Source organism: Rosa chinensis, chromosome 3 (assembly GCF_002994745.2).
Source record: "Rosa chinensis cultivar Old Blush chromosome 3, RchiOBHm-V2, whole genome shotgun sequence".
In the NCBI taxonomy this organism is placed as follows: domain Eukaryota; kingdom Viridiplantae; phylum Streptophyta; class Magnoliopsida; order Rosales; family Rosaceae; genus Rosa; species Rosa chinensis.
The window spans coordinates 1,859,287-1,915,941 of NC_037090.1; the positions used below are offsets into that span (position 1 = coordinate 1,859,287).

General features: G+C 37.4%; 3 protein-coding genes and 2 pseudogenes across 3 annotated transcripts; 2 read left to right on the forward strand and 3 right to left on the reverse strand.

Annotated features, from left to right (window-relative positions):
• The first annotated feature begins 541 nt into the window (after positions 1-541).
• On the forward strand, positions 542-3,525 carry LOC112192487 (annotated as a pseudogene).
• A 2,421-nt stretch (positions 3,526-5,946) lies between these two features.
• LOC112192782 (F-box protein At2g02240) lies at positions 5,947-7,183 on the forward strand. Its single transcript, XM_024332654.2, has 3 exons — positions 5,947-6,210; positions 6,550-6,668; positions 6,808-7,183. Exons 1-3 carry the CDS (start codon positions 5,947-5,949, stop codon positions 7,181-7,183), a joined length of 759 nt encoding a protein of 252 aa, XP_024188422.1.
• A 6,865-nt stretch (positions 7,184-14,048) lies between these two features.
• On the reverse strand, positions 14,049-16,078 carry LOC112192488 (aluminum-activated malate transporter 10). Its single transcript, XM_024332243.1, has 5 exons — positions 15,739-16,078; positions 15,401-15,541; positions 15,051-15,317; positions 14,829-14,947; positions 14,049-14,552 (listed from the first exon to the last, which is right to left on the reverse strand). Exons 1-5 carry the CDS (start codon positions 16,076-16,078, stop codon positions 14,049-14,051), a joined length of 1,371 nt encoding a protein of 456 aa, XP_024188011.1.
• Positions 16,079-16,563: 485 nt separating this feature from the next.
• On the reverse strand, positions 16,564-32,847 carry LOC112192489 (annotated as a pseudogene).
• A 3,714-nt stretch (positions 32,848-36,561) lies between these two features.
• Positions 36,562-40,640, reverse strand: LOC112191309 (GRF1-interacting factor 1). The gene is made up of 4 exons (XM_024330628.2): positions 40,560-40,640; positions 38,339-38,415; positions 37,888-37,972; positions 36,562-37,189 (listed from the first exon to the last, which is right to left on the reverse strand). The coding sequence occupies exons 1-4, from the start codon at positions 40,638-40,640 to the stop codon at positions 36,788-36,790; spliced, it is 645 nt and encodes a 214-aa protein (XP_024186396.1). The 3' UTR covers positions 36,562-36,787.
• Between the last annotated feature and the right edge of the window lie 16,015 nt (positions 40,641-56,655).

Below are 56,655 nucleotides of genomic sequence, written 5' to 3' on the forward strand. Positions count from 1 at the left end.
CTTCTGTTATGCTAGGTCTTAATAACGATGAACCCATCAACTAGTTTCAATGCTTCACTATGAACCAGTTAACTGAATTTCTTAGTGCTTATATAATAGGAAGCTAGGGAAGCCTATTGGTTAGAAGTTTTTATTTGAGAGAAATGAATTATCATTTCTAGTTTGCAGTACATGGTTGACTGAAAATCTAAACTTCATTCATTAGGCTAGAGGAGAAGCTTACCAATTTAGAATCAGAAAATCAAGTATTGCGCCAACAAGTGTCCATGCCACCAATCCATGCCACCAAATAAGTTCTTTGCTGGACGGTCCAGATCAATTATTCGGAAACTTTCATATGTTAACAATGAAATACTGTAGTTTTCAGATGGTTAAGATTTCCTTCTTATTTGATGATTGACAGAGGGCAGCTGAAAGTGGTATTCCGACTGATGCAAAGGCAGCTATGGTATGTTTCTCTTCTACTTCAAGTATAGAAAAGGGGCAATATGATGTTATGCACACTATTTCTTAACATTTCTGTCGTGCTAAATCGGATTAAATGGATCAGGATCTGCATAGTGCTTCGATTAACCACAGGGAGCCTGAATTGGAGGATAAGCCACAGAAATCACTAAATGAAAAACAGCAGGAGAATCAAGAGCTGCTCATTCGATGCATTGCACAACACCCAGGCTTTGCAGGGAACAGGCCTATTGCTGCCTGTATCATATATAAATGCCTTTTGCAGTGGAGATCATTTGAAGTTGAGCGGACTAGCATTTTTGATAGGATTATTCAGACCATAGGCAATGCCATTGAGGTTTGGAATTCGCATCCTTAATTTTTCTGTTTATTCTTTTTAAAGAAAGAAACCTTTTAACTAATCACTTGGATTTCAGACCCAGGATAACAATGATATCTTGGCCTATTGGTTATCCAATGCCTCAACACTTCTATTACTACTCCAGCGTACACTGAAACCAAGTGGTGCTGCAGGAATAGCACCGCAACGACGTCGATCATCATCAGCTACTTTATTTGGAAGGATGACACAAGTAATTCCTAGTCCCATCAAAATTCAATACTTCAATTCATAAATTTTCATTTCCTCATTTGTTTCACACTTTTCCTTTTTTTTTTTTTTTTTTTGCTCTAGAGTTTCCGTGGAACCCCACAAGGTGTCAATCTTTCCTTAATCAACGGTGGAGCGAGTACTGGAGTGGACACTTTACGGCAAGTTGAAGCAAAGTACCCAGCTTTGCTATTCAAACAGCAACTCACGGCATATGTAGAAAAGATTTATGGGATGATTCGAGATAATTTGAAGAAAGAAATTTCGCCATTGCTTGGATTGTGCATCCAGGTGCCATTAAAATGTTCATTTCTGGACTAGAATATAATGAATTGAAAAAGTACAATGCTGCTTCCACTTCTTCAGTCAAGAATATTGCTGAAGTTGTGACTTTAACAGGCACCAAGAACATCAAGGGCGAGCTTGGTTAAAGGATCATCCCGATCAGTTGCAAATACCGAGGCCCAGAAAAGCTTTAATTGCTCACTGGCAAGGGATTGTTAAGAGTCTTGGAAACTTCTTAAATACTTTAAAAGCAAATCATGTCAGTACTCTTCTTTTCCCCCTCTGCTACATAACATAAATTGTGATTAGTTTTATCTTTGCTGACGGTTCCCTTTGTGGGTTGAATTAACATCTACAAGGAGATTATTGGTATTATTTTTCAAGACTCATACTCACTCGATTTTTCTAAAATTTATTAAAGGTGCATAGCTTGTGAAATGTTTAACCAGTGGACCTTCTCTTACACAGTCTCACACACAATTTTTGTTCCTTTTTCCAGGTACCTCCATTTTTAGTCCGCAAGGTGTTCACACAGATATTCTCCTTCATCAATGTTCAGTTATTCAACAGGTATCAAGTCTATGCTCATACTTGAGGTTGCCCTTGATTGGTATACTGTTTACTACAAATACAATTATTTGTTATTATCCTTCGTATATTTATATTTCTTTGTAGCCTTCTATTACGACGAGAGTGCTGTTCGTTTAGTAATGGGGAATATGTAAAAGCTGGCTTGGCTGAGTTGGAGCATTGGTGCTATAAAGCAACAGACGAGGTACCTTGAAATTATTTTTACCTTGCCTTATTGTATAATAAACTCTTACTGAGTAAACGAAAATGCAGTATGCAGGTTCAGCTTGGGATGAACTCAAGCATATTAGGCAAGCCATTGGATTCCTGGTATGTTTTAAATCTCATGTTTGATACCATTTGTTTCTACTTCCAGTAACACAAATGGTGAAAAGCAATAAATGGTAAAGTACTAGTCCTGAAATTTTACATTTTCTTTTCAGTTCATACATCAAAAACCCAAAAAGACACTTGATGAAATAAGCCATGACCTGTGCCCAGTAAGTAATGTGTAAGCAAGGAAGAAGTAAATGCATTCAAATCCATTAACCTCCTCTTCAATTCTCAAACAACGCATCATTTATTAACAGGTCCTCAGTATACAGCAGCTATATCGTATGAGTACAATGTACTGGGATGACAAATATGGCACGCATAGCGTGTCCTCGGATGTAAGTTTCTATGGATGCCATTACTCAGCTAGGTTCGAGTCATCTTCGTCACATGGCAGTAATATAAATTACAATCTAATGATAAACCCTTACACACACAGACTTAATAATCTTTCCTTTTTCACTGTATTTGGCTGCAGGTTATATCCAATATGAGAGTGTTGATGACAGAAGATTCTAAAAATGCTGTCAGTAATTCTTTCCTCTTGGATGACGATTCCAGGTTATGACAAAAACTTAAATATGCTACATACTGTGACTTACCCTTTCACCTAACCTATTTCAGTTAGTTTTCTTTGTTGTTACCAATGTTCTAAAAATCGGCCTAGGCGGCAAGGAACCGCTCCGATTTTGGCCTAGGCGTTTTCCTTAGGCGCTGGGCTTCTAGGCGGGCTAGGCGGTGGTGCTAGGCGGTGCTAGGCGGGGACTAGACGGGGACTAGGCAGACTAGGCGGTTCTAGGCAGACTAGGCAGACTAAAAAACTCTAATTTATTCTATATTTTGACTATTTTTATATTTATAATTAATTTTTAGACTTTAAATATTGTCATTTATATTATTATATGTCATTAAAATAATTTAAAAATTATAAATAAAAAAAACCGCCTAGTCCCCGCCTAGGCCCCTAGGCGCTAGTCCCTGGGTCACCGCCCGACTAGCGCCTAGCGTTTTTTAGAACCTTGGTTGTTACTTAAGCAACTGACACCAACCTTTGATAATCATTTTATACCGCAGCATTCCATTTTCAGTTGATGACTTATCAAAGTCGATGGAACAAATAGACATTTCCGACATTGAACCCCCACCACTTATTCGTGAAAACTCAGGCTTTAGTTTCTTGTTGCCGCGTGCAGATTGATAGTTTTGTTATCTATATCTCCCTATGTTTGCTGTCAAGTAATAGATTCAGCTGCTTCTTTCATGGATATTATGGGGTTGTATATTGTTCATCATGCTTTACCCCAAAATTTCTTCTTTGACTAAAATGGAGATACATAGTAGGGATGTCGTTTCTCCCGAGCAGTGTAGGTTGAATATTCTTCTGTCTTATGTTGTACAAGTAGCTAATTTTAGTGATCGATCAGGGAAAGAAATTAAAAACATAGCTCTTTTTTTTTTTTCCCCAAGAATTATGCACTCCATACGGCTCTCTCACTTGATTGTAGTTCTCAGTTTGGGAGACAATTAAGGTGGCGTTCGGTAACGTTTTCAAGTCATCTTTTTCATTTTATAAAATGAAAATGGCTTGAAAATGCGTTCGTTGGTCTGTTTTCAAAAATGCAGAAAATAATTTTTGAACATAATTTTTTATTTTACTCGTAAAACAGGAAAACGACAAATAGACGTTTTCACCTTTTCATTCTCATATTTTAGAAAACACGGAAATATATTTTCCAAAACAAAGAAAAAAAAGAATGTGCTCTCTTCTTCCATATTCTCACGTCGCTATCTTCTTCTCAGGTCTCTCTCTCATGTCTAGTCGCAATCTTCTCTCGTTTTTGAAAATTGTTTTCGGAATAAGCTACCGGACACATTTTCGGATCTCAAAAATCCAATCTTGTTTTCTCGCTTTTATTTTCAAAATCGGTTTTTGAAAAAGCATTTTTAAAAACGTTACCGGACAATACCACAGAAATGTTTGCAACAAGCTAGACTTTCACCACGGTAGTCTAGTAACATTATTTTACGAGTTAAGGAGCTACAATATAATTACTGATAGAGATTTCAAGGTGCGTACAAGTCAAATGTTTTCATACACACACATCTAAGCTTTTTTTATTTAGGTTAATTAAAACAGGATATTGGAAAGAGCATAGCCTCCCCAATGACCCAGTTTATTACATACATATTAAGCAAGCTTAGATTTAATTAATATAGCTTGGACCATATACAGATAATTCGGCCCAAGGCTTAACTAAAGGGCTATTTATATTGGAAATGATATGAACTAGGGACAATTCCACCCTAAGAATGGACAATCCATCACGTTAATTGCATCTTTATCGTAACAAATAACCACTTCCCTCAGGAAGTGGTTATTTGTTCCATTGCACCGCAGTCGTGGAAACCCTCCATTCGCATCCCGTATCTCGAACATATATGTAGTAGAAAAAAGGAATAGTTAACCAAAAACAAGATGAAGGCCGCAACTGAATTTTGGCTCTACATTGGGCCAAAATTGACGGAGATCATTTTTGAGGTCGTTGCTAAGCTAATAACCAAAAAAGGAATAGTTAACTAAAAACAAGATGAAGGCCGCAACCACACCACCATTTCACCACTCTTCCATAACTCTCCCAATTCTCTCACTCCCCCAAATTAATTTAGGAAATTTCCATTGGGCTCTTCTCAAATTTCATCAAGGAAGATCATCAAGACCTTAATTCCATATAGGTTAGTTAGGAGGATTCAAGCTAGCTTAGTTTTCTTTGCTTTCTAGCATTGTTGAAATTAAGCAAAGCTTTGGCGTTCGGTAACGTTTTCAAGTCATCTTTTTCATTTTATAAAATGAAAATGGCTTGAAAATGCGTTCGTTGGTCTGTTTTCAAAAATGCAGAAAATAATTTTTGAACATAATTTTTTATTTTACTCGTAAAACAGGAAAACGACAAATAGACGTTTTCACCTTTTCATTCTCATATTTTAGAAAACACGGAGATATATTTTCCAAAACAAAGAAAAAAAGAATGTGCTCTCTTCTTCCATATTCTCACATCGCTATCTTCTTCTCAGGTCTCTCTCTCATCTCTAGTCGCAATCTTCTCTCGTTTTTGAAAATTGTTTTCGGAATAAGCTACCGGACATATTTTCAGATCTCAAAAATCCAATCTTGTTTTCTCGTTTTTATTTTCAAAATCGGTTTTTGAAAAAGCATTTTTAAAAAACGTTACCAGACAAGCCTGCCTCTCTCATCTCATCTATTTTCAATAATCATACACGGTTTTGATGTTAAATCTTGTTTTAATTACGAGTGAGTAGTTCAAATTAGGAGTTACGGTACGGTTGTAAAGCCCAATTCATCTTGTGTAAATGTTGATGTTTTAACTTTTAATGAGAACTCTTTGCGTTGTCAAGATGAGTCGAAATAAGAAGATGAATTTTTATTTTTTTTTATTTTTTTACGATACCATTCTAACTGAATTTGTTATCCATCTCTGATAGGACATGAGATTTCCAGCCCAATCATATCTGGGCCTCCAAACATGACATGTTGTCATATTTGATTTTTAAATGAAGGAAAACAAACACGGCGTATAAATTGGTCCGAAGACTAGACCAGAGTAAACTACACACGGTTTCATCACCAAACAACTGAAAAGACACGCAGTGAAGGAGAGAAGGAGAAAGAGGCCTACGGCACAGTGATGGATTTGCTGCAGTTGCCGGAGGGTTGCATAGCCAACATCGTATCGTTGACAACTCCTGAAGATGCCTGCCGCCTGTCGTTGGTCTGTAAGATTTTCAAGTCAGCAGCGGAATCCGACTCCGTTTGGGACAGGTTCCTTCCGCCTGAGACACCCAAGATCCTGTCCGAGTCCGGCGAATCTGGATTATTGGCCGCCAAATCCAAGAAGGAGCTTTACCTCGCTCTCTGCGACAAACCTGTCCTCATCAACGACGGTAAATTGGTGAGTCAGTCCATCACAACCTGTGTACGTACGTTCGAGTAGTCATGATCTTCAGCACATTTTTTAACCTCAATTATTAGTAAGGCCAAGGGATTATTATGAAACTTTGATACTTTAGGAACATGAACATTTTTGGATTCAAATTTGTGATGTTTCTGTTTGATTAGCAAGGTTAAGAGGATTGGCGATGGTCAAGGATCAGATGCGCGCTTAATGAAAATTGTTAAGAGTATTGACCAAATCATAATGATCCTGTTATTTCAGGCAGTTAGGCTTTGGAATTTTAAGACCACATATGCTTAATTTAACTGAATATTTTTGTTAATTGACATCATGCAGAGCTTTTCACTGGAGAAATGGAGTGGGAAAAAATGTTACATGATATCTGCAAGAGAGCTTGGTATTATCTGGAGCCATATTCCCCGGTTTTGGACATGGACTTCTCATCCTGAATCCAGGTCTGTAAATTTTGTTTTGATTGTTTGTTATATATTATGATATATATAGTTGGTTGTTGGTTATAGACGTACGTAATAGTCTTATGGGTTAGATAATGTGTATGTGTAAGTGTGTGTGTGTGTGTGTGTATGCGAACAGGTTTCCGGAGGTGGCTGAGCTTCTTGAGGTTTGCTGGCTTGAAATCATTGGGAAACTTGAAACACGCTTGCTGTCCCCATCGACTCTGTACAAAGCTTACCTTTTGTTCAAGTTTACTCGAAGGGCCAATGGATTTGATCACCTACCTGCGGATGTCACTGTAGGTCTGGAGGGAGGAGAACAGAGTAAACAGACTCAGTTTCTTCACAACGAAGGGGAGAGATCTGGGTGGTTGGAGATTGAGCTGGGTGAGTTTTTTTGTGAAGGGGAAGAAGATGGGCTGTTGAAAATGCGTTGTGTGGCGAAGGAGGGTCTTAATTGGAAGAGCGGTCTTATTGTTCAAGGCATTGAGGTCAGGCCTAAGAGGAAGTACTAGTAGAATTCATCTCGTCTATGAAAAGGGCTTTGATTCTCGTTTTGTTTCATATTAATTTTGTCTGTAATTTAAGAAATGAAACACCCTCATACATTTTAATTTTCTCTGTAATTCACATTAATGGATCATGTGAATTGCTTTTATTGTGTGAAGTATAATTACTCGGTATTTAAAGAAATAATGGTACTAGTATAATTTTAGTCATTAGCCAATTTGGTAGATTCGTGTCATTTTTTTTTTTCTGTTAAAATTGAACTTGTGATGCGTCACTCATCAAAGGCAGAACTAGAATCTAGATTCCAAAAGGAAAACATATATGGGTGCGCTTGAAACACCTAACGCACGTAGTCCACATGTTGGGATCGACAACAACGTGTCTATCCAACTCTTTTGGCTAATTCCTTTCAAGTTCCATTGGCGGAGCGTTTAGGGGTCAAGTGGAGAAAGATTGTTGCAGATTTCTAGTGAAGAAGGAAATTAACATAATGCAAATTTAGTTTTGAATGATGCTCAACCTGGCATACAAATTGAGAGCTTAAATGTGATTAATGTTGGGTGATGGGCTATCTAAGCGAAACACCCGTGTGACAACACTTGAATATGCTACATGCTGTGACATGAGAAGCTATTGTTGATGTCATAATTTGGTTCGACAAATACTTTTGACTTTTTAATCCATTCCACGTGGTACGCGTTGAAATGTCAAAGAGTCCACGTAGGACCCTGACCTTTCAACGCACTTAAACCCTTCATCGAGAAAGAAAAGATAATCCTAAGATGAAAATAATCATGACTAGTAAGATGCCTAACCATGGTATGCCGAGTCTTTAACCTTGGGCCTCCACCTCTTAGGTCTTGGACAGTCACCATGTTATTGACTTGTCACCTTGAACGGTGAGGTCAAAGCATATCGTGACCTGGCTATTAGAATAGCATAGTCCGAAGGAATCAGGAGCCTCAACCCCCAAGGCCAAGAATTCGACTCCCAAGGCTTAGAAGCCTCAACCTCTAAGGATCATGACCACGACTTCCAAGCCTAAAGCCTCGACCTTCAAGCTCACACTTGGACGCAGTCAAGGAGACACGGTAGTACATAGCAAGGACCAACTCTCACCAACTTTTCCACGTGTCAAGCTCCGACACCCAGTATGGCTCCCTTGTCATGTCAACAGTGATTCGAGGACAAAGGGTGGTTTACGTGACGACACCTGTCACCAACTCTGTCAAATCCATCCTGGAGCTCCAGTAAGCAGAGAGTGGGTGCTGACACCCCGATTTTATGGGATTGAGCCCATGCATTTCCCTTTCCACCTCAACCCTCTTCTCCTATAAATACCCAGCCTTCACAAGGCTGAGGGGGACTTCAACTTTCTCTTATCTTTGAAAGCTCTGCCAAAATGCATAGCCCTTTCCATAGAGCTCCGCCAACTCGAGGTGGTGGAAGCCCAACACGAGGTGGAGTAAGCCCGACGTGAGGCCATCAGTTCCACCCAAGAAGAGAGCTTGGAAGCCCAACACGAGGTGGAGGAAGTCCAACATCAGGTGAAGGAAGTCCGAGACGAGACTATTAGCTTCACCCAACAAGGAGCTTGGAAGCCCAACACGAGGTGGAGGAAGCCCGACTTGAGCCCATCAGTTCCACCCAAGAAAAGAGCTTGGAAGCCCAACACGAGGTGGAGGAAGCCCAACATCAGGTGAAGGAAGTCCGAGACGAGAATATTAGCTTCACCCAACAAGGAGCTTGGAAGCCCAACACGAGGTGGAGGAAGCCCGACTTGAGCCCATCAGTTCCACCCAAGAAAGGAGCTTGGAAGCCCAACACGAGGTGGAGGAAGCCCAACATCAGGTGAAGGAAGTCCGAGACGAGACTATCAGCTTCACCCAACAAGGAGCTTGGAAGCCCAACATGAGGTGGAGGAAGCCCGACTTGAGCCCATCAGTTCCACCCAAGAAAGGAGCTTGGAAGCCCAACACGAGGTGGAGGAAGCCCAACATCAGGTGAAGGAAGTCCGAGACGAGAGTATCAGCTTCACCCAACAAGGAGCTTGGAAGCCCAACACGAGGTGGAGGAAGCCCGACGTGAGGCCATCAGTTCCACCCAAGAAAGGAGCTTGGAAGCCCAACACGAGGTGAAAGAAGTCCGAGACGAGACTATCAGCTTCACCCAGCAAGGAGCTTGGAAGCCTAACACGAGGCGGAGGAAGCCCGACGTGAGGCCATCAGTTCCACCCAAGAAAGGAGCTTGGAAGCCCAACATTAGGTGGAGGAAGCCCAACACCAGGTGAAGGAAGTCCGAGACGAGACTATCAGTCTCACCAAACAAGGTAGCTTGGAGGCCCAGGATCAGGTGAAGGAAGCCCGAGGCCATACCTTCAGTCACAAGAGGTGAACGACCAAGGCTAGGCACAGGACTACCAGGGCATACCTTCAGTCACAAGTGGATGACCAGGGCTACTCACGTAGCCAAACTAATCGAAGGAAAAGATAGGCCCACTTGAAGAAAACAACCCCACCACTTTACACTTGGATTTCAACGGAACCTTCGTTGACTCGTTGATGTCGAAATTGGCACCAACAGCTATTTCAGTTAGTTTTCTTTGTTGTTACTTGTTACTCAAGTAACTGACACCAACCTTTGATAATCATTTTATAATGCAGCATTCCATTTTTAGTTGATGACTTATCAAAGTCGATGGAACAAAGAGACATTTCCAACATTGAACCACCGCCACTTATTCGTGAAAACTCAGGCTTTAGTTTCTTGTTGCCGCGTGCAGATTTTTTTTAATTTTTTGTTTTATTGATAGCTTTATAACAAAATGCCTGTCTCCCTATGTTTGCTGTCAATTAAGTAATAGCTTCAACTGCTTCTTTCGTGGATACTAGATAGTTCTCCCGCCCGATGCTGCGGGTTCAAAAAATTTTCCCCTCAAGTCATGACGGACGTAATATAATTACAATTATAAGCTAAGAAAAATTAATTAAAAATGTTATAATTTAACAAACTACAAAAGCTGGTATTTTAACCAAACTGGTATCCAGTTTCTACAATGGAGATTAGCACTGATCTAAATATTGGCAGACTCAAATGCATCTTCAACTGAAGACATACTCATATGTACGGGTAAAGTTATGGTATGTTAACATTTCTCATACATCAACTATTTTTACCCCTTTAAGGACTCATGTTACCACTTTGAGGACTAATATTACTATTTTGAGGACTCATATAGTAAACTAAGAAAATTTGCCACTTTAAAGACTCATGTTACCACTTTGAGAACTAATATTACTATTTTGAGGACTCATGTGGTAACTAAGAAAATTTACCACTTTAAGGACTCATGTTACTACTTTAAGGACTAATATTACTATTTTGAGGACTCATTTTACCACTTTTAAGGCAATTGTATGCATGTCATACCTTAACACATTGTAGAATTTTCCATGGACTGTACATACATAATTAACATGATCATGCAGAATTAAGATGCAATAAATGTAAAATAAAAAAGAGAAGAATATACAAACAATCTAGAAACAGTTCAATACAGTTTGTTTATCGATCTTCTTAAGTATGAGCAAACCAAATCTCAAAACCTACCAAAAAAAGAAAAATGGATAAAGCTTTACATACCTATATACTCACTAAAACTACAGACCTTATATTGCAACAGACAGGTTTGGATCTCTTTACTATCGAATAAAAGATCCATGGATTCGTTGATTGTAACATGCTCATAGGTTTGGAGATTAGAATCAAAAGTAACTTTCTTTATACTTTTCTAGTAATGAAGCTCAGTTGTTCCGCTGGCTTATCCCTGCATACCAAAACTCATCAACTTCAATATCAAAAACCTGCATTTGCATAGGAAATTATATAGATCTGAGGACTATAAATCTAAATTGCTCTTAGAGTGAAATGAGCAGTCTAAAATATATACTCACCGTTCTAATTAGCTATTCTCATTATTAACGATATGGAAGTTTCGTCATTATACTCACCTTTAAAGAAGAAAAAGTTGCCTCTTTTTGACCTCTGAACCACCATGTAAAAGGAATGGGTGATATCAAATGGTTGAAACTTCTTATTGAGGTTTAAGACGTAATTCCCCTTTATCTTTGATATACAGAAATTCCTTAACCTGTATCAGAAGACAATAAACTGTATATTGGATGGATTAAAAAATAAATAAAATGAATAAGTGCACAAAACAGTTGCCGCTACAAACTCAAGAACAACAAATATCAGAAGAATATTTACAAATGAGTTGTAGACCTATTCTGATAGTACAATAAGCCAAAATGAAGTAAAAATAAAAATAATTTTCAAACCAAGACCATGAAGCTGTTTGAGCCCAAAAGTATTTTTGGCAAGATCCTTTAGGGGGTTCCAGCCAGTGGGCCGATACCTGCGGCCCAAAAATAAAACCACTCGGGTTTGGGTTAGCTTCGCCCATGCCGTGATTCATAAGGAGACGAAATCTTATTGAAATCGAGTAGTAGAGATTAAACAGGAAACTTCAATTAAGAATCCTTCTAAGGCAAGGAGCAGTCGAAACCCTAGGGTATAAGTACAGGGTTAAGCGGCGGAAAGGAACTCTCTCGAATCAACTAATCTCAGCGATTACAAAGCCTCCCCGGAGCAAACCTTCAACCTCGTTGAAACCCGGTGACCGCCCGTCAGTCCTAGTCTCCTCGCGAGCCGACTGTCAGCCTCACCAAATCAACCCAGCGACCGTAGTTCCAGTCCCAGTCTCCTCGCGAGCCGACTGCCAGTACTACAGCCACCGACACAACCAGCGAAGCAAGGGTAACGTCCTCGCATCCAGCGAAGCTAAAGATACGCTTTAGCAAACCCCGTGCTTTCTCAGAACTTCTTAGTGATTGCTCTGCTCAACCTACAACGTTGAGTATCGATTTTGGTGACCGAAGAGATCACAACCAAAGTCCTTACCCGTAAGGCGAAAGTCCTTTCCCAAAAGGCAAGAAAAGAACCCTGTGACGAGGTTGGTGCTCTCCTCGTCCACAGCGCTTGAAGAAGAAGTCAGGTCAAGGGACTACCCCAACGAATGCACCCCGCGGTGCTGGCACGCCTGCGCAATCACACGCTCAAAAGAGACTGTTTGCACACCAGCTGGTTTTGGAGCCAAACAGAAGCACTCCATAAACCAATTTTCCAAGAGGAACAACCAACCTCTTAACAATACCATGAAATTAACCTCCACAGGCAAGCAAATGAACTCACATATCAACAATGCAATGCAAACACCGACTCATAATCGTTATGGGAAGTTGGGTAATGTTTGTAATATATTAGGTTCAACTGTTCAAGCTTCTGAACTGGGTAACCTCACTGTCAAAACTGGAAAGGAAAACGGAAGAACCGTTTTAGGGCAATGTATCACAGTTTAGAAACTCTACATGACTGATTTAAATTAACATATCTACAGAAATTACGTACTGAACGTACAACGTGAAGTTGATAAGCGTACATGTCATTAACATTGAGTAGAAATCACCGTGGGAAAGCAATTTGATCATGCAGAAATAATTGAGATAATTAAGTACATTCAAACAACAGGAAAGAATAAGAAACTAACAATAGTAAGTGCACCCTCATTAAGCAATTCTGATATGCTTACTCCAACTACAACTAACCATTTAAACCGATGTAACCATTACACAATACTATATCATACAGATCACGTATGAATTATATTGGCATATACAACACATATCGTATAAATCACCTAAGTCAATTACTGCTAAGTAGGCGTGAGCTTGAGAATGCAAGGAGCTAGCTGTACACGAACAAATGAAGACAGGTTTTAGTAAAAAGAAGAGAACGGGGAAAAACTAAAAACAAATCAAAATTTGAGAAACTCATCTGGAATGAATTCAACCCTCCCATCTTTTGGGTACACATCATCTTCTCTCATGGCTTTAAGACTGTGTCAAGCCCTAAATCTCTTCTGGCTTTTGGGATTATAAAGCTGCAAACTTGAAAATCAACTCCAACCCTGAAACTGAGTCAAACAGAGAAATCTTTTCGCATCAGTAATAAATTTCTTCAACAGGAAAATGCATTAAGCAAAAAACCAACAAATGTTCTTTCCCAAATCAAATCACATACCAGAAATCCAGAACAACAATTCTGAGAGGGAAAGTTATTGTTGCGCTTTCTCCTCACCACATTTTTCAATAAATATGTCTGCCCCTTAGGAACCACTCGTTTGCAAACTCCCACCAGTTTGGATCAACCTTCCTCGATCCCTACACATTGATTCAATGATTTTGGAGACTGAAATTAAATCTCTACAAAGACTCTCCTCTCAATTAGAAAACTTCATAGGGATGCATGACAGAACTCAAAACATATACCCAACCACAATTGATTGGAAATCCTATTCTACTGAAAATTGTTTTTACTTTAACAACAACACTTGGTTTATCTTGTCTCTGCTTCAGTGAGAAAAGGCAGCTCTATCACTGTTACTCGTCTTCTGGGCACAACCTTTATTCGAATACCATGAACATGACTCGATGCCATAGAAATCGTACAGGTGGACTTTTGCAATTCCATAAAACATAGAAGGGAAAAAATGTCAGCACACTATTCATAAGGAAAACACTCCTTTAGTATATACTACTAGAAAAATGGAACTGATTGAAGCACATTTCATTCAAATTATAAAGGGACCAACAACATATAAGGCATTAATGCTTAACAGCTATTTCACTAGTGAGAGTGACATTGCCAAAACTAGACGGATTCAAACTGTGATCCAAGTTGTTAGATTTGGTAATTTACAGCACATCTTTAGTAATATGACAATCTACCAATCAGCATTATGCATAGCCCTCACACCTTTTCCTTATGCTCATCTGCAGGTACATTAGTTTTACTAACAGGCTGGTTTTGATTCTTCGCATCTGCAATAGACTTGTACTCACCCATCTCAGCTAGTTCTTCAACTGCATTAACCATGCCTTCAATCCTTGTAGCAATCTCAGTCAGTAAAGAAACTAAAGTAACAAGTGGCATGATATCCATGAGAGCAACTACTCCTGGGTTCCTTTTTTCAGGACAGTCAGCTCCTTGTAGTGGCTGCGGATTAATAAATAAATTAGGAAGAGATTTTAAGTCCTCTTGGAGCTCCAAGACTGCATTGTTCATTTCTCCAACTAAATAATCTATAGTAGATGATTTCTTCATTGTCTTCATAGTCCTTGCAAGCTCTTTTATGACTCTTGAAGACTCAGAGCTTACTTTCAAAGCAATGTTGCTCATATGCTTCTTTATCAACTCAGGAACCTGTTGACGAGATGGAGTAGCTAGTTGAAGATAAGCATTGGTGATATCTTTCTATTTTCAAGAACTAATATAAGATGACATATCTTTAGTTACCTCATTTTCAGAATTTCACATATCTTTAGTCAATGCAATAAGCACAAGCACGCATTGATGCGCCAATTTTGAGGTATTGTTTCCATAGATGTCTGGAGTTGAAGCGGCCAAGTGCAGGCTCCCATCTTGCAAAATTAGCCTATAATATATATATACAATGCCAATGTCAGAAAGTGATTGCTTATTACTTAAAGTAACTTGATGAAACTATGCAATTATGTAGTTGTTAAATACCATGGTTTCTTCTGTAGCTTTTGATGTTAAAACACATTTGTAGCCAAGCAATTTCTTATCAGATTCCTTGTCACCATCAGAAGAGCTTCTGCTATCATTGAAATACTCTCCAACACAACCTGAAATATAATGCAACGCTTATAAAGTCAGTGATATTGTCCTAAACATGATTGACCATAAATTTGGTTTTTATGTGATTAGAGTATGTAAGTACCATCTTACGAATATGCAAGTTTGTCCATGTTCGAGTGATGAGCATATAGAGTCCCTCCCCAGCCCAAATGGGGCAAATAATCATGGTTATCATAATGCACAATGAAGTCCCAATGATGATGGTGTATACTCTATCGTTGGTCATTTCCAATAATTTATCCACCCGGCCGTAACCCGACACTGTAACTAAACTGAATGTGAGGACGAAGATCATTGCACCATAATCAAATCGCTTTTTCACCGATGGGATAAATCTTGAGAAGGTAACTGCAGAAGCTGAAATAATAAAGAAATGCATTAGTAGTCTTATTTTGGCCAGTTTTTTTTGGGGCAAAAGTAACATTAGTAGGACTAAATACCTAACAAAAATACTGAAATCCCATTGATGAAAGGCTCGAATTCTTTTCCTGATTGACTCACTATCCAATGGATGCCAATGGCAAGAGAGCCAGCCATAAAAGTTCCGCAAATTCTGTTTAAACTTTCACATATTGTTGCACCTGCATTTAGAGAGAGTGAAATGTCTAGCTTCAGGCAATGAAATAGTTACATTTTCAGCCATACTAAACATCAGATAGTCCCATACAAATAAGGAAAACTCAAATACCTCATTTTACCTTACCTCCTAATAAAAGGTACATATTTATCCTGCAGAAAATTATGTAATCTAGGACAAGCTAGGAGCCTAGGAACTCACCCACTGTGTTTTCAAAGACAACCACAACAGTAATAACTGCCCACATAGCATTTCCTCCCATACCTTCGTACAAAGGTCTCATGTAGTAAAACAGTGAAACAACAGTGAGTGCCATCCCTACTTTCAAACAATGAATCACTTTTTTAGGCTCATTTCGTCCCAAATCCCAAGCTTTCCTGAAGAAATTGCACACTTTCAAAACCAACCCCATAATCAGACCCTTCAGAGCAAGCCAAGCTCGGCAGGCAAGCCCTGCTTCTGGAGCCAAAGCTTCAGATGAACCATCTGCCATTCTTATTCTCCACTCAGTCACCCTGCTCATTTCCTTCTCTTGAGCCATTTTTGGCAATAAGAAAACAAGCTAAGTGATTGCCAACTTCTAAGTTGAAATGGAACTCAAAGCAATGGTTAAGCTTTGGTGAGGAAAGCTGAGTGACTATTGAAATATATATAGTGGATTTCTGATGTCTCATAGCGGTTTGTTTACCTCCAATGGAAAGGCAATGTCATAGGCTAGAGGCCAATGCCCTCCTTTGCTGGACACGTGTAATCTAGAAGTTTGATTGAAATCTCGGGTCATTGACCCAAAGCACCAAAATGAGCAAAAATTATCTCACTTACCCCAGCAACAGATTTTTATTCCCACTAACCCAATTTATAGAGAAATGTCTATTATGTCCTCAACTTAATTAATGAATTACACACTGCCACTCACTCATCTCTCATTCTCTCTCTCTCTCTCTCTCTCTCTCTCTCTCTCTCTCTCTCTCTCTCTCTCTCTCTCTCTCTCTCTCTCTCTCTCTCTCTCTCTCTCTCCACTCTTAGTCAACGGCTTTCTTCACCGGCGACGGTGACGAGAGCCTCCAAATCTAGATCGAGGCTCCGCTTTGGCAAAGTCAACCTTCTTCTGCAACCGGACGAAGGATCCGGCGACATCAACCTCTGGACGACAGGAGCCGGCGACATCAACCTCTCCCTCCCCGGAGAAAGTTCACCATCGAGCCCACCTGAGGCAATTTTCCAGTGAGATCAAGCACGTCTTCACACTTCACACTCTCTAAGGTCGAGCGCACCGCAGCGCAGAGGCCTCGAAGTCTACGATTTTGTCGAAGAGGACCAGTTTTCGGACCCGATCGTGAAGTTTTCTGGCAAATTCAGAAACCCAACCGCGAGGACCATATGAATTTGAAGGATGAGTTTCTCCAAACTGGTGAGTGTTCTCCTCACTGTCGAATGCTACTGATTTTGGCTGCATGTAATGATAGGGAGAGTAGTCCCTGGAAGATGGATCAAAGCTCAGTAATTTGTCTCAATTTTGATGTTAATTCTTCAAATTATGGGGTTGATTTCAGATGTGGATTTTCATATGAAGCTTGTAAATTGTAATGCTCTTTAGGTGTTATAGTCACTATGTAGTGAGCCAAGATGGGAATGTGGGCACTGGGCATCATTCAAATTTCAAGTTCTGTGTCTATAACTAATTGCTCATGTAGAACTATTTGATTTATCTAAACTTTTTCTGTTGATTTCTTCTCTCAGTCGTTGTGTTCTTTAACACTTCTGTTCTAAAAAGTTGGGAAATGTTCACATCAATGCTATGAAATTTTGATAATTTGGCAATTGATTTTTGAAATAGCTGCATTTTTATTTAGTCAAGTGAGATTCATATATTTAGAAAAGGGTAAAGCAGGCAACTATAATTGATTAAGTCCACGGCTTTCTTCAAGGCTTCACACTCTTGAAAAGACGACGTCTTTTTTTTTTTTTTGGGTAAATTGGGGGCAGAAAGTCAAGAGATTAGTTCTCATTCTAGCAACTGAAAGTCTTATTGGCTTATTGGGGGATAGTAGACGTCTATTGGAGGGCAATACATGGCTGATAGACGTCTATTGGGGGGCAATAGACGTCTATTGGGGGCAATACATGGCTGATAGTCGTCTATTGGGAGGGCAATACATGGTTAATAGACGTCTATTGGGAGACAATACATGGTTGATAGTCGTCTATTGCCCCTTTATTGAGGGGCAATAGACGTCTATTGGGGGGCAATACATGGCTGATAGTCGTCTATTGGGGGCAATAGACGTCTATTGCCCCCTAATAGACGTCTACTAGGGGGCAATAGACGTCTATTGGGGGCAAAAAAACTTTCCGGTGGGTGGTAGCCGGTGATCGGAATCCGGCGGCCGGTGACCGGATTCCGGCGACCGCTCACCGGATTCCGGCGAAGTTGGCCGGAATCCGGCTGCCGGTGATCGGACTCCGGCGAAGTCCCCTATGGTTTCTCTCTCTCTAAGTAACAAAGGTGAGGGTAAAATGGTATTAAAAAAATAATAAAAACAAAAAAAAAATCTTAATGGGGTATTAGGGAAGACCTCCTTAGAGTGTTTTGGGTAAGAGGGAATTAAAAAAACTTAGTGGGGTAAGTGGGAAAAAAATCTCTAAAAATGGTGTAAATGGACAAAATCCCTAAAATCTCCTCTGCTCATCAAAACTTGCATGTTGAAAGTTTAACCCTCAAAACTGGTAAATATATGCATTTCATCTCACAGTTCTTTACAAACTAAACCATCATTATCAATCAGTCCCTTTCACTTCAGAAACCAAAGAGCCAAACTTGCAGTCTTAAATAATATAATTATGGGTTTGTATATTGTTCATCATGCTTTACCCCAAAATTTCTTCTTTCACACTAAAATGGAGATACATAGTAGGGATGTCGTTTCTCCCCAGCAGTGTAGGTTGAATATTCTTCTGTCTTGTGTTGTACAAGTAGCTAATTTTAGTGATCGATCAGGCTAGGGACAGAAATTAAAAACATAGCTCTCTCTTTTTTCTTCTTTTTTTTTTCAAGAATTATGCACTCTATACTGCTCTCTCACTCGATTGTAGTTCTCAGTTTGGGAGAAAATTGTATTTCGCAATACCACAGAAATGATTGCAACAAGCTAGACCTTCACCACAGTAGTCTATATAGTAACATTATTGAACATGTTAATGGGCTACAATATAATTTAGTCCGAGATTTCAAGGCACGTACAATTCAATGTTTTTATACAAACACCATTCAATATATTTTGTCTTTAGCAACTTTTTTTTTTATTAGAAATTGAACTTTATTAAACTCAACAAAAATCTCAAACAAGATTAATCTCCTGCATCAATAATCTCATGGAGCCAAGGAGGCCCTACTTCTTCACAGTATATATCTTGCACCATAGACAAAGCTTGCCTTGCCAGTTTGTGAGCTATCCGATTATGCCGTTTACGAACATGCTTCCAAGACACTGTTAAGGTGAAGAATATAATCTGAATATGTGCTTCTTTTATTAGAGAGATAATGTACACGTGTCAATGTAGAGTTTGTTAGAGATAGGAGTTAGTATAAGAGTTGTAATCCAACTCTGTAAGTGCGTTGAGAAACCAAATGTAAAAATTACCAAGAGATTAATACTAGTTGTTTCTCATTTTCTCTCTCTGTTCTTCGTCTCTTTCCTCTAGTTAGGGTTTCGTTTTCACCATTGTTGCTTCAGTTTTCAAGCTTTTCTATCATGACTATGAGTTTTAGCAGACACCATAGCAAATTCACCAATCATAGTTCGGACACCTTCAAGCACTCCACCAATATTACTGAGATCCAACCCTTTTCAGTCTAATGCTTTAATAATAGTCAGAGCATCACCTGCTAGCTTTAATCTTTCAATTCCCAGCTGTTTACAAAAACACAGACCCTTCCATAACGCCAAGACCTCAGTTGACGCTGGACTAAGTGGGCAGTCAATAGGAATAGCTAGACCTCAGTTGTCTCTAGTAACTTCTTTTTTTTATCTTTTTTTTTATCAGGTAGTTAGCTGTTAGTAACTCACACTCATGCAGTTGTCTCTAGTAACTTAAGTTTATCTTTTTATAAGAAATTCATTCCAAAGAGAAAATAACGAGTGTGGATTTCATTTCCTATTATAAATTATCCACCATTCATAAATACAAGGTCAAGTGAGCAGATAGTTTTGATTAATGCATATCATGAAGAAAAATGATTGTTGGCCTCAATGAGGCCTAAGATTTGTGGCCTCAATCTAGGATGTAATATTTGATAAAAAAAAGACTATCTTATCCTTCCAAAATGTAATTGATCTAAATTATTTTGACTCTTTTTTTTCAAAAAAAAAAATATATTGCCTTTTTTTTTTCTTTTCAACACACTCATGCTTCGATTTAAACAATAATTTGTTTCTTCAATCAAAAATAGAAAATATTTCATGTAATTCGATCAATAGATTTGCATAGACATATATATGAATTCAAAATTTGTTGGGTTCCTACAAATTATGAAAATATAATGTGAAAAATACATATCAATATGAATATGAATATATTTATATATATATATTTTTTTCCTTATATTTAGACTGCTACTACTATAGAATATTTTCTTACCTCTTAAGTCTTACACGTATTTTCCAAATTCAATTTATTAATACTTTTTTTTTTACGAAATTATTTAATATTTGGAAAGAAATGTTGATGCCTATTTTTTGTCACCTAATTCGATATATTAATATTATTTGGAAAGAAAATTCATTGGAAATAATTTAATTAAATGAAGAAATATTGGTAAAATAATTTGTAGACATATCTCTTAAATTATTACATAATTAATGGCTGCTATTAACACACAATATTTTTTTATCACCTAACTAAATTTATTAATGTCATTGATTCACCCCTTAAAATCTAAAAGGAAATATGAAAGGGTAAAAATGGGATTGCAAGATTATGATTTGGCAAGATATATTATGTGAAATTAAAAATAAAATTTTGTATTTACTTACATGACATGACACATAGAATTGAGACCACAAATCTTAGGCCTCCTATCATTGCCGTATCATGAATTAGCCATAGAAAAGTGAAGTGTGCTCATGACCATTTGATCTACTGGTATAAATTTTTTCTTTCATACATACGGGGTCAAGTGAGTGTATAGTTCTAATTAATGCATATCATGAATATTTATAATAATATAATCACCAAAAAATCAAGTGACGTCTATGATAACGGTCTACTCACTCTACTAGTATTAGCTTTTCTTTCATAAATGAAATGTCACAAAATTAAGCAGTTGTCCACAAACCATTTGGTCAATGGGCGTCATTAAAATTTCTCTTCATAAGTTGGACTGGCAAAATAAGTATCTCCCAAGCCTGTTGACGAAGATCTGTTGACGAAGACCTCTACAACATACCCCCGAGCTCTACCAAGCGGGTTTGTACGAATATAATATGAAATTGCGAATCATGATGCACCAAACAACTGTCTACAGTTTCACGTACGTGACGCACGAGTTTGGAAAATATGGCCTCCAGTGGCTCCCAAGTTCAAAGTTTTCGGCTCTGAATCGACTTAATTGTCATGTGTTTTCTGAACATTGGTACGTAGCTGGGTAATAAATGTACTCAGTTATTTTGGTTTGTAGTTTTGTGTTTTGTACAGAAGAAAATGCTGGGATTTTTCTCTTGCTTGGTGCCTCCTTGAGTGCTTGTGCTTCACGAGTTTGGAATCCAAAGGCAGGGGTTTCATTTTCTCATAGGAAAGGAAAGCTAGGGTGCTCCTATGGGATCGATCACTAGGGAAATATGCATGTCAACAGTGCTGCTCTCTTTTATTTTAATGGGGATGTACGAGTTCAATCAGCAATTAATGAGATAAATCTTTGACGTGAATGCCAATTTTGTTGAGTATCTCTCTTTTATTCTTTTTAGTTTTTAATTTTGTGACTTGATGTCAAAAATGTTAAGATGAAGAATGAAACCCCATCCATAAGTCAAGATAAAGGTCAACCAGATCAACGTACAAATTTACAATCTGATCAAGAGACTACACTTGCCACACACTCAAGACATGACTCAAATGATAAAAGTCAGCCAAGCATATAAGCTGCATCAAGTCATCAACAAGCCAGTGAACAAGTGTCATTAATCCAACCGTTCTATTAGAATTAGTTAGTGGAAATTAGGTAACCTGTTTTGCATAAATAGTATATAGCCTCAATTAGCAGCTGTAATTAACTCAGCTAAGCATTTTGTAACAAACACACGGAGAAATAACCAAGTCTGTTTAGCTTTCTCTCTCTTTTCTTCGTCTTCTTCCTCACCTTAACTGGTTTTAGGGTTTTGAGTCGCATCACCATCACCACACCATGATTTCCAACAAAAAATAACCCAGAAAGGGTATATCCTACATTGCTTGTTAAAAATATTTTATAGGCGAAAGGTTACACCACTAGTGTGGTACATACATCCACATAACTTGTAATGATGATATTTCCTTGCTAGCTCTCACCCTCAAAATTATCTCCTAAGGTTACACCATTAGTGTGGTACTGTGGTACATACATTCAAACAACTCTCATCAGAAACACCATGCCAATTCAAAAACAAGCAGATCTCAACCTTCTGACTACATAGAGCTTTTACTCATGCAAGATGCAAATTGGAGAAGATCGATAATGCAGGAGCTCAAATGAAATTGAGATAAAGTCCAACGTCACTCTTGGTTATCCTCATATACGTACGTACAGTTGATGAAAGAGACTACAGAAACATGTCCACCCTATCACTTTTATCAGATTCTGCTTGGATATGAATGAAAGAATTTGAAGAAGTATTTCAAATTTCAGAATATATTTTATTTTTCCTTCTATAGGGCCTTCGTTCAAACTACATCATGGAGGCTAAGGGATTTTGCTCTTAGCAATTAGTCGCTGAATTAATTCTGTCTGGGATGTCTTTTCATAAAAATAAATCTAGTCTTAGAATACTTCAATGCCGATATCTGTCGATATTGAATCGAACAAACTAGAGAACAAATATGTTATGTTCCTTTATTTTTGATGTAAATTTCTCTTTTATTAATATCTATAAAATTTAATGTTGGGTGTATAAAAAAAAATGATGTGTATCTAATATTTAGAGGTGTGTGAATAAAATTTCTCTATTTATAATAATACAATCACCAAAAAAAGTAAGTCTTGTCCATGATCATTTGGTTTACTAGCATTAGCTTTTCTTTTATAAAAGGAATGTCACAAAATTAAGTGGCTGCCAACCATTTGATCTATGGATAAAAAATTTCTCTTTGTACGTAGGTGTGGACGGGCAAAAAATCTACCTCTCATCACTCATCACTGCCATTATTTGTACTACTAGGGTCAAGAAATTTAAGATCAGTGCGGTGAGTCAAGCCAAATGTTCAACGTACATACATATTAGTAGGAGATACGGTAGCCCTTGTCCCCAGATAAAGATACACACAACTAGAAGCCTAACTGTACGTACTCATCTGCATGCATATATGGCTGCATGCAATCTGCTCATATTTGCCAAACGAAATTAAAATATCTATATCCACCCTAACGTTAAGAAAAAATATAGGGTAGTGAAATTAGCACACCTTAAATTACAAACCACACTCCCTTTATTATATTTTAATATTTTCTCAATCAAATTTTATAGAATTTCCAAATTTACCCCTTTTGACCATAGTCCAAATTGTCTGTCAGATAAGTTTTTTTTTTCAATTCACATTTGCAGTCTTACTGAAGCTTCGTCAGAATGGCCAGTACCTCATTATCATCTATGGAAATCCTCTTTCCAGTAACTATTAAGGACTTCTACTCATTAACCCTAGATCTCTTCACCATTAATGAAACTTAAAAAATGAAAATTCATTAAAAGCTATAAGCAAGGGAGATGGGAGCTGTTGATTTGATCCTGGGAAGCATTTCTTTTCTTCTTTTGAATAGTGGGAAGCATTTCTTTTTATCTGTGTTTTGTGTTTCTGGGCTTGGAAAGAGAGAAGACAGAGAACATGGTGAGGATGAAGCCAGATTAGGGAGTAGGCAACAAAAATAACATTTCTTGGAAAATCCCAAATGGAACCGAGATCTTATAAGGACATTAATTAGCTTGATCATCGTTGAACGAATCAATTTTCCTGGAAAATTTAGTTGCAGAACCAAAGCTTTAATGGAGCTTTATAATCTTGGTGAAATGATGGGTATATGATTCGCTAAAAGCAAAGGTTGCATAAGTGGAGGATAGGTCATATATAATTGTGGTGAGGAGGTTGGGGAGGAGATTATAGAGGAGAGGGTTCTCCACCCAGTGCGGCGAGTCGGAGATGTCGGCTACAGAGGTCTGGAGGGAAGCAAGCTTGGTGCGGAGAGGCTGCCACTGGCAGGCGAATAATGGAACGGTGAGGGAGAGGGTCTCGTTGATGAGGTCGAGGAGGGTTTAGAGTGCGGCGGTGGAGGCGGTGCGCTGCATTAGGATGGTCGGGTATTGTTTTTTTTTTTTTTTTTGTTCTTTCTATTGTGTGCTGGAAAATTTGGAGGGTAGAATTGAGAACTTAAAAACAGAAACCTTGAGATATATTATAAAATTAGAGAAGGGGTGTGGTTTGTAATTTTAAGTGTGCAAATATCACCCCCCAAAATATATTGTAGTCGAACTTGTAGTCATTTTCAGCATACCAAAGCTAATTGATCTAGTCCCTTGGATAAAATCAAACATGACGTCCTCAGACAACTATTGTGCACAAAGGCTTAGAGCCTTAAACTGTATGTTACTCTGCAGCTGAGCTCCCCGTATGGTTAATAATCTAATCGTATTTGGAGACGCAAACAGGTATTGACAAACAGTACATGTGATTATGGATAAATTGGAACTCAAAACTCATTTCAAATAAGACTTTGATATCATGTATTCATGTTAAACAAATATTAGCTCTCCTTGCCAAAAAAAAAAAATTAGCTCCCAAAAAAATGATCGAGCTGTAATATCGATCAATAATTATCTGTGGTCGTATTCAAGGCAGATGATTTACTAGATAATCTGATATGAGGTAACTTGATCTATCGGCTAACCATGCCATTTGAATTTCTTTCCTCGATGTTTCACCACTTGCTTCAACTTCCAAACTCTGGAAGCATCCTCTGGGGTGACCAGACTCATAAATTTGTAATGAAGAAATTAGGCATTGTAGATCATTCTGGTGTGGCCTTTAGCGGCTGCAAGGATTGGATTCCGGTCGATCTGATCGCCTTCTGTTGCTGCTGGTTGCATGTGGAGAGGGTTCGCGTTTGTGTTTCTGTCCGTCGAGGCTTGCTGTCACTACCCGGCGTGGCTTCTTGCGGGTGGCGGGGAGTCGGGCCGACGGGGGCGCGGATGTTCAAAGGGCGGCGAAGGAGACTGTCGGCGGTGGAGTCGTTGTTGGACTGCGGACTGCACTGGTGGGTGTGTGCCTGCGCTGGTCGTTGGACTGTGGACTGCACGTGCTGGGCCTTCTTGCTTGGAGTAGGTTGGTTGCGTGACTTGGGTCTCTAGGTCATATTGGGCTGCTTAGTCTCGTTACTTGTATTACTTTCGTTCGTTTTTTTTTATTTTTTACTTCAATAATGTCCCGCCTATTTTTTGGTAAAGAGTAGTGGGCTTGGCCCCCGAATTTTTGGGCCTGCGAGATGGTGTGTTCCTTACAGAGTAAGGAGATCGCAACCTCATGTATTGTCACAAAATTAAGCGGCTCTCCATGACCATTTGGTCTAACTGTACGTACTCATTTTTTTTTCTCATGCATGCAATCTGCTCATATCTACACGATGATTATATTTGCCAAACGAATTTTTTATTTTTTCAAATAAATAGAAGATTAGGTAATATTAACTTCCCTGCTGCAGCCAATTTACTAAACGAAATTGAAATATCTATATCCACCATAAGTGAAGGCCACCATGGGAGCACCAATGGGTAAACAAAACGTGTAGCAGCCCGTATAAAATATCTATATCTAATTTTCCTTCAAGAAAGGTTGCAGACTTGCAGGTGAAAATGTTTTGCCGCCATTTAAAATACACAATATCCTCGCTATTCTGGAGGAAAGCGACCCAAAAGCCAATAATGCACATTTTTTATCTAATCAAATGAGTATTTTCGTCTTCAAAAGTTAATTAGGGCACTTACAATGATGTTTATGCATACAAATCAAGCTTAGATTTAATATTACTTTTATCATATATAGATGTGCCGACTTAAAGGAAGTCCACAGGCAAATCCAAACCCATACACTAATAACGTCGATCTATCGATCGAACACAGAGCCGTCCCTTGACCAAGGCACCTCAGTTTGGGGAAGAGGCCTCCATCTCAAAAAATATATATATATTGATTATATTTTTGCATCTCAACCGTTCAGTTTTTAGTTCTTAATGTGTAGATTACTTATGTAAATTTTCAGCCAAATTGATTATCATTAAGGCGTTCAAAATGACAATTTAATATTATAAGTATGAACGGTTCAAGTTTGACAGATTTTGTTCGTCCATTGATTTAATCTAGTTTGATACCTTAACGATCACCGATTCTGCTGAAATTTTGCATAAATGTTCTACATATTAGGGCCTAAAAACTGAACAGTTGAGATGTCGAAATGTGATCAAATAGTCTAATGCCCTATCCCTAGAAAAGACAAAAAAAAAAGGATCCCTTAGTAGAAGGGCTATATTTATATATGTTTTAAAAAAAAATATTAAAAGAAAAAACAAGCAGAACTGCAGTTTGTAGAAAACGACGTTGAGGCCAATAAAATCAAACCTATGACTCCATGAGGCTCAAAATTTCTTCTTTTTCTTTTGTATTTGTAAGTTAAACACCCAACCTTTCCTCTTTCTCTATCACTTTGGGATTAAAAAAGAAGATAACCAAAAGTTTTGCTCTCACTTTCACTATTTTGGGCAAAATGAAATATAATGTTTCTCTTCCTCTTACTCAATTCTGAATTTCACCCTCTGTTCTAATTTCGTAATCATAATTTTGATGGTTGATATAATTTTAACAAATCGTCAAGGCCTGAAATCTAAAATTTTATGGTTAGAAAATCAGGTTCTAATGTTCTTTATCGGCATTGTTTTTATTTTGTTTATATAATCTACTGTGTTTTAGTTTGAACTTTGCTTTGTTGACATTTTTTTTTTCAATGGATAAAATTATTAGAAATGTCTCTTTAAATTTTGCCTTAGGCCTCACTTTGTCACGGAACGGCCCTGATCGAACACACTTACTTCTCACTCTTGTAAACCGAAACTTATTGAAATTCTTAATCATTTAGCAGGTTAATACTTTAACAAAGCCTCTTTGATCTTCAAATCATGAAATTCTTTTCAGATGTCCTTGAACACGTATATGAAGTCATGAACCCTTAATTAGAGTGATAGATGAGACGATATTTATCCTCAAGGTTCTAAAAAAAGTTAGGCGCTAGTCGGGCGGTGATCCGAGGACTAGAGCCTCCCCCCTAGGCGGGGACTAGGCGGTTTTTAATTATTTTAATTTTTAAACTATTTTATAGTGATTTACCGAAGTTTTGAGATTTTGGAAATTAATTAAGGAAATAGAATGGGTGGAGCGATCCTAACCATCCACCGTCTCCACCTCTTGATCCTAGCCATCCATTATCAATTGGACACATCAATTGAACACATCTATATAACTGGGAGAATACACGAAATTTCGAGAGAGAGGGAGAAAGAGCTCGGTGCTCTCTGGCCCGAGACACAGCGTGACCCGGCAGGCGACCCGACCTCAAATTACACTTCCGGCCACCCCACGATGGCGCGCGGGCACCCAAGTATTCGTCTCTGCGTTGCCTACCTCCCTGCATCCTCAGATCGTCCATGCATCGACGGTGAACTGAGAAGCAAAGACTGGAAGCTCCGAGACTTCTCCGGTGAGCTCTGCAATCCCCGTCTGTTCCGATCACCTTTTAGACTACCTGTGGTATGGAATCTCCTCCCCTCGTCTTCCTCTACATGTTTGAGTAATTAGTTTTTAGTTTGGATTGGGTTTTGATGGTTTGCGGTTTTGGGTAGCTACGGCTCTGCCTTGTTCATCATTACCGGCAACCTTTCCGGCTTCGTTCTAGCTTGGTTACACGCTCTTGATAAAGAAGTCGATCATGTCGCCAAGATTACCAGCTTGGGGCGTTACATACGGCGGCGATTCAGATGAGGAAGAGGAGAAGCGGCGGGAGTGAGAGGTTGGTGGAGAGAGATGTGGTTATGATTTGCATAAGTCCGCCTTGTTGCCGACCGCCCAGAGCCAAGCCGGGGCCGCCCAGCCCATCTAGGCGGCCGATTTTCTCCCTCACGCCTAGCTCGATCGACTAGGCCATAATCGAAACTGCCTACAGCCGCCTAGGCCGATTTTTAGAACCCTGTTTATCCTAAAGCTGGAAAATCAAACATGTTTGTTCTTAGACAACTACTTTGCCCCGAAACTTAAAGCCTTAATCCGTATGTTACTTTGGAAATTATTCTATGCACCGACAGTGCAAGTGACCAAACTCTTATAAAATAATCTCAACTCTTGATATTTATTATCAACTTTATTTTTAATAAACAAAAAGTGTATTTAATACAATCTAACCATTTATTTATGTCGGTACAAGTGCACGTCAGTGTTCTAAATCCCCCCTCTACTTACTCTGCTTCGTCTTGTCTAATTAATCTAGATGCAAACAAATTAATATGGGAATCAAATATGTTTGTTCTTGGATAATTAAACTGTCCGTATGATTGATTGCTTATTCGTGAGAACTGACGCTTTAGTTTCTTGTTGCCACGTGCGGGTTGATTGCTTTATGATCATCGGATGCTTGCCTCCCTATGAGCCCATCTGTGTCGTCAAGTTATAGATTCAACTGCTTCGTTAATATGGATATTATGGGGTTGTATTTGTTCATCGATCATGCTTTACCCCATAAATTTTTCTTTGAAATCTACAACGATACATATGTAACAGGAATTCCATTTCTCCCCAGCAGTGTAGGTTGAATATTCTTCTGTTTTCTGTTTGTACAACTAGCTGATTTTAGTGATGACGGAAAGAAATTAAAAGCGTCCGTAGCTCCTTTTTTCCTTTTTCTTTTGAAGGATTACGCACTCTAAACGGCTCTCAACTGTATTTTCTTGGTTTCGGAGATTGTTTTACTCCCTATGCCATGCTTGTTTTACTCCATTGTCGCTGGCCTCTGGCCTCGCTGGTGCGTGCTGGTTGTTGTCGGACTAGCGGGTGATGTTTTCGTTGGGGTAGAGAAGGAGCAGTTGTGAGCGTTGGTTCATTGTCTTGAATGGCGTCAACAGCGTGTTTGCTAGCTACTCTGATACCGTCATGAGGGATGGAGCTCCCTGTGTGTGTTGGGAAGGTGGTGGCGTTTTCTTGCAAGGGTTCTTGATTGTGCTGGTTACGGAGGGGGAAATGGGCTTGTGCTGTAGGGTTTTTAGAGGGGTTTGACGGTGGGGACTGTTTTGTTGGTGGTGGAGCCTTGGGGTGGATATAGGATCCTGGCGAGCGAGATGGTAAAGGTGGCGGCTTAGGTTTTGGCGGGGATGTTGGTGGTTTTTTTCCAGCTTGTTTCGTCACGGGGAGCCCACTACAAACCAGAGCTTGTTTCGGCAGGGAAGGTTTCAATATCCTGGTGGAGGTTATTGGAGGTTCGGCGGCAGCTTCTTGGCAAAGAGTTAAACGCTGGATATCAGCGAAAACATAAATGTTAAAAAATTAATTTTGGTAGGGAGATAGTGTTCTGCAGAACTCCTAGAGGGAGATATGGAAGAGACTCTCAAAATACCTGGCAATAAAGTTATTCTGATAAAACTTCTACAAAATACTTACTCTTCTACACACCTTACTCAACTAGAGTAGCCTACTTATATAGGCCTATACTAGATAATGTCATAAGTGTAACAATTACAACGGACATAAGTTCTAGACTGGCCGTTACAATAACCTTAAATATTTCTAACTCCCCTATGAGGCCACTAACTCTCACCTTTGTTCTCATCATTATATTCATCATAACTCTCAATATAATTCTAGATTAATTTTATTTCCAACATGTTATGGGACACAACAATTTCTTGTTTCATTTTTCAGTTTTGTTTTTTGATTTAGTCTGTTGGCTAGATTTTATAAGTGCCTACTCAATTGAATGAGATAGAAATTGAATGAGAATAAGGAAGGGTGTAGAAAAATCAAAGTTAGAATTCCTCCTAGGGAAAGTCGAACTCAAAGTTATTATTTTTCGTTAGAAAATTTGATTCGATTGAAATTCCTAATGTGGAAGTGTCACCACACTACTAGAAATTTCCCCATTCCACACTGACTTCAATTAGTCCCTATTGGGACAAGGCACACTGATAACAGTTGCTATTGGAATTAGCTACTATGTAGCCACTATTGAGGAATCAGTCCCCTATATAGCAGGTGCCATTGGGGCAATAGACACTAATAAAACAACAGTGGAATAACGGAGTCCAAGGTAAATTCAGCATCTAATTTCACACTGATATTAGTGGCTTTGGAATGCCACTGATAACAGTGGCAAATTTATGAGGTTGTATTAAAAAAATAAGGTGCCATTTGGCACCTTTACATTCTCGTACTGTACTCAACTATAAATTTACAGATGCACCCATCAATATATAAACATCAAGACTTCATCCCACAGCTACAACGCTCCTTTTGATACAGACAGCCTGCACATTATATCAGGTTAGTTAGTTCTTATTCTAACAATTACATAGACCAACTTAACATATCAAAAACATTAGAGTGAAGCTAGAGGACTCTTTGGTTCTGAACATGTAGTATACAAGGATATAATATATCAGCTATTATAGAAATTTAGCATTCGAATAAACATAACTACAGAACAATAGGTATAAAAAACTGACGGACATGACAATGAAAAGGGATAGCAGTGCACTTCTGCATATACACTCAATTTCAAACCCTTTTGGTCATGAAAACAATTGGCAGAAAACATAGGAAAATACCTCAAAGTCACATGATATTTCTGACCCAACTTCTCAAGCTCTGCCATTACATAATCTGTGCAGGAGTGCCTGTATATTTAAAAGACAGATAAACAATTAGAGAAAAATAAACAAGAGAAATGGAACATTACCATACATTAACTATCAAAACTTTTGGTGACCATCATAAGTTAACCAATTTCTATGAATCATTCTTGTTATATATAAAACTGAACATTCAAAACCAATTCCTAAGAAACACTAAACATTAATACAAGCTAATTAGCATATTCCAATAAGTATATATACAGAAAAAAAAAGGTATAAAAAACTAACGGACAGGACAATGAAAAGGGATAACAATGCACATCTAATACTTAATTCGCACATTTACAGTGAGCTGTAATTATAATAAGTAAGAATTAGAAGATAGTTGAAGTACCTTCCAACACTGATAAATTCTCCTAAGGTGATAACTAAGAGAACAACTGAGCAGACAGTTCCAATGGGACTAAACAGTGACACCAAAACTGGCCCTCTCTTCTCCATTGCCCACCCATTGAAACTAATACAAGCTCCACTCAATGTACCTCCCTGTGAATTAGAAAGTTACAGAAGAAAAATCAAACCAATTAGCGATTCAATTCTGCAAAAATTCTGTTCATAAAGAGCGACATACTAATCCCCTAAACCTAACCCAAATAGCAACTGTTAGCTTTATATATGTTTTTCACCTATTAGTATCAAAGCCTTAGTCGCAAGAGGCTTTCGGTAATTTGGAACCTCAAATCCCTATATCCCTAATTAATCTCATAATCTTAGGACTAGAGCTAAAATAAGGACAGCAAGTCATACTTACCAGTAAAGAAAAGCCAATCAAGTCTCGAGCACTGACAAGGAGCCAACCAGTTTCGATTTTGTGATCTTGAATTAACTGTGCAGCTGCAGTTATAAACACCCTACAAAAGATGTTATGGAACATAAGGACATAGGTGCAAGAAAATCACCCAATGTTGTAGCCTGTAGTATTAAAATGAACACAAATACTACTGATTTATACTTCTGTAGTGAAGTAAGTGTATAAGCGAAGATGATTGTTCTATTTATTTACAAACATGTTATGGATGATCATCACCTGCAAGTCAACATTGCTGAACAAAACAAACACCGCAGCAAGGAGATACAAGCAACTGATAATATTTTGCTTATCAAAGATTACATCAGGAGAATGAGCTTGATATTGAATCTCTGTTGCTGGGCCTGAAGTGGTGCTTTGCATTATGCTCATTGTGAAAGCGCTTACCACACACAACAATGTGCCTAGAATCTTCACTTTACTGTATAGGCAACTAAGTTTTCTCTCCAATCTGCATAGCCATCATAACTAAGTTATGTTCTGTTAAATATTCTAATGATTCATAAACAAGTAGAGATGAAAATTAAACTATAGATCCCTAACAGTACAAGCGATAACACAAATACTTCCCGGAGTAAGATTAGGCATGGTTGTTGCCATTGCTGGTAAAGTGAGCACAATCCCCTTTAAAAATAATACCTGAAACAAAGTAGTGTTGTATTTAAAAAGCAGCGTCAAAGAAACATTTGGCCTAAAATACAAACACAATGTAAAATCCAACAAACAAAACTATCAAATTGAAACAAAATCTGGCTAAGAAATAGAATCTTACACATTTATGGGCAGCTTTTCTCTGCTGAGATCCTTCTTTTTTGAATTCAAAACCTCCTCTGTAACGTCTTAGTATTGCTCTCAATCTCTCCTTCACAGTGCCTCTAAGCCCTCTATTTAGAAATTTTCTATCAAAGGCTGTAAGTAAAAGCATTTGTTATTCTTGAAATGCTTTAGGGGCATTTCAAAAGCAATGTTAAATGAGCTTTGTTGTAAAGGACATGGATTTTGAGTTTGAATGACTACTTCTTGTCTAAGCCAAACATAGTCAACAATGCCTTCTGGAAACAAGTCATTCTTACATTAATTTTATTCAAGAAGTAACACATTCTTTTAAGATAACACATTGATCTCAGAGTGTATTTGGGTAGTTTACCATTTCCAAAGAGAATATATATATATATATATATATATATATATATATATCATGGGTTGGTTTGATTAGCTCACCTGTACATGGAAAATCAATAGTGATAGCGGGATTGAAATGCCCACTGGAGATGTAACCAACAGAGTAACTCAATGCATCCGGTTGATTATCATTATATCCCATTTCCTTGAGCAACATACCTTCCAACGCACAAGAAAAACCCAAATGAAATTTCATCAGACATAAACATTCAAGATCTGCAACATACAAGCCTAAAGATTGAAAATTTAAAAGCATAGAGAAGAGAATACAGAAAGTTACCGCGAGCACCCCTGCCTGCCTTATCGAAAGGCCTCGTAGATCTAAACCCTCATCGTCGGAGAACGCTACAACAGATCCGCCACTCCATCTAAGCCAACCTCGAATCACCAAAGCCTCGAGGTTGGCTTAGGCCGAAAAATAACATGGCTTTTGAAACTGTGATCAATGAAATCGAGCGATTCTGGAGTAACAATCAAAAATTTATGGAGCAGACGAACACTTAAACGAGAGAGAGAGAGAGAGAGAGAGAGAGAGAGAGAGAGAGGCAAATAGCAGGCTAGGGTTTTAGTCGAATCAAGTGAATTTATACGATAGAGACGTTCTTTGCTGTCTCGGCACCACACCATAAGAGTTGTTTAGAACTTAGCCCAAACATATGAAGGCTGGAGCCCAATCATATTCAGCAAATATTATTATAATGTATTTGGCACTGTTTCAGTACTAGCACAATGTTTATTCACCCATTAGACACTGATGTACAGTGAAAGAAAAAATTAAGTCACTGTTGTCAAATATCAGTGTGATACTGTTTGGAAAAGCCACTTATCATTTGTGGTGTCTATTCAACAGGTGCTATTGGGGAAATTTTTAGCAGTGCCATGTCCCAAGTCCAAATGTTACATTGTCGAGGGGAATTGCCAAATTAAGAAGAAGTGATATTCTCGTGGGATCCGTGAATCAAGAGAGTTGGATCGATGTGAGTCTGTCAATGAGCACTAGTGGCAGTAGTGGTACCGGCCGGTATAATGCCAAGTGTCGCGTTTCATCAGCAAATGTTGACGGACATCCCCATATAGTTGTGAACGGAGGGCGTCTGCGTTTATGTATGTTTGTATTAGTTGGGCTAGAGAAGGCACAGAGGGAGGCTGCTTGTGCTGATGCGATTATTAAGTTCTAAATTTTTTTGTTTTGAAGTTTCATCATCTCCCTTTAGATTGTTTGCTACATACTTGGGCCTCGTTTGATTGCCGGAAATGAAATTAGTTTCTTAGTCTTTGTCATGAGTATGGAAAAGTAAACTTCCCACTAGTTTCCCTACTAATGTTTGGAAACACCGGGAAAGTAAGCGCAAAAATATATTTTAATTTCATTTCCAATGTTTGGTTTGCGTATGGTTAGAAAAGTAGGTAACGTCAATTTTCCAATAATATCTTTATTATCAAAACATAAACAATTCAAAATTCAAATATTTCTTGGATAATTTGGTAATAACAACCACTATAATAATCTTTAGAGTAGGTAATCAATTTGCAATTAATACAGGGAAAGTATGAGGGAAAATGCATCTCATGGAGTGTGGGAGGATCTATTTTCCCCCCTATTTTCCCTTTATGCAGGAAAGTTGTTCCTTTCCTTGGGTGTGCCTAATACAGGAAAAGATCAACTTTCATTTCCCAACTTTTCCATTCCGCGAACCAAACGAGACATTGATCGACACTTTACTACAACAAATAACATCGAATAATGAATACCCTTGAACTTTGGGTTAATTTCTCTGGCCTACCCCAATTGTTTGTGCTTATTCTAATGCCACTTGGCCAATTTCTAATGCCATTTACCGTTTCACATTCAAAAAGAAAAAAAAAATTAAAACTTAATAATCGCAATTAAAATGAACGAGCTTGCAACAGCTGATTTGGACCGTTATGTAAATATCCAAGATAAAATGCTATCATATCTGCGTCTCCTTCTTTGCTCGGAAGCTCAGAAGTTAGAAGCTTCCATAGATACTTGCAGATCCATCATATAACATATAACAAGATAGAATTTTGTAAGCCTAGTCTTTTTTTTGTAAGCCTAGTCTTGGACACATGTTATTTGTTCATTTTTTTCTTTGTTAACGTTTAGCTACCATACCCTACCTTGGTTGTAGTCTATGAAAACACTTGCTTGCATCACCCATTCTGTCACCAATCATGACTCAACCAAGGAAAAATGCATATTCTATAAAAGTGGTCAACAAAGTATATATATATTTTTTTTCATATTCTTTTTCTTCTAGCAATGCTTGCACGTATGCACATCACATGCAACTATTATTTCAGATTTTGTATCGGAAAACTACTATTTCAGATTACTATTACGATGTCGGTCCTGAATACAACCAACAATTTCCATTTTATTGAGCTGTGAGATATGTATCAGCTAAGAAATGAGTCATAGATGTTAGCTTGATCTAAATTTTAGCTTGATTATTTCTTATGAGTTCAAATTTTTTACGAAATAATTGTCATTAAACATGTTATCAAAATCTTGTTTGAACGCGCGGGTGCTGCGGAGTTCAAATCATCATTTTCCCAATGTCTAATCATCTGCGAATTAGACTATACCCGGGAAACTTGAAGCGTTCCGGCAGACCACGCAGTTGTTCAAGAACACATCATGTTTGATTTTCTCTCTAGGACTAGAAGATCTTCGGTGTACTGACAATGACTGCAAGTTTGATTAAAATATATTTCCTTTCAGCAAAATGGAGGATATACATATCATTGCGTAAACATCTTACCCTACAAAATTAATTCGTATGAGCTATCAGATCACTCAGAATGGACAAAAAATGTATGACACTGACACAGAAAGAAACATAGCTAACTTGGTTTAAGCAATAATACAGTTAATACTCAGTTATTTCATTGTTTTGTTTTGGCTGATTCTTTTTTGTACATACATCTAGCAATCATTATCTCCATTGTTGTATTATCAGCCTATATATATAGCTAGCTGCCAAAAGAAAAGAAAATTTATAAAATTTTAGATGGGCAGACATTTGAGAATTTAATGGTATTCAACAGGCAGTATATAGTCCATCTGCATGGATACTCTCAGCAGCAACTTTTTTCTAGTCTTTGCCTTTATGTAATTTCCACATTGTTTCTTTGCCGTAGTTCCTTCCTGGTTGCTTCCATATATGCAGTGATTCAAGAACCTCCAGAAACTTAAAATTACTCACGTGTGTTAATCAACAATGTCTATATATAGCCTATATGCATAGAAGGACACACAGCACAGAATCAGGTATCTCGATCTTTTAGTAGCTCGAAGCAAATGGAGCAACTTAGAAACTGCGAAAATCGTCAGCAGAGAGCTGAGAGGCAAAAGAGGAGCAAAGCTGAAACACCCATTATGATCAAGTATATTTCCAGCCCTATGATGGTTCAAGCCAACAATGCCTCAGAGTTCAGAGCAATTGTTCAGGAACTCACAGGCCAAAATTCTGACACTACCATTCCAGATCATGGAACAAACCAAGCAAGCTGGGTTTCTAACCATAGAGCTTCACAATCAGCAAATATGAAAACCCAAAACGCCGATGAGCTGATGAAGTTTTCAGATGACCGTGTAGAAGTTTTCAGTCAGTTTGATGAAATTAAGTTCTGGAGGGAAGTTTCAGAGAGCTTCTGCGCTTCCGAATCTCCATATGGTTATGCATGATTTAAAGATTGTTTTCACTTTAACAGTATATATGATATTTCACTGAGTTTATTATTACTGCCTCGAAAGGCCTTTGCTGTGAGTTGTATGAGTGTTTCCATTGTACAGACTTATTTTGGCATAAAAGTAAAAGCAGATCAAGAATTAAAGCTACAAATTTACATGATATACTACCATAACTGCATTGTCTCACTTAAAAAGCACAGAGTGCAAGGTTTGAGGATAAAAACACTCACCATTGTTTACACATAACATAAACATAGGTCCCTTAAGCAGAAAGTGTCTTCTGTTCTGCACCTAAGCTCATCTTCCTCGGCTACCTCCCTAAGTTCATACGCTAGCAGACCATTATGTCCATGATCCTTACCTCTTAATCATCAGCGGATTTCAAGTAAAGAGTCTCACCCCCATCTCCGCCATGGCCTCCAGAGCTCCCGCCCCGCCCATCAGAAGAACCAAGATCTTGCTTACTCCCACTGCCCATCCTCCTATGCAAGCCTTCCCCACGTCCAAAATCAGAAAATCCTCCAGCCCCAAGTTGCCCACTGCCTCCTGCATTACTTGCCTCATTCTGGAGCATGTGAAGTCCCCCGCTTCCTCCAGAGCTCATGGCAAGTTGGCTATGCAGGGCTTGCTGTTGCAGAGCTGAAAATGGCTGCTGGTTGTACATCATGGAAGAACGCGCAGCCATGAGCGATTGGGGTGACATCTGTTGAGCTGCTTGTTGCTGCATGTAATTTGCTCCTGGTTGCATCATGCCACCGGAAGGGTACTACAAAGAGGTTTACAGAACACAGTCAGGGAATCTATGATTTGCGAAAAAAGATGTACCCAGTAGCACTTTAAATCTCTATGCCTTATAAATTAGGATTTTGGCCATTCTCCAGGTCATAATGTTTTTATTTTTCTCACGACTATCCCAGCATAAATTCAAGTTTAAGGGAAGAACTTTGTTAAACATTCAAGAAATGAAACATCAGAGAATCATAAACTTCTACATAGTATTTGTCGATTATGTAATTAATTAATTGTGAATTGGCAAATCAGGGACATATCAAAAAATAAAAAATAAAAACTTTGTTAGGGACAATAGAATTCAGAATTATAGCCTAGCACTATCACATGTGTTTCACAACTTAAAGGGCACAAGTGAAAGTGATTTCCAAAAGCTTCCCATTTTCAGTCCACAGATGCAGAGGTACTAACAGTAAAACATGTATTTCACAACTTAAAGGGCACAAGTGAAAGTGATTTCCAAAAGCTTCTCATTTTCAGTCCACAGATGCAGTGGTACTAACATTAAAACATACAAACAACAACTCAAATATAAAGGAATCGGTTTACTAGCTGCAGAGAATAACAGAACTACAGTAGAAAGTGGATATGGAAGGCCTGGACTATATCCGATTACAATTTCAATCCATGTCGGAAATGTCTACAAAAGTTACAATATGGAAATGCAGTGTGTACCTGAGGATGCATAGTGGGAGGTTGGGGTTGGGAATCAGCAATGGCAGCAAGGTACATCAGATTTCGCTGTAGCCTTGCTTGGTTCCTATAACAATCACAAGGAAATCACTAACATTTCTGTAAATTTTTAAACATATTTATTTTTATTTCTAGCCACTGAACTTCGAATATCCAGTCTGCCTTCAGCAGGACCTTGGCACATGTTTATGTGCACTACGAGGCAGCACCCTGATATATTAACTGGCTTTAATTAGCAGTAAATTCTAAAAGTACACGTTTTACCTCCAAGCCAAATAGGGCTAACTTTCAAAACAAGAATTCTGATTTTACTAGAAGCTAATAGGTTAAACCCCACAAAGCAGTTTCCAATATCCTAGGTTTTAGAGGGTCCAACTTACTGCGTGGTGCTAATAAATTGCAAAGTAGGAGAATAAAAGAAATAAATGCTCACTCTGCACATTCACTCAATTTCCCTGAATTCTGGCTCTCAACAATCTTCAGAATCAATGACTTGTTCTCATCCAAATACTGCAACAATACATAGTGAACTCAGGAACAATTTAAGTTATAGAGTACATGTAAATAATAAAGAGAAGTATAGTAAAAAGAAAAAGAATACTTTCCTTAAGTGAGAAATGCATAATAATTAATGTTTATTCCAAAAAAAAAAAATTGATCTGAAGAATGAAGAGGGTTGCAACCAAATTACAGGCCAATGATCTGGCCACATCTGTAGCACTTGACAGCAACATACACATTTTACATGCAGATGATTTCCCACTTGAAAACCAAGTCACTAATACTACCACATCAACTCACATTTATTACTAAGCATAGAGAACCAAGTAGAGTAATAGTATTGAGATAACATTGGAGAATGATGAATTTGAAAGAATGGGAACCAACAGAATCAAACGGTGTTGTTTTTTGGTGGCGAAATGGTGCTGCTCAACTGATCAGAAAGACGACAACAAGTCAACAACTATCAGACAATGCTGGGACACAGTTATGGCAGTTCATATGAGGAACTAGGACATGCATGATTACAGATTGAGAAAATAATTTTCATTCCATACAAGGAATGCGAGTAAACATTTCACCTAAAGCATGAGATTGAGCCAAAGATCTGCATAATTAGTACAGTGGCGATACAATAACTAGAAACAAGGTTCTTGACATGTGATTAAAAACCTTTGACACAAAACAGCCCAAAGTACAAATGCAGCTCCAACATGATCAAAACTTTTGTTCATTAGTTCTATTAGTCTGTGAAACTTCTTGTATAATCGACAAAAAAGCTGGGCACGCTTCTTAGCTGAAAACCAAGTATGGAAAAGATTCTTTCAGTGAATGATTCACAAAGTCAGAAGGAGCAATGACACCAGCAGAAGCTTAATTCCAAGATGAGGATGTGTATAATGTTAACCAGTTGGATATGCTGATTTGGCTCTAACTTATCGAGAAGAACTTGCCCAAAAGCTACTTTAAGCATACTTTTTAAAGTCTTTGAAGCATTTAAGTATTTCACAGTTTCAATTACAGTTCTGGAAGTACTTTAGGAGGCCCTGTACATCCAACTAACTGCTTCCTTTGAGATTTGAGTATGCTTTTATTCTTTTACCTCAATTTCAATGCCCTTCTGAAAATAATTTGGTCTTTCATGACAGGTTTTCAAACGGAACTTATAGCCAAAACAAGATCAGCTCAATACACCTTTTTTTTTTTTTTTTTTGAAAACAAGAAACACAGATCAAACTGCAGACAGTTTCTGCAGACTGATCACCTAACTTATAAAACTAACAGACTCTTCAACTTATTCCTACAAAACTACTGGAATCAAACGGACGACCAAACAGATCCACATAACATTAAATCCAATTTGCAACAATAAAGCTAATTACTTTGTGGCCCATGGTATGCCATCAAGGTTTTTTAGGGCAATCATACTTCAGTAAAGTAAAAATATTATTTCACCAAAAAAAAAAAATTTTCAAAGTCATTATTTTTAAAATAAAATCAAAGCACCAGTCTTTATGCTAGACTCAGCCGCAAAGGCCACCATATCTTATAAAATATTAAAAACAAAGCTAAGAGCAAAAGGGCAAAATCACCCCAAAATGAATGAAAGGGTTTTATGACCACTCTATATCCACCAGAAAGAAAATTTATAACACCATCAAAACCAAAAACAATAAACAATTACTTACATACAAGTACAACATAACAGATACACGGATTCATCAAAACCATTGAAACCTTCATTCAAAACAGGGGCTCAAAACAGAACTTTAAAGTTGACCGTGGAAGATGAACAATCACTAAACTGGAGATGCCCAGCTAATAACACAAATGAAGGTAGCAAAAGTGACCAACAATAGCAGAGTATGAAGAAACACTGTCAAACACATAGTAATGCCAAAACTAAATAAACAGAACACATGCAAAAGCCAAACACCAAAAACCCAGTAACATGATCAAGCAAAGATTACAGAGAGCATGTGTAGCCAAAGAACATAGCTTGAGAAAATAATAAAGAAGCATTGAGTACAAGTATACACAACCAAAGATCAAGCTTTAGAGAAAGGAGATCAACTTTGTGCATATAAAGAAAGGAAACAGATAAAAGTGCCCAGAAAAAATGAGGCAGAGAAGAAGGAGGAGAAGAAGAGGACCTGTTGAATGTGATCAGTAGTGACACTGTTGGGATAATAGCCTGCCATCATGGGCTGCATCTGCATCAGGTGCTGCTGCATCTCTCTTTTATATCACTAGTTACACAAAGACACTATCTCTCTCTCTCTCTCTCTCTCTATCTCTCAAAACACTTTCTCACTCCTCAAGTCCCCAGCAGGGTTGTTCACAGACTTGAGAGACCACACTCACTGCTGCCCTTTGCCTTTTTTTGCTCTCTGTTTTCACTTTCTCTCTTTCCCTTCCTTACACACAATGACACTACCACCGCTCAGAGATATAGGGACAGTGAGAGGGTGAAAGAGAGTTGAGTTGGGTATATATGAAAAAGAGAGCCTTTTTGGGGTTTTGCTTGGTTTTGGCTTTCTGGGTTTTTTGTTTTCTTTCTCTCTCTCTCTCTCAGAACGTGACCTGCTGCTCTAAATAATTTAAAGACCCACAAATCCACAATAAAATCTACCCAGAAGGACAGGGATCAATTCTAAAGTACTATTCAGACCAAATAATAATATTCTAAAAAACTCTTTTACTATTATTCTATTAACCTAACAAATGACATTGAATTGAATTCATAGGTGGTGGTGATAGGTCACTCATATCGTTCATCACAATGCCTGTTGGCTAATTTGGACTGACCAGTGCTTTCTTGGGTCCAAACTCTTCACGTCCCTCGTATTGATGGTGATGACGTCTTGGCTGTGTCAAAGAGATTCCATGAAAGCTCCTCTACAACCAAAGCCAAAGTGCAATGGTTTGGATATTAGTAGCTGCATAATAAATTGGGGTCAATTCAGTGAGGTGCTTCACCAAAAATGGGAAATAGAAAATTTTTGGAAAGGGGCAATAAATTTGATAGTGAATTAACTAGACATGTAAATGAATCGGATTTTGATCGGATAAATCTAAATCTAAATCTGTTTACTTAGAAAAAAATTCGATCCAAACCCACTCCGTTAACCCGGCAGATCATTGATAATTCGATCCAAATTCGTATCAGCCGGATTAACGGATACCCGATCTGCTAATCCGACTTGTTTATAATTTTAAAATTTTAAATAGTAATATTAAATTTATATCATGATACCTTATAAGATATTAATAAAATATTAAAACAACATTATGAGTATCACCAAAAATAAAGTTACATTATCAAAATTCTTAATGCTTCTTGAAATCTTGGGCTTAGATTTCTGCAAAAAAATTTGTATTAGAATTTTTTTTATATTTTAAATAATAATATATTAATAAAAAATAATTTTTATTATTACGAAAATGGGCCGGATCATTAACTGATCGGATCGACCTAAATCCGTATTTGATCCGTTAAATAAACGGATTAACGGATTCGGATCATTATAACTGATCAAAATTTTCAATCCAAACACTTCTAATAGCCACGGATTTGGAGCGGGTCCGGATCAAAATTTGATCCATTTACAGGTCTAAGCGTTTAATTGAATTTTGGCGTTTTGCCGCAGAGAGCGGTGGTTCTCCCAATTAGTTCATTCATTTGTGATAAGTACTTTTATCACAACTTATTTTGTGTGATTTGGTGGAACAAAACACACAAGATTAGGGAAATTGGTGGGAACTTTGACTGGAAAATTGATGGTTTTGGGTACAATAGGTTTGTGTAATTCAAATAGCTAGAAAGAAGCGGACATATACTCAAAATGTTCATAAGGTGATCAAGGCTAAAATCAGAAGTTACCCTAAAACTTGTTATACACTATATATAGTGCCGGATTTACAATGTAATATTGAGATATTATCATCATACAAATTTTAATAAATATCAAATCAACAATGTCATATCAAATTAACATCCTTGTTTCGATACAATGCTAATCAACTAACTAGCACACTTAATTTAGAGACAGAGAGTGGACAATATACGTCTAAAGAGACCCCTGTAATCAGGGGCGGATGTACTTGGAAGGCTGTCTAGGCTTGATTTTGGGTTGAAAACCCATAGGTATATATGTATCTCTACCTTTCATACCAGCCCAAAGAAAAAAAAATTATCCATCAAAGCAGCTCACAGGCTCACCGCTCGCAGCCTCAGTGCTTCACACAGTCACACTCACTGACTCACAGCAACCTCAGTGCCTCACACAGGTTTTCTGACTTTCTCAAAGAAATCCCAAATTCCCAGAGCCCATATCTCCTCTCGCCCAGTCTGCCCAGATCGAGAGTCTCGCCTAGATTGAGAGTCTCGCCGGACGCCGAATCTGTTTGCTACGGTGCTACTAGTGGAGGAGTCATGGAGAGAGACAGAGACAGAGATTCCATCATTTCCATATTAGCTGAGCCGCTGAGGAGTGAGGAACTGCCGAACTGAGGATCTTGAATTCTTGATCATGGTCGGTCTCGGTGAGTCGGTGGATAGCCTATGAGGCTTTGATGAATTGATGATTGTATTTTAACTATTTTTAGTTAGAATTACCGACTGAATGACTGATGTCTTTGATGATAAGCTACTGGTTAAAAAAAAAAAAAACATTGTGCATTTCTAAGTAGCCTAGACAACAATTGAATCCTGGATCTGCTCACGCCTGTAATAGCATTTCACCACCAAATCCTATATGAACAAGAGCTTGAATCATTGACCAAAGAAACCGTGCATTTTCATTTTGGGCCAGAGAGTTATTGGTAAATTCCACAGTAGTTTCACCGGCAACTACTGGCACAATAATTGATGAGTGTGGATGTTTTGCTGAACTACTTGGCCAGTAGTTAATTCTTTCTTATCAGTTAGTACATAATTTTGAATATCTGAAAGAAAAAATCTCTATGTATTGGGATGTATGATTGATGATTCAGTCATTATATCCTTGAAATTAGGGTCTGTCTTAGCTAGCTAGGGTCCAAGGGACCCAAGAGTTCACATGCCCCTGTACTAGTTCTAGTGTCTTCCACTCCATTTCCAACCGTCCTTAGTGTTCAAGGCCCCTCAATACATTTTAGCAAAGGTTAAAGCAAAGCTCCAATTGGCATCTCAAAAAACCTCAGCTGCCACTTCCTTTTGTGTTTGTGGGTCACAAATCTAAGCTTCAGAAACTTCAATGGTGCTATCAGCTATGGTTTCCTTATAATCAGCAACAGCTTTCACTGTTTGTGGGTTACAACTTACAACTCACAAATTTGTGTTTGTGCTTTGCGGTGCCATTTTTTTCTGGGTATTTTACTTACAATTTGAAAAGGGAAAGAAATAAAGGTGTAAATTATTGAGTGGACAATAATTTAGGAATAGTAGTGAAGTCAGATCACTGAAACAAAGTATTGAAAGGAGGGTCGGGTTGGGTTGGGTTGGTGGTGCTCCCAGCTATCCAAACATGATGGGTGGTTGGGGTGTCTCAGTTGATATATCTGTGTACCCTCAAATTCCAAAACTGTCTTTTCCTTTATCTGTTTTTATCCCTTTCATTGCTTTTGCCACCTTTCTATATAGGCCTTGGGCCCTGTCCCTCAGCCCTGCCCTGCCCAAGGGCATCTAGTTATCTGCATGCGCATTAGGTCCATCCCTTCTATTACAGTATTACCTAAGCTAAATGCAGATCATCAACTAGCTGTCTACTTAATTATCTTGCTTTTAACATGTAAAATTAGGGTCTGTCCAACGTGATATATCACCTATTTGTATGTACTTGTCAATTTAAATTTCTAGTCACCTATTTGTATTTAGGTAGGATTGAATTCACAAGGTTCCTAAAGTAGGCAATCGCCTACCTTAAAAATAAAAAAATAAAAATCGTTATGTTTGTTAAAGGGTTGTAATGTTCTTGTAAAACAAATTTACTCTGCATATATATTTGTCTGCCCCTCCACAAATTTACTCTGCATATATATTTACCTCAGCATATACACAATTACCTATGTATATTACTTCTAGCATTTAGCCATTTAGGTGTTTCCACTGATATCAAACACTTGTTTGAACTTTGAGCTTCGAATAGAACTTTGTAATTCAAAGTTCAAATTATGGAAAATCAATAAAAAAAAATTATATGCATCGATAGTGTAAATAAACCAACATATCTTAACTATTGATATTTATAGGCAACATTTTTCTAATATTAAAAAATTATACTTGATGTTATCAAACCGTTTATTCTTGTTGGTGTAAGTATACTAACACGTCAATGCACTGAATACTCTTTCAAGAACTAATTAGTTGTCTACATATATTATTTTGCGTCACCATGTAGGAAGGCATTCAAAGGGGTTATAGAGCAGTCATCTTCAATAATTAAAGTCATAGATGTTCTGAACTACCCTATATATATATTGTTATTCTCTTTATAGAGTCTATTAAAAAGTCCGAAAGAAAGTTGACAATGTTAGAAGTATTGGTGAGTACAAAATAAATGTCTTGCAACAAGATTAAAGATAAATTAGTTGATGAATTGTCTCAATAAGACTAAAGTGAGAATAACAAACAGAAGTTGGCGTGAGGGAGTTCTTAACCTAACCACCAACAAACTGGGATTGGAAACTGGCTAACCATGCCCTTCAATCCAGCCTGTTCCACTTAACTTGGGAACAATTCAAATCCGAAGGTGCATGATCAGTGATGAACTGATGACCATTCGCTCCTGAAGTTTGAAACTTAGAGCAAGTGCACCAGTGCTCTTTTGCCCGGGCACCACCTCAGCATTCCATGATTTTGACTGGGTAAGCTCTATTTTTCCCCTCCACCGGGTCTGTTTTGCCTGGGCAGCTTTTGCCTTTGTTTGACCAAGGGCAAGAAAAATGTCAAGCAGCTGCCTTTTTCTTTGCCCAGGCTTGGCCTGCTGCCACATCTACCCGCCACTGATCGTGGCTGATGTCACATGGGCCAGCAAGAGAGAGACGCGCCAGAGAGAGGCAGTGAAGAGCACGGACCAATTAATGTGAGGAACTGTAAAAATGAACAGTGATTTTAAACAGTGAAACCTACTGGTGAACAGTGAATTTTGGGTGAACAGTTGAGTAAACAGTGAAAGGTGAACAATGTTGACTGGGCAAGAAAAACAACGGGTGTAAACCCATGTCCAGTGACAGTGAATAGTAACTTGACCGGTCGAATTCTTGACTTCTGGACTTTGCCTTTTCTTGACTACGGGTGAACTTGCTCTTAGAGCTTAGGAGGACTACACAGCATAAGTATAAATACAAACAAATACACGTACACAATTATAATCATATACATTGACTTTGTACTTTATATTTGCGAGGCAGTCCACTTGCTTTTCTGGTGAAAAATAATACTAGGGGCATCTGTCAGATTCCCAAAAGTATGTCTCCTGGGTTCTTAGCCACGTGACTGTGTTCCAAGTTATATATATTTTTCTTTGTTCTTGGGACATTACATGTATGTATATATACCCCTGTATATATTGTTCAACTTGATCACCAATGACGTGATAGAATTACGACAGAGATCATAATATGATTAACTAAGCCAGAAGATCTGCGACTGACTCAAACCTCATCAGCATCTGGATTAATAAACCTGATTAGGGTTTATGGATTTATGGATAGAGATATCTTCACAAATGATGTATGAACTTTAGACATTTCTAAACTTTGGTGCATCAACTTTCATAACTATCAGAATGGTGTATCAAGTTTGCTCCAATATTTCATTTTAGTGTACGCCGTTAAATTTTCCGTTATCTTTGCAAAAAAAAAAAATCATTTATCTTTCCTTTAGCTTTGTCAGTTTTTTTTTGTAAAGATAATGGAAAATTTAACGGCGTACACCAAAATGAAATATTGGAGCAAACTTGATACACTATTCTGATAGTTATGAAAGTTGGTACACCAAAATGCAGAAATGCTTAAAATTCATACACCATTTGTGATGTTTTCCTCTTTAAAGATTCGTGCACAGTGTTTTTTTTTATAATTTTAGAAATGGGATTTGTGTAAGATGAAGACAGGTTTACAGGTACGTACAGTCATAGTACAGGTTTGAAAGCTAGAAGAGAAATTAAACATCATCGATTGGAGGGTAGAGATCAGTAAAGTATCTGGCAAATCTGGCAAGTTATTGTTTTGTTTTCAGAATATTATGCAGAGAGAAAGAGAGTATCAAATTCAAGGCCACCGACTGGAAAACCCGAAACCCTAAGCCGTGGCAGTAGGGTTCTATTGTAATTGATTCTTCTGCATATCAATTGGCAACCACATTTATCCATTGTTTTTCTCGTTCAAAAGAAGCATATTTCAGTTTTTGGGATGATCTGATAGATATATTCTCCATGGCGATCTTGTGAAATGGGATGAATATGGATGCCAGCTGCAAAACTAATTAAAGGCTAAAAGCCATATTTACAGGCTTTTAAATTAAAAGAATTTACAACCGAATTGAATTATACCATCCAAAATTGAAAACAAAATTTTACATTGCTCCATTCGAGAAGAAAATCGAGTATATTTATTATCGACGATTCGGTGTCCATGAACACACACGCTCTCCTCTCTTTAAGTTTATATATACTAGCATCATATCTGTGTGGTGTACGGAGTAATAATATAAAACTTGATACATTTTTGTCTCAAATTTCAATCACTAAAGAGAATAAAAGTTTAGAAACTACCTACAACAATTTATTGATTAAAATGTGTTTCCAATCACTCTTTTCTTCTTTCCTGATATTCTTTTATTTGATTTTGATACCATAATGACATTTCAGATATGATTTATATGAATTAAGGTTTATTTTGGGGGGTGAAATTTTCACACCTCTATTTACAAACCACACACCCTTTCATATTTTTAATAATATTTCAACTCACATTTTCCTACACTTCCTAAAATACCCTTTCAGATTTTTCTTTTTTTTTCGTTACGGGTCTTCTCTCTCTCTCTCTCTCTCTCTCTCTCTCTCTCCCCTCCAAAACCACGACCAAACTCTTGACGGACAAAGAAGGAGGCGGAGCCGGATTGGTGACGTAAGGGTTGGACTCCAGCAGCATGGTGGTGGCGACGTTGTTTGCGGCGATCGGCTGCGCCCGAGCCTAGGGGTGTACTTTGAGACGGCGCTGACGCTTGACGGGACTGACTGCGATTCGGTCTTTTCTGAGGCGATGGAGATGGAGGTCCAGGTTTCGGAGAAGACGAGGTGGAGCGACGTCGTTTGGATCGAGCTTAGGGTAAGGAGCGTAGTCTTGGGAGTGAGTAGGAGGTTTTGTGTCGCCGGCTACCTGATAATGCTCACTCATATTCATTAGCTTGGCTTTGTCTTATTCAAAACGACGACGGAGATTCCGAGAAGGACGATCAGAGTGAATGGCCGACGAACCAGGTCATAGAGAAAGAGAGAGGACGCACAAAAAAAAAAAAAAAAAAAAAAAACTGACTTGAGGGTATTTTAGGAAGTGCAAAAAGATGTTGAGTTCAAATATTATTAAAAAAATAAAAGAGTGTGTGGTTTGTAATTAGAGGTGTGCAAATTTCAACCCCCTTTATTTTATTCAAAGACATATATATCAATCAAAATTTTGGTCAAACTTTTGACACCAAAAGAATGACTTCCATTTATAGGTATAGAGATAAATATATATATATATATATATATATATTTTTCATTAGATTAAGGCAAAATAAATTAAGGAATCAAGTCTCGAATTTGTAGAAAATGAAAGTTAAAATCTTCGATGAATTATATAATAACTAACAAATAGCAAATTGGCCTGCAAATTGATTAATATAAAAACCCAATATGTTATGATACCAATGATATTGCCGGAGAAACAATGAAATATAATCATATGAATGATATGATGATCTCATCTCAAGTATAGATATTGGTCGACCCTCCAATATTTTATCACTACATAGATACACACATTCATTCATCTCAATCATATATATGCTTTGCAATCTTTTAAAAACCCGAAATCTGGCTCATGCTCTGTGCAGTAGTCACTGTTCTTCTCCCCTAGCTGTCCATAATATCTATGCATGGAGCACCCAGTTGTATTTTTCTCAAACATATATGAGATTAAACTAATGAGAAGCAAACATTGTATGCATATAAATTATGGTATATTGTGGTGGGAGTCGAAGCACATTGAAGAGGGTGCCAAATGAATTATGTGAGGGTGACTGGGTTTGGTTTCATTTTGCAGTCAAAACGACAGCTAGTTGATAGATATAGATAATGAAGAAGATGATGACACAGTTTCACATGCAGCTAGCTAGCTACAGAGTTTGGGGGTAATTTTATCTGTATTCATTCTAGTTTGGCTTCGCCTGGTTTGGTTTGAATTTGAACTGTCACAATTTCCATTTCTGCATAACAATCTCATGCATGCTGGCCCTTCTTCTTCTTGCATCTGCTGCGCTAATTAGCAATGCATGTGACTGGCAACAGTTTCGTGACCCACATGTACGTTTGAGCTTTGAAACACTCTCACTTGCCTTTATTGTTCTTAGCTTAGCTATAATGTATGGACAAAGAAGAGTCAGAGAAAATGCACTAGCTAGGTCAAATGGTGCAGACAAAGTAGCCCGGCCTACTTCCCTCTTTCGTGCATAGATGTTTTGCGAAGGTTTTACGGTGTCTTAAAGTTAAATTAGTCACTGTTTGCACACAACCAGTTAATCTAATAACTTTTCTAAAATTTTAATTCTCTAAAGCACTATAAAATACTTCGATATTTTAGTATAAATATTGTTTTGAATATCATCTTTTGATAGTTATGATCAACTCTATAAAAATAGTCATTTATTTTAGAATCAATTAACTTTGAACAAACTGTCTAAAAGATGATTAGAACAAAGAGTCGGGAAATGAAAACTCAAAGAGAGCATGAGAGTGCCCTTCTTCTTTGATGCATTGGTGCATATATATATATATATATATATATATATATATAGCATATATAACTACTAATATATTGGGTCATAGTCTTTTGGTAGTTAAGGTCAAGTTTCCTTGTAGTGGTAATCATTTTTATAAACCACTGTAACATGCTTAGTCCAAAGTCCAAACAATGGCTATTGGTCATTTTAGCAAGTCAAGGGGATGGCAGTAGATAAAATAATGTTTATATCCATCAAGTTTACGAGAACTCGACCTTTAAAGTAGTCTAGTAGCTCTATACATTACTTTATTTCTTTCAAGCACATACACTTAAAATGTTTGTTAAGATATTTGCACCGCTCGTTAATGCATAGGCAATACATGAAGGGAGTGCGTCCATAGCATGCGAACTTAATTAACTGACCATATGGTATGACAAATTGCTTCAAAGAGATTAAAGGTAAAACAGTACTTAAAAGAAGAAGTAATTCTGAATTATTATGTATGTTGATTTCTGTCTCTAGTGCATGTGTACACAAGAGCAAAGAATGGCATCTTTAACATGTGTGGTGAAAAGGGTAATTAACGTGCATGTACAGTATTTAGCATTGTTGCAGCTGCATGCTGCAAAACGATGAGTCAATGGTCAGCAAGCAGACTGTAGACTGTGCAGTCGAATTTTTTTTACCGCAGGGCAGTAGCAGAAGCCAGAAGCAGAAGAGAAGAGGCAGGGAAGACAGAGACGACAGGTTAAGGTACTAGAAGTTACTGATCTGATCGGTCTGAGCTAGGGCCGGGCAGAGGGCAGGGCAGTACCTTAATATGGTATTCGTTCATTTATTTTTGATTTTATGCTCACTTTCAGAACGAAAACAGTGACATTGTCGGCATAAAAATTGAAAGAGGCGCTCCTACTCTGAATTTGACGCATCTCTGATCTCTGTTCTCATTCATTGAAGGCATAACTAACCAACACAGTGGAAATGGGCCAGGAAGGAAGCAAGAGTCCTCGTTATCATTTTTGTTTTGGGCGCAGAAGAAATACTTCAATTCCATGGATCAGAGAGAAATATTTCAATTTCAAAGCCCAAAGGAAAGAATGAACAGAAGGCCCAAAATTAATTAAAAAAAAAATCAAACTGTAGCCCAATTCTGTATTTTTCTCAAGAAACCTAAAAACAGACAACTCCCCCTCGTCCCCAACATTTTTGCCCAAATCAAACCAAACCGAACTGAACCACAATGAGCAGCTTAGGTATCTAAAATGGATTCCAGATTTCCAGTTTGAGGAAACCATCACCCACCATATAGAACCACTTGCTCCACTAATCGCGTCCTCAAGCCCACAACACCAAATTCTCTTCCCAACTCATTTCACTGAAATTGAGTCCTCATCTTAGATTTGAAAACTCAAATTTATTTTCACTCTTTTATTCTCTCTAACATCTGAACCTGAATATCATATCACAGTATCCGCTAAACCACACTTGACATTTTAAGGAGTGTGCAAGTCTTGATGGCGCTCCACGTTACTAGGAAATAGAAAGGGTCTCAATTTTTGTGAATGGTTATGATCAAAATTGGGATCCAACTCCTCTAAAGTGAGTAAGTCATGAAGTTCGTGAATTTCATAAAATCTCCGACCTCCATTTAATCTAATGGCTCAAAAATTTCCACGTCAATTAACAAGATTTTATAAATTTCTTTTCCATAATAACTTTAATTCTATGCATATTCTTTTATCTCTTTTTTTTCTTTATTCAGTCTTCACCTTCGTAATTCTTTGCTTCTAAGAACTCAGGCTTCCATGGATCTCTTAGAAAAGCAAAGTTACGGAGATTCATGTGGTACGTGCTTTAGTCCTTCATCCTTCACATAGATAAGATTATTGCAGTTCATGAACAATTGGGATTTACTTGAATGAATTTATAAACCAAAAACTAGAAAATAGCCAATTGGAAACCCATCATCTCCAGTAATCAATATAGGATATAAATTACAAAGCACAGAAATGAATGGTAGAGGAAACTGCAAATAAAGCTTTGGAATTATTAATTTGATAGTGAAGAAACAAAATAAAGCTTTTGCTATTCAAAGCTGAAAAAAATCCTAAGGAAATTAGCATCAAGTTTAAACTTATAAATTCAAATATGAAAATTCGCTTGATCCTAGTTTCATGAAGATAGGCAATTTTTTTTTCTTTTTTTCTGTTGATAGAGAAAAACATGACTTATATATAAATACATAAATAATTCAAATAGTTGGTATTTTTTAATATGGATATGTTTGAGCCACTAGATTAAATGGAGGTCAGAGATTTTGTGAAATTCACGAACTTCATGACTTACTCACTTTAGAGGAGCCGGATCCTCCAAAATTGAGTCCACTTTCCCCATCTAAGTAGAAGTACACATAATATTATGAATCAATATTGGTCCGTAAACCTTTTAAGGTTTTTGAATGGAGACTCTTATCGATGAAAGAAAAATAAAAGAGATTAATTATTAAAAGTGTAGCTTAAATCTTGAGAATTAAATACTAAACACAAAGTGATGAACTAAAATCCTTACAAAGAAAAGTTGAAAATCAAAAGCACTTCTGCAAATTATAAAAATCCAATAAGTTACATTTAGACTTAGCTGCGTAATAGTTAACATCAGATCGATTCACTATCATATAGCTTTCACATGGTGAATTGCTCCCAAAGCTAAAGAATAAACAAATATTACAGAAATTAAACAGAAGAACCACGATTCCAATCACAATTCGAATTCTTCATCATCAAGAGCTTAATTGGGTACGTGGGTATTGCTAGACTTGCTTTTTACTGTCATCGGAAACAGAAGCTGCTGCCCCGAAATTAACAACAACGCCGGGAAATGCCTCATAAGCTGCCGGTGCATGAGCAACGTCGCTGCCGCCGGCAACGTCCATTTCCATTGTGCAGCGGCCTTTGCAGTTTATTGGTACATTCGTGCCTTGGTTGCCTTTGTCCGATGGAACGTTGCCTTTCAACGACTGAAAACGAAGTTGAGAGTCATTGTTCTTCAGCCAGTGATCTCCTTCCAATGGCCTCATGGCCAGAACTTCTCGAAAACCAGATACACATAAAACTGCGAAAACGAAGGCTACTTTGTAGTACTGCTTGTTCTGAACAAACCCCATTTGATCGAGTAGGATTGAAATGAACGTAAATGTTTTGTGTTTATGATTGTTTTGTGAAGAACGGAAAAATATGGGTGAGAATGATCGAAGTTGGCATTAATGGAAGGAGAGGGTTGGTGTATATATAGTTACAGATCATGCATAATAGTTTACGGATTATGGTTGATTGGAATTTAACTTAACGTATGATTGGTTGACTCGGAGCCGCGTTTTTCAAGTTTGAATTAGAGAGGGAGAGTCTAAATCAAAGACGAGGGTTCGTCAGCTTGAATAAGTCCATACATATACCCTTTTTTTTTTTTTTTGAAAGGGGTTCCATACATATACTTTATATTATATAAAATTATGAATCAAATTTCAATTGGTCGATTGTGTCATGGTGTCAAATTTGGTGGAACTTCATGTGACATGCTCTTATATGGGCCGGGTTTTGAATTTTGTTTTCATTTTTTGGGACCAGAAGAGCTGAAGAGCTTAGAGAAAGGGTAGGGATGCATAACTTGAAATATTGAGTCCTAAACCTTGACTGAAGCTTCAGAATTTCAACATTTCAAAGCCAAGAATGGGTCTCAAAAACGTATAACGCCTTTAGATTGAAGTATATAATACTATTCATAATGCTTCTTTGTCACGCAATATAGTATAGTTAGACTCTAAAGTCTAAAATAATTAAGCGAGGAACTCATTAAACTACCAAGAAATTCACTAAGCTAGAGTATAGGAGTTGATCTAGAATTAGTGTTATACCATAATCATGCAGGCACGTTCTTATTTCATCATATAATTCAACTATTAAAATCATTCATGCAAGTTTCTGTGTATGAATAACTTATTATAATTCATTTTAACTGAAAATTATTTAGCCATTTATTTATCGATCATTTTTATCACTTTAATTTCATGTCACAAAATTGTGATCGTTTATGTCATTTAAATTAGAAAATTGTTCTCAATTTAACTATTTTTAATTAATAAGAAATTATTTTGCGGAGAAACTTAAAGAATGAATCATCAATGAAATTGAAGAAAGTACTAAGAAATTCAAATTGTCTAAACCTTTACAGTCTAGGTCTTCCTCCATTTTTCAAGCAATAACATGAACCAGATATGTAAGAAAAGTTCAACAATATTGCCTACAATACTGGTGCAAGCATAAGCTGCAGAACCCAAATCCAATAGGCAAAGTTGCTCGATCAACCTCTATTTCGGACCCATTACAGAGGTATACACGCCTAGATCAGTAGATCTCTATACCTACCCTTCTCTTCCAACTCCAAAGGCTTGAAATATAATCCCATTTGACAAAGTCAATTAACCGTGCTTTGGGTACCTGGGTTTGACTGGCTTTTAATTTCGGCTTAATAAGTTCACTAATTTTTTTGTTTTTAATAAGTTCACTGATTTGGCTTCAAAAGTAGACGTTCATAACAAGACTGTACACAAATGAGTAAAGCAAAACAAGACCAAGTAAAAGTCATTGCCCTCCACAAACTTCATGCTCCTTTTGCTGCATGCTTTTTTCCAACAAACTGCTGCCATAGATTTTCACATACATCGTTTGCCACTATGGCCTTTCGTTTCTAAAAGGGATGCCGTAAAATAAGTTTGCCACTGCCCACTTTGACCTTTCGTTTCTAAAAGAGGTGCCGTAAATTAAGCCCCCGTGAAGCTGCAAGTTTGACGTTGGAGCTAGCAGCTTGGAAGGTTTAGAATTCGGCTCCTTAGAATTCTCATATACATGGACCGGCCAACTACCTTCTAATTAATAGGTCTCATGATATTTTGACACGGAATGCACAAAGCAATACGAGTCATCTCAGTGGATCATCAATAAAAGGCGTCAATGCTATTTTGAATCGGTCTGTTTGCTTAATCATTAATTAATTACTTTTTGATAGATGTATCATCATAAATTGATCAGATTATTTACTCCTTATTTGCATGAGTTGTATTACAAGTTTCTCAAATCAAATTATGTACCCTAGCTAGATACCTTAGAGCTTAGAGCATCTTTAGCAATGCTAGTCATTTTTGAGTCAAATTTCAGCTAAAGTAACTAAATAGTCATTTTAGCTAGCCATTTTAGAATTACGTCTGCATCAATGCTTTCTATTTTAACTAGTTTTAAATTTATATTATTTTTTTAATAAATATTAAATAGTTTAAATGTATTTATAAATTACATAAAATAACTTAAGAAATGTTTTAAATTATAGAGAGCCTCATCTCGCTCTCTATATTTAGGAGCGAGATAACTAAAAGTTATAATAGAGAGCCACTTAGGAGTCTGGTGCAACTGCTAAAATAGATAAAAAGCTAAACATGCTTTCCAAAATAACTAAGGAGCCACAATAGAGAGTCTGTTAAAGATGCTCTAAGAGCATGTTTAGTAATACTAGTCATTTTTTAGTTAAATTTTGGTCAAAGTAGCTAACAAGTCATTATAGCTAGCCACTTTAAAACACGTCTGCATAAGTTCTATCTATTTTAACTAGGTTTGAATTTATATGATTTATTCAATGAATAAAACTAATTCAAATATTTTTATAAATTACATAAAATAACTTAAAAGAAAAATTTTTAATTATTAAAAATAATAGAGAATCTTATCTCGCTTTCTCTATATTTAGGAGCGAGATAGCTAAAAGTAATAAACGAGTCTTATGCAACTGTTAAAATTGATAAGAAGCTAAACATGCTTTCTAAAATAACTAAGGAGCTAAAATAGAGAGTCCGCTAAAGATGCTCTAAAAAGCTTAATATACAGTTATGATCGATATATAAACTGATACGACCACAATGCTATCCGATGAAAGGGTTTGCTGTAGGCTTGAATTGAAAATCAGAAGTTGTAGTAAACCATATGTCAACATGTTTTGATGTGCACGACAAGAAATTTGTAGAACCAAATCAATATAGATCGAGAAATATGTAAAATAACCATGTGTGCTTAGTTTTTTAAGAGTAGTTGTGTATATGCATGACAGGAAATTTGTAGGACCAATTAAAGTGGGTCGAGAAATATGTATAATAGCCAAATTAGATCGATAAATATGTATAATGCTAGTTAATAACTAGACTTATAAAGACATATATGTTGAGGCTCATATTAGACTTGTGGAAGGAAATTAGAAACTTATATGTACCAAGTTAACTTTCTTATACAACTTCAATGAAGAAGAAAGATGAGGAAAGTAGTAAAAATATGGATAGATTTACTATATTGCTAGAGATTTGATGGTTGAAGGTATTTAGAGCAAGTTTAGGCCTCATGAAATTGGTAATATGGTTAACTGAATATTCTTATCTATACTATTATTAAGAGAGGAGGGTTTGTTAGCCAAAACTGAAAATTTTGATAGATTTAACCCTGAAAGATTAAAAAACTTTGACAACAAATTAAATCACAAGGGTAAATATGACAATTATAAAATAGATTTTATTAAGAAAATTGAAAAGAAATTATTCCACAACCTCCCATTTTCTCTCCCACTATTTTCTCTCTGCAATAACTACCCACTAAATCTATTTTTTTTTGCAAATAACTTTTTTTTTTTTACAATTAAAATTTTCTTACACATGCAGAGCATGTGATTGCAAACTAGTTAAGTCTAAAGGGAAGTGACATAAAAATGTTTCCATCGTTCTTGGGTAATTGGATCCCTTCCACCCTTGATTTTCATGTCAGGTGATTGTAGAAAAGTGTTCCACATATCCCAAATGTGATTAGAAAACTGGAGCAGTTAATACATTTATTTGCTATTGAAACCCATTAGTATGTCCAGGTTTAAAATTTTAAAGCATGAAAATGAGGCAAACATATATAAATACCATTTCCTATCAAGAAAAGCTTTTCCGTTGTACTGAATAACATGATGATTAGAATCCTGGGGTACTTTGATATGTTGTGAGTGGTGGTTGTATACTTGTATTTATAGACATGAGTTTCTTGCCGCAATTATAAACTGCTTCCTTGGTGCCTCTAGTATGTCATTTTCAAGAACAAAGGATGCTTGTGGGCAACCTGGGCTATAGCCCATGTAGAATTTCTTAAACAATGCCCCCTAACTAATAAACTGTTTAGTTTTGCTAATAAGCGAAAGATTAGAGCCCATGC

Excerpts from the sequence above, each read along its gene's own strand:
- LOC112192782 (XM_024332654.2), top strand. The coding sequence starts at position 5,947 with ATGGATTTGCTGCAGTTGCCGGAGGGTTGCATAGCCAACATCGTATCG. Across the intron at positions 6,211-6,549 it reads TCATCAACGACGGTAAATTG|AGCTTTTCACTGGAGAAATG; the intron begins GTGAGTCAGTCC and ends GACATCATGCAG. Across the intron at positions 6,669-6,807 it reads ACTTCTCATCCTGAATCCAG|GTTTCCGGAGGTGGCTGAGC; the intron begins GTCTGTAAATTT and ends GTATGCGAACAG.
- LOC112192488 (XM_024332243.1), bottom strand. The coding sequence starts at position 16,078 with ATGGCTCAAGAGAAGGAAATGAGCAGGGTGACTGAGTGGAGAATAAGA. Across the intron at positions 14,948-15,050 it reads ATGGACAAACTTGCATATTC|GTTGTGTTGGAGAGTATTTC; the intron begins GTAAGATGGTAC and ends ATTATATTTCAG. Across the intron at positions 14,553-14,828 it reads AAGCTACAGAAGAAACCATG|AAAGATATCACCAATGCTTA; the intron begins GTATTTAACAAC and ends TCTTGAAAATAG.
- LOC112191309 (XM_024330628.2), bottom strand. The coding sequence starts at position 40,640 with ATGCAGCAGCACCTGATGCAGATGCAGCCCATGATGGCAGGCTATTAT. Across the intron at positions 38,416-40,559 it reads CTACTGATCACATTCAACAG|TATTTGGATGAGAACAAGTC; the intron begins GTCCTCTTCTTC and ends GTATTGTTGCAG. Across the intron at positions 37,190-37,887 it reads CTCCCACTATGCATCCTCAG|TACCCTTCCGGTGGCATGAT; the intron begins GTACACACTGCA and ends ACCTCTTTGTAG.